The following is a 52,542-nucleotide window of genomic DNA, read 5'->3' on the forward strand; positions in this document are numbered from 1 at the left end:
TCAAAATGTGGCTATTATAACTCACGGCACTCGATTTAAACACTCCGGAGCTAAACGAGTGCTAAAATTTAACGCTCGTAAAGTCCATCGTGCTGGAGACATAATCTGTCATTCAGAATATCCCTTTTATCGTTCGAATATAAAACCCTTTACAACTTGCTTTGATTGTTTCACTAACACGTTTATACGAATTCGGTTTATGACGAAATTTCATTTATTAACGGACATCAAACAATCATAACCTTAGGTAATTGTATTATTTTCGTACATAACTATTTAAGTTTGAAATAAAAACACACTTTAAGTTACAAATACATTTATTCAAAACATTTAAAGATACACAAAACAAATTCAAAATTAGTAACGTGCGTAACAAGTAAATACAAAGTTTTCAAAAGAATTTAATACAGCAACGTAAAACGCTTACAAAATATATGTATTACAAAGTAGTATAAATCGCTATAGGAATAACTATAGGGCTGAAGTAAACAGGCAATTTCGATATACATCTCAACGACACAATAGAAGAGCATTATAACGAGTACATAAAATCAACACAAGTCATTAAATATTTTATTTTCCTTAAACAATATAATCCATTAAGGCACTGGTATCCTGCTAAATCCATGGGAACAACAATACAACTTGACCAGTACATTTTTGAACTGCAACAATTTCATGTTAAAACATCCTAAACTTAACAATACAGTTCTGGCCAAGCTCGCAAACAAAATATATTATAAAATATGCAAGTCGTTGGTATAACATTTGTACTTCGTAGGTGAATGACAATTAAATTGCAACGTATTTATTTCATCTATATGAGTTAGACATTGGTCTATTTAGCACGTAACATTTCCAAAATGAATCAATATTAATGTGTCTATATTGTTTCTTGCCAATATTTTTGGCAAAATTGTAAAGCGAAATACGCCATAATGATAAAAATGTTTATAAAAAAGTCTTTTTCACTGATTAAACCACCATACGCAAATATCAAACACTTACATAGGATTAAACGCGGAAGACTAATAAAAGAAAGCTATTATAAATGCAAATTGGAGAATCCATTGTATGCAAAGGCCGACAAACTTATTCTGTTTAAGTACCATGTTTAATACAATAAATTTTCAATCTACCCACAGAATAAACAAAAACGGGGATTTGCGCTTTGTACATAAATTATCATAACCTAATGTCACATTATTGAACTGCCATTACAGTCGGATATTAAGTAGATGAATACTTCCATGTATATATACAACAATAACAAAAAAGTCTAGTCTATTGACTTGAAAACATGTAAATAGTAAATTATTTCAACTCCAAGAGCAAAGAGGGGACAATATATTTAAGGTCGATAGGTATCGGTTTCATCTCCAAGAGAAAAAGGGGATACTATAATAAAGAGTCATAATAAAGATTCAGCGAAAGCCCCTTTGCGTCAAATGGTGCACGTTAAAGTGGTAAGCGAGTGAAAGCAGCGCGGTGCGAGTGTCGAATACAAGTAGAAAGAATTGCGCCAACCATTCCGTGGGCGTTATTCTTTCTACTTCCTCATGTCAACGGGCGGCCATGAGGCGCTGGCACTGCGCTAGTAAATACTTTTTCTGCTGCTCATCGTACAGGAATATCACTTTTCCTGAGCCAGAGCTAGGGAACATTCCGAGCACCTTCCTCTTGGCTGTGGGAATGTATACACCTTTGTTCACAGCGGTTGGCACTTCTGGGATTTCCGTCCAGAGGTATGTCCATACGATCTGTTGGCAAAGAGCTTTTATTACTTTACGTAGTAATCGCTGCTTTAACGATAGGAACGCCTGTTGAGCTTTTCCTATTCAGATTTTTTTTTGTAAGTAGGTACTACTTTATTGTACATTTTGTACATATTAAAGATTAATTTGATAGATACCTTTTTGCTAGCCTTCCTACTTTTTGTTTCAATACCCATAAATTTGGAGAGGATATTTGGTAAATATCTGCTCTTTAGCCAGGCTATACGAAATACGTCAGTATAATAAATTACACGAAAATCCGTGTATTGTTCACAATGCGAATATACAAAGTTAGTTAATCGCGCATAAATTATGCATGCGTTCACTATTTCACTCGTAAGGCTTTAATGACAATAATAATAAATTAATAGCACACTAATACAATTTTATCCAGTGCCAACACATACCTCCGAATAAAATTATATTATTGACTTGTTATCAGAAGCCAATATTTATTGTAATAAAGCTGTTTGTCCTTATTTTCCGTCGAAATAATTAACGATTGATCTCAAATATTTAGGTGTAAATTCAATGGAATATTTATACCAAATTACGGGGTGCGGCGTCGGTCGACACCGAGCACTCGTTACATAATACATGACTCGCGGTAACCGAGATAAAACGTAACTAACTTGTATTTTATCTGATTGCAATTTAAGTTTGCAATCCTATTTTTACGTACCTAGGTAAAAAGAGAACAAATCTACTCAGACGGGAACAACGTAGCAATTCTCTAATTAAGAAAATAAGTATATTAAAGCAACAAATTGGAAACTGTCAGAGAAAATAAACGCGAAGTTGAATTTAAACATGTTTGAATTTTGCATTTCGCTCATTAATATGATAAATCAATTCATACGAAAAATTATTGCACATACATCGAACTATTTAATATTAAACTGAATTTTAACTTACATTTTGTAATGTTATAGAACTGAATTATTCCTAGAACTGGTTTATAATTGATTTTTTATACATTGAACAAACAAACAGTTCTTTAATTTTATGATTACTAAAATTAACTTATTTTTATCATTGGAAAGGATAATTAAAAAAAGGGCAATTATACCCATTGTAATAAAAAAAATCTACCAAATTATTTTGTTTTTATTTGCAACGTTGTATCCAGCGTCGCAATCATTTTTTTTCTCTTTAATAAAATATTTATACATATAAACCATAAATCCTTTCTTAGCGGATGCCTACGTCCTAACATCTACCTGCATGCCAAATTTCAGCCCGATACGTCCAGTGGTTTGGGCTGTGCGTTGATAGATCACTATATCAGTCACCTTTGAGTTTTATATATATAGATACATACCTGCCAGCCACCAAAAACATTATTCTTCTCTAGATACAGCAGCCGCTTGTCCGTGCACATCACCACCTCCTTGGCGGGGATCACCCACACGTGCGCTTCGTACGTGTCCGTACTCACGAATTTACCCTAAATTATATTACGATTTCAAATAAAATAGCTAATTTTTATTGTCAAATAATTTATGTAAAAAAAGTTTTTATCGTAGTAGACCACTGTCTAAAGTACCCCGAAACTTTTGCTTTACAACTGTAACAGGCTGTTGGTGTTTTAATCAATGGCCATCCAAGTGGATAATTATTGTATTTGACTAATTAATTGTGTTCAAAAATTATGTTTTAATTTCAGATCTTTTAATACAAAAACGACGTTGTATATGCAAAACCCAACAATTTTTTTTTTAATACTGTTTTTTATAACATTTAATAATAAAGACGACAAATTTTAATAAACAAATATGCACAATAATTAAACCTCGATACAAATCAAAAACGCATTACCTTTTCAAGTTCAGATAGTAGCTTGTATCCTTCTGCGTGCGATCTAGAATACGGCCTGACGCCCGCATCGGGCGGTAAGTAGCGAGCCGCTCGACGCTTCGTCACTTCTTCCGACATATCTGCTGCCCTGTTTGCATGTGTATAGTTTAAATAAAGGAATATTACTTGAGAATTATGTAATTTTCAAATATATGTCACCCCCTATTATAAGACTCAATATATTGTCTGCATTATATTCACTAATAATAAAATAAGTAAAAAGTCAAATTAGAGCATAGTTTGAAATCGTTTTTACTAGGACTATAATTGGGATGTTCAATAAAGAAAAACGTATAATTTTATTTAAAATGAAACAGGAATATCGCGGACGTCAAGTTCACGGAGGAATTAACGGCAATACACAGCCCTTAAGCCGACAACACTTTGTAATCAAAATTCGCATGAATATTTAAATTCGTACAAACGATTGTATCCCGGAATGTTCACAAATAAATACAATTGAAGGGAACGTTTATTTAAAAATAAGTTTAATTAATTCCAACTAATCTTCAAAACAGCAGGCTCGATTTTGATGGGATTTATATATGTATAGCAGATATTTGGTTATAATGAGTAAATTAGGCAACTTATATTTCAGTCACATAAATGAAATTGAATTATGAATGGTCTATTATTTCCATAATATGTTACCGTTATCTTCCGTATTTATACTGAATACACCTTTTACGATTCATGTCATCACTACAATGAACAAACTCTAAATTTCTCACTCAATTTTAGTGTATGGCATAGGATGGATTGTTTATAAATACATGATAAGGTATGTAATAGGGTAGTGAGAACAACACAGTGTATGATATCAAGGTATACGATGGTTAGGTAGAGGGTAGGACACGGCAAATGAAGACCAAGTATACGGTGGTTCGGTAGTACGACGCGACATATGACGACAAGATGTAATATGATGATGGGTAGTATACACGGTATTTGAAGAAGTAAACGATGATTCGGTACTAGGATACGGCATATAACTGCCGTATATGATATAATAATAGGGTTGTGACTTGTGAATAGAACACAGCATTGATATCAAGGTACATATATAATGAGTAGGACACTACATATAATTTACGTAGTAACTATTGAGTAATCTATGATTTAATGGCAATATACGATGGATAGGACCTCTTGACCGAGGTGAGCAGGGTGCTGGTGAAGTCGACGAGGCCGCCCGCGGGGCGCAGCAGCAGGCCGAGCGCGCCGGCCGCCAGCCCGCGCGCCAGCCCGCCCAGCCCGCCCGCCGCCGCGCCGCGCACCGGCCGCACCACCACACCCCGCACACCCTCCACTACGCCCTACGTCATCATTCATTATTGAAGTGAAAACTTCTTTAGCGGCGTTGAGCACTTTTTCTGTAATGGGTATAAAATCTTAAACTTGCGTCAGGACACGTGACCTGATCGAAAAAGCGTAAGACGGATACCATTCCAAAATATCAAACATGCTCAACGTTAATAATCAAGTTTTCACTTCTGCCGGCACTCCCGGAGTGCAACCCGTCTTTTTTTTTCATCATTCCAGCCTTTCAAGACGTCCACTGCAGGACATAGGCCTCCCCCAACGATTTTCAAAACGACCGATCACCAGCAGCCTGAATCCAGCGGCTGCCCGCCACTTTGATCAGGTCGTCTGTCCATTTACGTACGTACCATACTACGTACTAATAACTAACTTTTAGTAATCCGTGATATATTGGCAAGATATACACCGATAAGGATAGAATACGCCCTACATACCATATATTATGACGTACAGCAACCCCAGCTTGAACGAACCCTGTCTATCTAAATAAATAACTTCAACGTCTCAGGTTTTCGCTTAATAATGTAATTCGTTTCCTAATTCTAAAGTGCTTCCGAATTGAAAATACTTGTTCAAAATATGTACCGTCGAATATTAACTTTATTAACTGAGCGAGCAAATAAGCTGCGCCCCAACATATTTTAAAGGTACTTTTAGTGGTCCCAACCAATTTAGTGCGATTTGTTAATTCATTTTATTTTTCTTCCAATTGAGATTGAAAATTGTTCATTTGATGAATCACGTGAATCATCAAGTCATTTATCTATTACATATTTCTAATTCATTATAATAAGGAAAATACCAGAAGCACATTAAGAATTCCATTTTTTTACGATACCACGTTCCACTTCTATATTTGATACATGAGGAAAATATACTTCATAGGTCAAGCAGGATCTTTATATAAAGCCGATATTTAAAGATCTTCGTGACTATGGAGTGTCCGCATGGCGAAATTAATTGTGTAATTGTATAGATATTATGACCTTTTATGTCAATATGCAAAGTTAATATTATCTGTAATTTCCAATCTTAGTTTTATTCGTTAAATACCAACATCAGTTTTTCAACCTCAAAATACATCCCGGCCGTAATCTCACAAATACCAGAATTATTATATTTCACAAGTTCTAATATTTCGATATATTGCGTTTAGATTATAAATAAACCCATAACATGTTATTCAAATAAGCATTACAATAATTCAGAATCGAAAACTGAAATTTTATGGATCAGAAGTCTCCCGGTTGTTATCACGGATCTCGATCTATGCATAAAATATCTATCCTATTACTATAACGAAGAGCCAATTCGTATTAAATTGTTAACGAAAGCATTTATATATCCTTCGAACCAATTACTATTATTGGCTCAGACGAACACCCAATTATTGTGAATATATATAAAAATTGTTTTGCTTTGAATAAAAAGTGATTGATCAAACTATTTCCTCAGGCTATTTGGTAAATTAATGTACTAAAAGAAGAATTGGATTCGGGTGATAATGAAAAAATATTTCTGATAAACAATTTAAGTCAGGACACCATGATTTCGAAGGTAACCTTTAAAAGCTTTCGTAAATATAGAGTAGCTGTACAATGATATGTAAATATCATTGTACAGCTACTCTATATTTACGAAAGCTTTCCTAAATCACAATTATTATGGAAATAATGGACCATTACAGCGTTAGTGAGATTTGTGCGACGCTGGTGACATGCGAAACGACACAGTTTATGATAGTAACATATAAAATCAGTCCGACTACTAAATGACGATAACAATAGTCAACACATATCATAAAATATTTTATGTACCCATAAATCTAATAAAGCATTCTGGCATACAATCGTCTCTGTTATAAGATGAATTCAAATGAAGTTATTAAAATACATACATAACAAAATATTGATTTTAAGTCATTAGTTTAAAGTTTAGATTGAGCTTTATTTTAGAAGCGAACATAATCCATAAATATAACCACTTCACCTCCCAATTATGCTCATTGCATTATTGGATTTTGATCTAAATTTGGCATAGCTCATTAATTATTGTTTATTTCAAATTATTCATGATACATACCTAAATATATTAAATTACGCCCTTACCATATCAACCCTTAATTATAAAACGTTCAATTAGATTAAAATTATATATGAAAGTTTGTGAGGTATTTAATACGTATATGTATATTGTGACTTTTGCAGATAAATGCAGATAAAATGTATGGTTAATAAGATGATAAATTACGATACTATTAACACCATCAAAAAAGGTAGTATTATGATTAATTTGAAAAAAAAAGAATTATTTTAAAAATTATGTTCACTTTTAAATAAAAATAAGGTTCGAACAAACTCTGTAAACATGATATAAAATAATAAAAGTCATACCAACTAAAACATTAAAGTCTGTATTAAGAACACAACAAACCCCGTATAATACAAAGCAGCTCAAACTTAATAATTGACTTCAGTAAACAATTATAAAGCGCAGCGCCATCTGTTTAAAAATTCTCATCCCCTTCCCACAACCTAGTAAAACAACAAACACCACGACACGGAAAGCAGACATGAAGTAGATAAGCAGACGCAAGCGTGCTTGAACAAGCAAAACAAACAAAGCAAGTGTGTAAGCGATCACCTCTTGACGGCATCAAAGGATCCGGAGGCGAAGTCGACGACGCCCGCGGTGGGTCGCGCCACGAGGCCGACGGCGCCGACGCCGAGCCCGCGGAAGAACCCCTCCACGCCCTGGTCGCGCGCGCCCTCGAACGGCTTCGTGAACACGCCCGTCACGCCGTCCACCACGCCCTGCACAGTGCACCCGTGCTTACACTCATCCAGACACAATCATAGAACCTACTCTCTACAAGTATGGCTGCTATATACCTGGATAGATGCCCTAACTCATAAGCCGTATTTTGGAACGTATTACCGTACTATACAAACAAGCAAAGAGCTGTGTTAACGCACGCGCAACAGAGATACGCTCATCTACACAATACAAAGGTACGGAGACATCTTCCATCGACAAATTTCAATGTATTTGTTGCACAAAATCTCACACACATCTTACAGACACGAATAAATAAATACTCTCAACAAGACCATGCGTGTATGCGTATACGCGTATGCGTAGTAATATGTTCAGAAGATGCGAGCCGATGGGTCGATCTTCCTCTGTCTAGCCTTTTCTATCCGCGTTACCTATTTATTTTCACCTTATAATATACTAAACGTACTTGTAAGCATATATAAAGATTACAATTTTTAATAATGAAAATGAAACGGCCATATCATGAAATGGCCTTTAACTCTTAGAAAGAAAAGAAAAAGAAAAACCTTGAGTACCGTAATTATTCTAATGAAGTAGGTTATGATTCTTTTTTTTACAATTTATGTAACTGTGGTAGATTATTTACTATGGTAAAAAGAAATCACTTTTGATTTCAGAGTTCACTCGAATTTTATAAAGGTCTTAGTAATTTAGTATCACTCCGCCCACTTCCACATTTTAAATCATTCATGGTGACACACGTCATATTGATAAAATTGGGATGGATGCCTTTATTTTCCTTTTTTTTAGTACCTACTGTTGCATTTCATGAACGGCTACGAACGAAATTAAAAGTATAAACGATAGCTTTTCTATAAATATAACAATAAATTTACAGAAATATTATATTCGTAATTTACTACGTAATACCAATACGCTCTAACATATAACAAAATAAGTCTTGGTAATATTAATACAAAATAACATAGAAAATTACGTTTTTCTTACCATAACAAGACCCTTGCCACTTCTAGCTAACCCTTCTTGTAAATTGGCAGGAGGTTTGTTAATGTTATCTCGACGACGTCGTTGGTATTCCTAAATAAATGAAAATAATGTTAATTACAATTTCTAAAAATGAATTTATGGGAAATATAGCGACATAGCGCGTGCATTTACGATACTGCAATTGCCTTTTTACATTAAAGGCAACTATGAACTGTTTTTAAACATTTAAGAGGTTATTATTGTCAGTTGAAAAAAATAAAGGGCAGTTATTTTAAGTATCGGCAGTAGGTAAATAAGTTAAGTTTTTTTTTTAATAAGGATTAACTAAAATATGTAAAAAAAAGTTTTGTATTTATGTTTGTGGTCCTGGGCATATATGCGAGTGCGTGTAAATATATAAGCACGTTCGTTTGCCTGTGTGAAAACGTATGTTTGTGCTTGTTGTAAACCTATGCGTATGTATGCGTGTCCGATGCCATTTGCACATATGTGCGCCTTTGTTCGTAGCGCGTGCGTGAGCGTGTCTATGCTTTTTTTACTGTCGATAGGGAAGTGCTTGACCACAATCTCGCCTGACGTAAAGCTAAGATGGTACGCGCTTCCCTAGAAGGTATCTGTTCACTCTACGCTTGAAGACCTCTTCACGTATACTGTATACGTGTGTATGTGTATCGTGTGCACACGTGCTCACCTTATCCAAAGAAAGCGCGGCGAGTCCATGTCCCATAGCCCCAGTTATACGCGACACGGCCCCAGCGGCCCCGCCCACCGTGTGCCCGACCAGCGACCGCACACCCAACATCAGACCCTCCGCGAACTCACCGGGGCCTTGGATCGCGCCCTGTTTACAACCGATTTTATAAAAAAAAAGACGGGTTGCACTCCGGGAGTGCCGGCAGAAGTGAAAACTTGATTATTAACGTTGAGCATGTTTGATATTTTGGAATGGTATCCGTCTTACGCTTTTTCGATCAGGTCACGTGTCCTGACGCGAGTTTAAGATTTTATACCCATTACAGAAAAAGTGCTCAACGCCGCTAAAGAAGTTTTCACTTCAATAAAACTATTTATGGTATGCTGATCAAAGTTTTCATAATTTTTGTAACCGACTCGAAAGACCATAGATAAAATTATGAATTAACATTTTTTCTTAGTATTAAAAAGTTACTGGTTCCTTTCCACACCACAATTGAGTAAATAAGGTCAAGATCAGAGCTGATTTATATTGATGATGAATAGTCAAACGTTTTGAAACTATATTGTAAATTGTTTTTCCGTTGAAAATTCACTTCATATTCATTTTTTTTTTAAGGATCAAAACAATTATTATAACTTTTCTAATTACATTTTCTTATCAAATCAATGATTGAATATAACAATGAATTAAGTATCTATAAATTAAAGATAATGTTAAACAACAAACCTGGAACGGTTCATAGAACAAATCTTCGACGCCCTTCTTCAAACCAATAACAAGTCCATATGGATTGCCGATGACGTCAAGTCCGAGCACCAACACATACAACTGTTTCAGAGCTTGTCCCGTGTAGTGACTCTGAACTTGGCTGATTAGTTCCTTTTGGGACAGGAACTCGTAATTTCTTTCATAATATGATAACCTGCAGGCAGATTATTGCATCTGGTTAATTTGTATGAATTTTCACATTTTATAACAAGCCGTAAATTCACTCGAATCATAACATTTTTGACGTCCTAACTTTGTATAAAAATATAAGTGTCAATACTCGATATCATATAAACATACTCACTTGAATACAACATCGTTCATGTCTGTAAGCGTGACGCCGATGCTCTGCAGCACGGTGCCCACGAATGTCGGCAGCTGGCTGGCACCGCCCAATGAGAATGATACGTGTACCTACACAGAAACGTTTGTGTCAAACTTGCTTTATCGTGTATAGTTTTAGAAAGTTGTGTATCGTAGGTATAGTCAGGTGTAGTGGTAACTTTATCATACTGATTTGCATTAAACTTGTTTTATAACACGGCTTTACACGAAATATTTGTGTCAAACTAGCTTTATCATACGGCTAAACTGAATATTTTATTATGCCGGTTGTTGTATACAAATTCAAATAATCATTTTTATTTATTATTTATTTAATCATTTATTGTACCACACCATTTAATATTATAATGTACAGTATAATATACAGGGTGTCCCGCTTTCGGTATACTAATCGCGAAGGGACTTGTAGTTTTGCATACACTGATCACATAAAAAATACTTAAATAACAAAATTACCCGAAAAAGTTTTTGCTAAATTTTTCCTTAAAATCCATGTATTCATCTCTAGCTTCGCGCAGCCGGCATATACCGCTTCGCTAATGTGAGTATTTTGTCTATGAAAACATAATCTAAACGATAGCTCACATGCGGGTGGCAAAGTTGGGCGGTTTGCTTGTTGGGGGTGTACACATGGAATTTTAAGAATTCCTCTATTTAAAAAAAAAATGCATCTGGAATTTTATAATTATTTTTTACGTACTCAGCGTATGCAAAACTACAAGTCCCTTTGCGCTTAGTATACCGAAAGTGGGACACCCTGTATATCTGTTTGGATGCGAAGTACAAAAGGTGACCTTATCGCTTAAAAGCGATTTCTTCCAGGCCACCTAAGGTAGAGGATAGATATATAATACATATAATTAATGGAACGCGGGTGGCTGAAAAAGTAAAAGAGAAAAGAAAAAAAAATGTATATATTATTATGAGTTAAAAGTAAAATAGGAAGTAATATAATATATTACATATTATTATTATGTTATAGAGAAACCTGTATTAATCATAATAGAATACAATAAAGTACTTAACTATAATATAAATAAATACAATATTTAATAAAATAGGTATATAATAAAAAAATAAAGTATATAAATATAAATAAATAAAATAAATAGTTACAGTTAATATCCAGGAAATGCTATATTTAAAAAATGCTGGTGTAAAAGATTTTTAAAGGACTTAAGAGAGGAAGCTCGTCTTACAGCTAATGGCAAAGAATTCCAAAGTCTGACAGCGGTTACAGCAAAGGAATTTCCGAAGTAACTAGTTTGGTGGGAAGGAAAACTAAGGATTAGGTTATCAACAGAGCGAAGGGAGTAACTATCAGAATCAAGGAATTTGAACTGGGATTTTAAATTTTAAATATCATTCACATTTATTCAGTATTCAAGAATTTATTTTTTACACTATCCCCACGTACCAGAATATTACAATCGGTCTTGATTCTTTTCTTTTATTTTATTTTATGTGTATCGATGTTATTAATATAATATTGAACAATTTAGTAAAAAAATATATGAAATGTAGTATTTACTTTCAGTGGTGATAAATGCAGATTGTCGTAGAAGTTTTTCAAATCAGATGCAGCACCTAAGGCAGCCAGATCTTCAAGAGGTTGTCCTGCCTTTTCTAAATCGGCTTGGAATGCTTCCAGCTAAATAGAACACAATTAAGACCAATATTAAATATCATCCAATACTTAATAGAATATCAGTAAAGAGAATAGAAGTGAAGTGAAGTGACAATCATTTTTTTAAGTAAAAAATAATAATGCATTAACATTTTATGTAAGGTTTAAGTATACGTCACGCAGGATTTCTTCAATTCTTAAAAAAAAACATATTTAGTACTTTTAATGTTCATGAAAGAATGAAACCTAAACGTTTATAATATTTATAATACTATACTCACAGCCTCTTGTTCCGTGAGAGATCGCTGCGGGAACATGCCCATGAGTGCATTTATAAGTCCCATATCGACCTTCACGTGGAACTCTTGTATCAGCATCTTGTAGTACTTGTATTGTCGCACCTTGCTGTGCTCCATTATACGCTCCACTATAGACACTTCGATGAATGGCTTCATGCCTGTTACAGAAAGAACGTTTGTAATAGTACCATTTAGTAGTTTAAACAAGCAAACAATATTTTAATATTAGTATGTATTTTGATTGGAAACTTCTTAGAGCTAGGAGAAAAAAGATAGTTCTATAATGTTAAAATTTGAGCATATTTGGGAAAAGCGGAAGCCGGAAGATTGTTCCAATTCTTACTTGCACGCATAAAATAGAAAGAAGCGAAATAAAACGTATATGATAATGTATGTACTCACCACTAGGATCCTCATTGGCCACCGACCGGGGGGGCGGCACGGGGGCCAGCACCACCGGGAACGTGGGTAGGGGCAGTTGCTGGTCAATTTGCAGGCGGTGCAGACGAGCGTGTAAACGCCGCGAGTGGGCCGTCATGCCGAGACTCGCCCAGAGACCCGGCTGCTGCGTGCGACGCAGGATACGGCTGGATGGCTTTAGTATGCGCATTTCGGCGAAGTCCACCTGATAGAGATGTAAAAGATCGTTTATTTCTTTTTAACAATTTTTCATCTTGGACTGGAGGTGTAAGTAAGTGACTGGAGGTGGAGGTAAGTGCGTTTAGATGTGTATATGTAAGGTTAAATGTAGTCACGTGACAAATGTGTGCATAGAATTAAAATTGTTACGTGCATAAAATTTCTGTTACAAAAATTAAATGCCCACAACCTGCTGAAAATAAAATGCTGTAAAATAAAGACCCAAGTAAAATAATTTTAAAATCTAATCGAAAACTTACCTCAATCTTTTCATCAATAAGCACTCGAGGAGAGACTTCTGTATCGCTAACCATTTTCGCAGTAAGATACTTTTGGTATGCTTCTTCATATTGTACAAGTTTTTGGCCTTCAATTTTCTTGTACCGTCGTGAACCCAATTTGCATTGTTCCCATATAATACCAGAACTGTAAAAAATAATCGCTTATATCCTGGATCCCGCATAAATAAAATCACTTCTATGTTTTATTAGACGAAAATAATATTTTAATAATTAAACGTGTTTGTATACGAAGCGTGAAACACTCACAAGCAAATCGGTAAAAGCACAAAATCTCGATGAGATCTTTGTTCTCTCTGCTTTCCAAAACAGTGGTATGTATTAAATGATATATTTGAACGATTCAAAAGCGTTTTTCAGCAGTTCAATTAAATAAATAAATGTTTAAGTTGAGTTCGACTCACTTGGATATACTCATATACAGTATCTCCGTCAAGTCATGGTCGTTAACGAGCGACAAGCCAAGGCCGTGTATAGCAAGCACGAACTCCGTCCGCACGGGCTCCGCCTCGCCCACTGTGTGCGCGCCGCTCGCGAGTAACGCGTCACTCGTTACGAGAACCACGCGCTGTAGCCCGTCCAGGAACGACACCCACCATAGTCGCTCGGTTTCGGATATCCTGTTTATAAAAAAACATATGACGATGAAAAAAAAAATTATTTGTTGAATCGTAATAAGAGTATGATTCGATTGTGTGAATATATTTTAATTATTATATTTTTATTTATTAATTTTAATAAAAATTTATATGTAACAAACATTCAATCATAATTCCAAAAGTTGCTTATTTTTATAACAACTTATAAATATGGTAAATTATCAACTAATTAAGTTTTTAATAGTGTAAAATAAGTGTAATGTAAATGTGAAACCAATGTGAACATTTAAAATAACGATACTCACATGAAGTCTCCAATTCCGTCTTTTCTCAAATCATTCTCAATTTCTTTCTTTTTATACCCCTCAAAAATAAGTGTTCTTGGACCCGCAGGGTTATCCCAGGTGTACAACATCCTATTCATCGAAGGTATTTTTCTGAAATAATTAACGAGATATACAAATTCCGAAAAAAACATCATTTTGTGTAACATTCAAAAGTAAACATTGTTTAGTTTTTCTATCGGACACGATTAATTTATCTACCTTTAAAATCTATCTTTTAAAGCGGTGCCTACCTGTAATTTAGAACGTAAGTACTAATATTTATTTTAAATTGTTTCAACAAACAATTATGTATCTAGTTGGTGATCCTTTTTATTAATAAATAAATCACAAAATGTAAGACCAAGATTGTTACGCGTTAGTATGCAAACATAGCACTTGCTAACAAATTTAATTATCATTTGAATTGCTATGTACAATAATACTTTTAGGGCCAATTTTTCAATGCTTGGATAAAACTTATTCGTCCAATAAAGTATTACACGATAATATTAAAATGTCACGTAAACTATCAAATACGGGCAATTAGAATACGTTTTTAAAATGGTAGTTTTATAGATTATTCGACGAATAAGTTTTAACGAAATTTGAAAAATCATCCCTTAATTGTTTGCTTTTACCTGACATTAACATTCTCCTTCTCGTACACGGTGAGCGTGTGGTCGGTGCAGTTGACTAGCAGCGCGGGCGCGTGCCCGTCGCGGTACTGCCGCACCGTTATGTATGTGCCACCTTCACTTAGTTGTACCTCCACGTGCAGACCGCCGTACTGTTTTTTTTTTTTTTATATAGGACATTATTACACAAATCGACCTAGTCCCACAGTAAGGTCAATTAAGGCTTGTGTTGTGGGCACTAGGCGACTGTTTTTTTTGATTTATAAGGTTATAGTTTAGATGGTGAATGAAGTTATATTTAGTTAGATAGTATTTTTATAAGAATAATCAATTATTAAATTTAAAACTTATAACGTTATATTTATTTTTATAGCATTCAACTTCTTTATGAATGAGAAAATTTTTAAAGAATTCAAAGAAATTCTTAACGTAATTGTGTATTTATGCATACTGCTAAAACCTCAAGTCGTGATAAATATACAAAAAAATAAACAGAAAATTTTAATATTTTCATAGAGCATAAGGTTTATACTGTATTGTAAATGAGGTTGATACTTGGCCATCACAAAAAGATAAATTGGCCATCACAAAAAAAAAATTAACATGGAAAATAATTTGTGTGCTTACCTCGTTATTTAACTTTAAGCAAACGCAATGTTGCTCCGTGTACAAGAACGGTGCAGCGTGTTCCTTTGATCCAGAAACACGTAGGAGCAAAAGCTTGTCTTCTTTTTCAACCGCTGGCCATAAAGGTGAGCTCGAGTTTTGTTCCACCTAGAATTATTTTAAATTAATCATGCCAATTGAAAAAAAGTTTTATTTTTTATTTTTTTTATTAATATTATTTAAATAATACACACCTCTTTCCAAGGATCTGCAGAGCGGTGAAGTTCTTGGTACTGAATGGCGAACGGACACTCGTTGATGATAAGGAAGAATGGTGTGAATATAACCATCTTTGTCAAACTGTTGAAAGTCAATTGATTCGTAACTGCAACCTACAAACAAACAATATTGTTTTTAGTAAATCTCCTTCGTACATTTCCATTATATCATAAAATGTACAACATAAAAAAAGACTATCAAAGATGACAATATAGTGGAAGTACAAAGTGGAAAAAACGAATGAAATAGTGACTTACCTGATAAGTCCGACCCTCATTCTTACAGATGACAACACCGGAGCTCCCAGGCACATCCAAAGAGAACTTATCGGACCATTCGCCGAACTCGATGCGAATCGCAGCTTTCTTTTTGCCGAAGAAATTTTTGGCGCGGAAAGAGAACATTATCGGCTCCTTATAATCTTTCGGGTGGAAGATTACATTGCCGGTCTCATCGGCGTTCTGAAACATTTATTGTTATTTAGCCTCTTGTTTTTCGTATTTCCTCTCTCAATCCATCATCCGTTTGAGTAATTTAATATTGGTGCCTCCGTACCCAAAGACTTGAAGAACTGTACAGAAGTAGATAGTTTGTTCCTTTCGATTTAGATTTTGTAGAAATGGTGATTTATTATTCAATGTCTCTTTGGACCAATATGACAATTATGTTATGATCATGCAACATGCTTTAGTTGTGTCAAGTGCGAATGAAAGGAATAAGTTTGGGAAAGGTTAATATTTAAAGTATTTTTTTTAGTTATGCAGTCAGCTATAAAGCCCATGAGATATTAAAAAATGATGTGCTTATCTTTGAGTATATATAATATTCTGAGGATTGTATAACAATCTCATTTGTAACCTGTGTGTTTTAGAAAGAAACAATACATTTACGTGTTGCTAAAAGTCGTTTGCACTCACCGACAAACAAGGGGAGTAGTGTCTAATAAATTTACAGCAACGACAATGTCCTATCTGCAATATTCAACACTAAATTAAAAGACAGCAATGGCTTTACATCAACAGTCACAACAAATATAAAACATTAGTACAATCAAATACACGCTTGAGTCTACGAAGCATGCCATTTTACTATCATAAAACAACACTAATTAATAAAAAAACTCAAAACGCTAAAACGCAGTTATATCAATTTACAATTATTATTTTTTGGGTTATTCTAATGAAAGCTAGGTATGGTTTATTATTGATCGCAGGCAAGCTGAGTTGTAAATATGTACAAGGTAGGTTACAATGGAAATGATGTAGGATTACTAAAGAGGCATAGTAAATCTAAAGCTGCTGATTATTTTTCATCGCATTGATACCTTATTGGGGGTGCTGGAATCTTTTTCTGGTTTCTTTGATTTCTGCAATCACGGAATATTCATGACTTACAGAATAACCTTGCTCATATTATACAGCATAAATATATTCTTACATAATATAAACGATATTGACACTGTATGGACACATTAAAAATGAATAAGAAATAACTCCCTTATGAGTCTTTGGATTTTTGATTCATGTAGCTCTTGATGATCAATGATGCTCTATTAGAAATCTTTCAAAAATAAAGTTGCAGGAAAATAAAATGTTTCCAATCTCATAAACACTAAATAAAACATACACCTTAGATCTTACTATGAAAAATAAATATTATCAATTTACATTTACAATTTACTTATTGAGATCTGGTGTTGTGTGACGTAATATTGTATAAGTAATGTAATTTATAATTTACACGCTCGCTCAACTACGAGCAGAATGTCTAAGAACCTATAAAATTTGTACCTCAGCTATGTAACTACATTCAGCAAATAAAGACAATTTGAATTTGAATTTGAATTTGAATTTAAAATTAGGTATATAGTAATTGAAAAAAAGACGTTAAAGTTCTGACAATTTTTTCATTGAAACAATATAAGTAGGCCCTCAAAATTATAAAAGTCAATAAGTTTTTACTTTCCAAAATTTGTTCCTTATTTGATCACCTTAAATTTTAATAATAAAAGTAAATAGGTAGAGTTGTACTTGTTCTTTATCCAAAAAAAAAATTGTAAAAAAACGTAAGAAAACACGTAATAAATAAAAATCTGGGCATCGTACTCCTTTTACGTCCGCCAAATTGACCCTAATCCCCTACACCATAGAGTCGACAACTTACCCGGTAGCACAGCGTGAAGCCGGTCTTATTGAGCATCCAGAAGGGGCAGTACAGCGACAGCAGCTGGGTGCCCTCCAGGTCGGCGCTGTGCAGGCCCAGCTCGAGCAGCATCACCGCGGGACTGTCGTGAGACTCGAACGTCCATACTGATAGTTCTGCGTCCTCTTCGGGTAGGTTCTTGGTGCACACCCAGCATTTGTCCAGGTAGTTTTGGATCTGGAATGAAAATAATGCGTTTAAGACACGAATAATAACAGCAGATAAAAATTTTAAACATAAAAAAAATGTATGCGTGTACTAGAGTATACACGTAAGAAGTGAAACTTCTTTATGACCTTAAAAATGTCACGAGTATGGCGTAACGCAAAAATGTCACGCGTACGGCGTAACGCAAAAATGTCACGCGTACGGCGTAACGCAAAAAAATGTTACACTAAATTTTTGTTCAACCCCGATAAAGAAGTTTCACTTCAAAAAAATAATTTACATATTATAAACAAGATCGCCTATTGTAGTCGATCGTCGATCGAAAGTAAGCAAAACGTCCGAGCGGCGTTCCATAAACGTACATTCATTAACTCATGTACTGGTATTTGAAAAAAAGAGCGTGTGTTCCGAGCACACGTGTCAGAAGTGAAACTTCTTTAGCAAGATTTATAGATACCAAAATCTTCACCTTATTACACATTTATGACGTGACGGTATTGCTATGACTAAGAAACTTCACCTCAATAATAATATATTGAATAAAACATTCAACTAGTGTTGCCGAACTATCGATAGTTTGACTATCGATAGTTGACCTTGAAAATAAGTCAGAATATCGATAGCACTATCGATAGTATCGATATTATCGATACTATCGATACTATCGATAGCGTTAATCATGGAATACTATTGATGAACTGCAATAGTATCGATAAAATCGATAGTATTGATTGCCAATAGTTGCTATACTATCGATACTGTCGATAGTATCGATACTATTGCTACTGAATATTGCAACTACAATCGATACTATCGATAGTACTGATACTATCGATAGTTTTGAGCTATCGATAGTAGTAAATTGTGCAATAGTATTGTTCACGATTTCTTGGTATAATGGGCTTATTGGATTACGAATTAACGAACTAAAAAAAATGGATTGTACAAAGCACCAATAGATAACTTGAAAAGTATTATAACCAAACATCTAGTTCTCTGTCATCCACTATAATATTATTGATAAAGCAATACTATCGAGAAAAAGGTCACTATCGATGGGACGATATTATCGATAGTATCGACACTATCGATAGTATCGATAGTTCGTTCGATATTGAGCTTCGATAGTATCGACACTATCGATAGTATCGATAGTTCGTTCGATATTGAGCTTCGATAGTATCGATACTATCGATGGTATTGCTATGTGTCGATAGTATTTACGCTTATAGGACTATCGATACTATCGATAGTATCGACACTATCGATAGTATCGATAGTGCTATCGATACTATTGCTTTTCCCCAACTATCGATAGTTAATTGATAGACTATCGATAGTGGACTATCGAGCGGCAACACTACATTCAACTGTAAAACACGTACTATAAAAGTTAACACATAATTAAAAATGATGTTATAATTGTTTTTTCTTACCATAACAACAATGGACGCTCTATTCGGTGCCAAATGCGACAAATGGAACATCTCGCCCGGTTTGAACAACTGCGTGCGTTTCAGGCCAAGTTGAGACACAACAATGTCGACGGGCAGACAGTTCTGCATCTTGACTGCTGGCTTCAGCACGATATCATAGCACGATGACGCGAATGTATGCCGGTTGGAATGCTCGTAGAATACTTGCTCCATTGTTCCTACAGCCTAAAATAAATAATAATTAATTTATAAGGTGAACATCAATTAAGAAAGATTAACATTATTATGAAAAATAATATTTACCCTCAAATAGAACTTTTCTCCACTGTTTTTATCTTTTGAATCACATTGTAATAACTTGGATATTTTCGGTTCTTGTTGCAGCTCTCGCCAGATAAACGGCGATACGGACACAGTAAAACCTAGAAATATTTAATAATATTTATAAAAATATGACTATTATAAGCCTCTACGTATCAGGACAAACTCATTCACACAGATGTAAACACAAAGTTAAAGTAAGCTAGCGTGAAACAAATATTTAAAAAAAATGTGTTACGGTCTTAATTTTTATTTTTTATATTCTCGAGAGGAAAAATAAAAAGCGTCGCCACGGTACGCAAGTTCGAATGCAGGTGGTGGTGGTAAATGTTAAAAAATGTTATGAGTTATGACGATTCAAAAGTGCTTTTATAAGAAGTCTTATTGAATAAATGAATGTTTGCGTTTGTGAATGCCGCATGGCGATCGATTTTTTTCTATTCTATCAAAACGTATCATTGTAAGTATTATAATTTTTAATTTAGAGGCCTTTTGACACATTACCTTCAACCGAAAAGAATATCTCAGCGGTGGGCGTGTGCACGGCCTGCAGCGGCAGCCGCAGCGTGCCGCCCGCCCGCACCTCGCCCAGCAGCCGCACCTCGTTGCCGCTCAGCGTCATGTAGTACACGCACACCGATACCGCGAGCGTGTTCGTTACCTGTGTGTCGAAGTTATTGTGTGTTCTACTTTTATAGTGTTGGTGTTTGTGAAATCAATGTTACCTAGCACAAACGAACTTAATAACTATGGTCGAACCAAATTAATAGGCAACATTTGACGTCTATCAATTTTATCTTCGAAGAGAGGTAACCTGCTTAAAAGCATCGATTAAAATAAATTAATCGATATGGACTTGAAACATTTGTCAATCGAACTTGAACACATGTCAATTTTAATATTCATCAGGCGAATCCCTGTCCCAGTAATATACTTTCTTTCGTAAATTTAGGGAGTAAAATAACACAAGTATAATATGTACATTATTAAAAAAACACAACGCATTTATTAAGTTATGGTGATTTTTATTCACAAGTAATCAATGCATTTTTAGAGTAATGTCTTTGGTATTTAAAAAGAAAAAAGGTTTATTGACACAAAATTGTAGAGTTATTTAAATCAGAAATTGTTTTTTTATGTTGAGAATGGTTTATCAGTAAAATCAAATCTTAAAATTACTTGTATTGGTCATTATTATTATAAATATGTAATCGTAATTGAAAAAAGTTAAGCAAATGTGCAGTTGTTACAAAACGAAATATCATGTTATTCTATGTCATCCTTACTAGGTTACGTTGTTGAATTTTGTTGAACTGTCAAATGTTGCCTATTAAAATGGCTCTACTATAGTACTCGCATCTTTATACGTCCACCACTGTATAAGCAGTGCTACCGGCAAAACTGGTAAACTAGAGCTCAGTAACCCACTGTGTACCTGCACCACGCTTCGCAAGTAGATATGCAGCGCGGCATCTTGCATGACGACATCGGATATAAGTCCGCGCGGCTCCATAGCGGCGGCGTGCGTCACGTTGCGGGCGCGCTCGCCCGACCCGCGCCGGCCCAGTGTGAAGTACCGCTTGTCTGCACGTTCCACTGGTAACTGGAGTTCTTCGTCTAGCTCCACTAACTGTAGGGTTACAAGTGGGGTCAGACTAATACTATTAAGCGCCATTTACATGATGCAAGTTTCGTGCCTGTTGCATACAATAAAATTGAAGCAATAAATTACCTGGATGCATGCATAATTCTAGAAGGGCAATTAACGCACTTAATTTCTTGCATTCAATAATTGCACTTGAATGTACAAGAAAATTATATCGTCTAAAACACGCTGTATGACAAATTGGCATGCAACAACAGTTGCATGAAGCAGTGTGAACGTGACGAATATGCAAAATACACAGATCGTCATTTCTATGCATTCGTTATATGATGCGTCCGTGCACCAAAAAATTATGCATATTTACATTTCGATCACGGGGATAAAATAATGTGATTTTAAAATATGGCATGCAAATCCAGTCGTTATACCATAGTAAAAAATTGCAGAAAAATCAAATGTCTCCAATTTACATTATGACTTTACAATTTGCATAGAAAACAATTATAAGTTTTGCCCTAAACTACAAACCTTAATATTTAGCTTGAGCTGCGGCGGCGGCTCGTTGAGCTTCATAACGTTAATACCTCCTTGCTTCAACTGCAGCGGCACACACGCACCCGGCTCCAGCACAACTTCTCTGTAAAATTCAAGATTGCAAACTTTAATTGAAGTGAAACTTCTTTATCGGGGTAGGACAAAAATTTAGTGTAACATTTTTGCGTTACGCCGTACGCGTGACATTTTTGCGTTACGCCGTACGCGTGACATTTTTGCGTTACGCCATACTCGTGACATTTTTAAGGTCATAAAGAAGTTTCACTTCTTACGTGAGTACTCTAGTACACGCATACATTTTTTTTTTATTAAGGCATGTTATGGAGAGGACTGCTAGATCAATCCAAAGAAAAAACAGGCATAAACCACTACAAACATACTAAATAAAAAGTACTATATTATTTTTTGCAGTTAAGTGACTTACCTATAGTCAGATGCAGTATACTCTTCCGTGAGGAAGACAGCAAAGTCGTGATTATTGTGCAATATAAGTTTGATTGTCAAACCGGTACAGTTGTGCAAAACGTATGGAGCTCCCAAGTATTGTTTAGTCGGACTCTAAAATATTATAAATTCGTTATAATTTCAAAACTTAGTATGTGCTTTTGTAACAAAAACTTACAAAAATAAGGAAATTTATAATTTAAATCGTTCTCACATCTTCAAGCTTCGACTTTGCAACCAAAGTTGTATCAGCATTTTCAGCTATTGCAGTAGCAAATGAATTTCCAAGTAATGTAAGGACCTAGAAAAAAAAAGCAAAATTAACTATTTCAATACCCATCGCATGTGTGTTAATAAATAAATAAATTTGAAATTTGAATTAAAAACACGACTCATAATTTACGGGATACCCCCCCCCCCCCCTTCACATTTCCCTAACAATCGCATTGGTTACACTATCATCAAGTATATAATCAAGCCGATCTTAAAACATATTTAATCTTTATTTAATACCTTACAGTTATAAAAAAATATACGCACCTCCATCCCACTTCTAGTGATAGTGATCTCAAGCGGCTCACTACTAGACAACGTGATCGTAGTGTTTGGTTGTCGCATCGCCACCGCTTGAATGTTCGCCGCTTCGTCTGTTGTGTCGATCGCTGATTGCGCCTCTTCGGGACGCATTACTATCTGGTGTGTGGATGATATAAAATGTTTTTTGAAGGATTTGAAACATTTTGGCATTGTAAATTGCGATAAGACTAATTTAATAGAACATGAATTGACATGTTAGTCGGATCTTTAATGTTTCAAAAAACAAATTCGTATTCAAACTCCGTGCGTATTCAAAAAATTTGCTGTCTTCAAATTTGGACTAGAGACTGTAAAAGTCTTCGAATTCAAACGCAAAATGCAGAAAATTCCTATTGAGCAAGCAAGTCCAATATAATAAATCATAAAGCTTCACCACATTTTTATTCTTATTTTTTTTTTCTTTTGATCAGACAGTACATACCTCCATTTTAAGTTCCCAAGGTATGTGACGATACTGATAATCCTTTAAAACTTCCACAGGCTCCAACAGCGGCTCCCACATGGCGCGACCAATGTTATAGTATGACACTTGCATTGCCCATATACATTCCATGTAGAACTACAATAAAATGAAATAACATAATATTATGTTGGTATTTTATAAAGAATTGAGACATTTAATGGACACATATTATGGACATAAATAACAAGTTTTCTAAATTACTGTATTTGCGAGATTATAATACTAATTTGCGTTTTGTGATACTCTTCGAAAAGTCATAGTAGATGTGATTACATACACTTTATTTCACTTATGTTTTGTGACAAAAGGAATTAAAAAGAACACTAAATTAACTTACCTCTGAGCTCCAGTCCTTAACTTGTCCACTAAGTGAGGCCTGCATGACCAGCACTGGTATGGTTTCATTACCGATGTCCATTTCCAAAGCAAGCACAATCGATGGACTGGAGAGCATGCAAATTTCACCCACAGGTGGCTTCGGGACTAACTCCATTGATGATTCTTCAAGAAGTATCGCTTCTTCTGCCACCTCTGTAGAAAATTACGTACATAATAGTCTTACAAATAAAATAAATTAATTAAAGTTTTGCTTCTCTCCTTTGTTATCAGCAAGAAATTTACTTTCGAGTATCTTTAATCTTGTCAATTACGAGAACAACATCAATAAATTTAATTTAAGTGTTAGTTGAATTCCACACCTAAAGTTTTAATTATATTTATTCTGTTTTATTTTTTTCTTACCGGTTTTTAGGAACCAATATGACGAAGCTTTGAATGGCTGTATGTCCCATAGCTTGTTGTAAAAGATCGGTTTATTCTCTTGCTCCACATTGTCTTCCTCCTTGCTTGTCATCGTGGCCAGGACGCGGTTGAGTAATGCTATTATATCTGTGGATAATATTAATAAGTTTAATTATCAAATGATTATATTATATACTTGGGTCTATCAAATTATAATAATTTATAACACTCGGTTACCATCACAATTTTTTTTAAATCGCTAAACTCACATAACTAAACAAATTCGCGTTATATCTGGACATAATTTCAGTACGTGGACATACTATATGAGAAATGGTTTAACATAAAAAGTAGTTTAAGTATAACTTCCTTTTACATAATATAAAAGAACACATAATATCCGCAATCACTATTATTTTCAAGTGTCTGTAGGATTTCATGGTTTTTAAGTGATATTTGAGATTTGAGTTGTTAGATTTTTGGGTTGTCTGTAAAGTCGGTTTACTGACGATAGTTGAACGTGACAACGTCCAATTGTGCTTCTTTGTCGCTCGTTCCGCGCTCTCGCACTTCAAGCCTTACATGGAACGCCTCAGAGCGAGGTAACGCCGCATGAGTCATGTTTACGTGCGTGCAGCCGGCTCTATCGAATTATAAAGCCTTGTATCCACTTGAGCATGCTCAGGCGAATGAGCGGCTCATTTGGCCGAGCTGCTCAAGTGGATACGCCTGAACATGCTCGGGCCGCGCGTGCTCAGGCGTGTCCAATTGAGCGGCTCGGCCAAATGAGCCGCTCATTCGATTGAGCATGCTTAAGTGGATATAAGGCTTAAGACGTTGTCACGTCAAAAACAAAGTCTCACCTGGCGACACAGTAATCTTAATATCCGTGAGCGCCACGTCCACATGCATGCCACTGTGCGGCGGCTGCGCGAGCGCGAGCGACAGGTGCGCGGGCGCCAGCAGGTACCGCGGGGGACCGGCCCGGGCCGCGCCCAGCGTGCGCACCACCATCTGCAGCCCGGAGATACCGCCGTCCGCTACCAGCTGGTCCTCGCTGCGCCGGAGCTTGAAGCGAGCCTCCATCTGTCACGACATTTTTGTAATTTTATGGAAAGTTAAGGGCCAGTTTGATGAAATACACATTGATTTATGACATTTGATATGATATACGTATGATAAAAACGCTGATGTAAGGTAAACAGAATATGTCAGAAATAAAAAAAATGCCCAAAATGATTATATCAAACATACTAAACATGTACAAATGATATAATGCTCATTAATTTTAAATGCATAATATTATGGATTCAACATTTTCTGTTAATCGTCGAATATTGAATTAACAACAATAACGAAAGCTACACTTACATTCAAAACGAGAGCATCACATTTCTTCTGCTCCAAAGACTCGACGAGTATAATGTCTGGTTGTTCGATTTTAATATTAACCGTCATCATTGATGGTCGTTCGGGTTGATCCAAAGCGGACGGTTGTGATGCCACGGATACTTTCTTTTTCTAAAAAAATAATGTATTAATTATAGTTCAGAACAATTTCTTTAAAAAAATTACACTACAAGATAGAATACAAAAGGTCAGAAGTACCGTCTGAGAGTCTGCTTTCTCACTCGATTTAATGACTTTTACGTCTTCTTTTGATTTCATTGTTGAAGCGTCATCGGCTAGGCCAGTTGTCATGAATTCTGCTATTTTATTTAGAAAATCCATGGCCAAAATCAAGTTAAAACTGAATATTCTCATGTCAACTGTAAAAAAACACAAAATTTTAGGAAGTTTAGTAAAGATACGAAAAAAAATTAATCTATCTTCTATAAAAAAAATATATAAATTTGTACATAAATAATAAAAGTAAATTAATTACTCACTGAAAGTATCAGAATTTTTCATTGTATATGTTATGTCAATCATGCTTCGTATCTTATCATGGGCCTCCATTATATTTTCCGAAACATCACTTTCATCTTTTATTTCTTGTTTCTCACGGCGTCGCTCCAAATACCTGATCAGGTTGACATTTTTAACATATTTTTACTCATGAGCATCGATCAACTTATATACAAAATAATTTAAAATTGTCGTACTACTTGCTGGTACGACTACTGGAAAGAATTTATTTTAAGTAAGTAGAATCATAACACGGATTTCACAAAGAAATTTTTACTGTGAACTTAACGCGTAACGATCATTTTTTTTTTGTCGATAAGCGTTTTTAGTGACATTCAGAAATCCTTTATAAGTTGCAAACCGGCTTTAACCCATTGACCACCGAACGGCCAGATCCGACCGCGACACAATAGATTTTCTATTGTGTCTGTGATTCCGGGGCCTGAAGTATTAAATATCAATATACCTGGTGATCTTAGCGCCACGAGCTGGTCTCGTATCGTCAAGCGTACAGTCGACAAGCAGCACGGAGGTATGCAGCGAGCTGTCTGAGAACATGCGACCCTTCACTGATAGCAGCGCCATACAAAACCGAGCTAGTTCCACGTCCTTTACGAACTGGGATTCTTCCGCCTGGAATGGTGAATGAAAATCATTTTATTTTAACACATTAATATGTTAAATTCGCACGATTGGGAATACAATACATATTCCTACATATAAAATTTAAACTGCCCGCGTCTTCAAAACGACACTAGCACATATCTTCTTGCCATGAAGAAAAAAAAATACACTCGCACAAAATATTTCATTATAAAAAAATGTACTTGAATATGAATAATACTTACACTAATCGTGTTCATGAGATCAATAACAAAACTGTCCATAGTGAACGAGAACTTTATAGTTGTGCGAGGTTTCTTAGTTTCGTTTTGTGTCACAACCGCCGTAGTTGATTTCGTGGTCATTTTGCTTGTGTGGCTTTTAACGGTAGGCTTAGAAGTCACTCTCGGTACATTTTGGTGCGGTTTCACTTCTTCTGCTTTATTTTGTCCTTCTTGAAGGTTTTGATTGAGTATTTTCATGATACTTTTGTAGTCACTGTGACCAACTGTGATCTAAAAATAAAGTTTACAACATAATATATGCATATCAATAATTGGGAATTAAATTATGAATATGATTTGCACACTAAAATGATAAGTACTACGACCACAGTTTATAAAATTGCCAGTACATACCGCGATAGTGTTCATCCGTCCAGACACATCCAGGTCGGGCAGCGGCTCGTACCACGCAGACAGGCTCCGCTTCACCAGCAGCTTGAAGCTGGTCGGGCGGAGCAGCTTGCGCTCATGCGCTACACTCGACTCGAGCACGCAACACGACACCTTCAGCTCCTCCAGCTCGAGGGTTAGCTCGTCCACTGTCACTTTGCTGCTCACGTCCTGTACACAATATTGACATTGACATGTTACAAATACATACTTTAAAGGATATTAAAATTGGAACGTATTTGGCATGAAAACCGCGCTTTATGCCACTGAGTTACCATGTACTACGTACTAGAGAGGGAATCGCTACTAAACTATTTGTAACACGAGTTAGAGTCAATCGTCTCAAACCATTTTTTTTTGTTACATTTCTTGGTTTTAAGTGATAATTTTATTCATATTTTTTTTAATAAGATATACAATATTTATTTGTTACATTGATTGGTTTTAATTTATAAGTAATATGAGGCAGAATATCTACAAAGTGCACTCACTAGCCCCTGCCGCCGCGCGCCGCGCACAGATTTTATTCGTGGTGTCCTCTCTATACGTAGTAATAATACCTCAATGTTTTATGCAGATTATGATTTTGTGTTTAGTTCACCTCAAATAATTTTGACAGTTTGTTTGACAGCCTTTCTCAATTTGTTTCAAACAGAGATAATTTTCTGACTACATTTCTGAAACTTTTAAATTAAATAAATCGAATTTGTACAGACAGTAAATCAGTCCAAAAATACTACTAACCGCAACAGGCAGATCGACGAACTTATTGTTGATCGTCATCCGTCCAAAGTCGAGTAGCATCGCGTTCATGCTGACCGAGTTCTCCGGCACCACAATGATTGGTGCAGCTAGACGAACTCGTAGTAGGAGTTTCGTCGAGTTCTGATACGCGGTGTGCACATTCGCACGCGCAGCCTCCGCCGCTTGGGACGACGCTTCTATGATCGCTTCTTGCGCCGCTTGGAAGTTGTTTAGGAATTCCTGTGTGTTTGAGACTTGAATCAGTGTGTTATTTGCAATAGGCAAAAAAAGCGCATCAAATGGGAGGATAAGTTCTTCGTATTTATTATGTTGCAACGCTACGTGTTTATTAGATGAAATAAAAGAATGAATAATAAAAAAACAGAATGTTATTGTATCTATCAATAAATATATTATCTATCGATAATTTATCATAAAAGATTTAAGTACATATTTTCGCAAAAAAAAATGTACTTGCTTAAAACTTGTCCAATCTTTTTTTTAATGCAGATCATAGAAATAAATACTGAATTCCATCAAAGTTTAATAATTTATTCAATAAATTCACTTACCAGCATAGAAGTGACGAACCAGTTAAGGAAGACGATTCTCAAACAATTGATCTGAGCATCTATAGACATGTTGACGTCGCTCACGGTAGGGAACTGTTCCAAGTTGTACATCACTATTTGTACATTCATTACGTCACCGCCTAGAACTTTCAGAATCTGTAACAAGAAAAAGTTTAATTTAATTTATAGAATTATGGTAATATGTACTATGTATCTAACTTATGTAGCTTAAGTATATCTTTCTTAATTTCCAAATCGTAAAATAAAAACAATTATCAGAATGAATTCTAGGTATATGATAATAGCGCAGCCCCTGAAAAACGTCATTAGTTTTAGTAACTAATTCACAAGAAATAAAATGATAAATACCTCTTTATGAACAGTACTAGGGTTCAAATCCTCTACTTTAAGGTTAGCAATAGCACAGTCCACTTGGGTATAGGACGGTTTGAGCACCAAGCCCGCAGTGGCTCCCTGTAGCTTCACTATGGACAGTGGCCGCACATCTGTCGCGAATTGGATCTCTACTGCCCCGATCTTAACGTTCACTTTCAGTTGTATGCTCTCCACTTGCTTCCGGTGAGACGGTCTTGATGCACTCGCTTGTAAATCTGCAATTAGTAAAACTTGTAGCAACAAATAGCAGAAAAAGACTTTATTTTATTTTTCAAATCACAATTTTTTTTGGTTTAAATAAATTATTCAATATAAAGATAACAATGTAGATTACCTTTTGATTTAGTCAGAGAAAACTCCTCATCTTCCATTATAGTTTCGAGAGGGCCAGCATTAGCATATCTATCTACTGAACTTTGGATGGCGTTAAGACGTGTCTGTAAGAATAAATAACGTGTAAAAAAACCGCTAACATTAAAAAAATAAAGCATGTCTGTAATATACACGACACTATACCTGATAGTTATTGACAATGACTAAAATTTCCTGCAATCCTTGCAGATGAAGCAGTAAGGTAAGGGTTGTAAAGTCCAACTCGATTAATTGTTCCACAGAACCATAATGGCTTCTAAATTCTGGACATTTCTTGTCAACCTATAAAAAATACATTTTTCCGTGAAAAGAACAAGTAAATTAATAAAAAGTTGTCCAAGTAAGTCTCCAGAAATCACTTACATTGCTATAAGTGACAGCAAATAAGTATTGGTCTTCAAGCTTAGCCTGATCCTCATTTACGAGAGGCGTCTCTATCATGTTAATAGTGCTGTGTCCAACTCTATGATGTTGCATGTTAACAGATCCCAGACGAACCGTGGCTTCTAATGTGAATGTCTTCTGCGTCGCTTTTAGTTCCAGTAGGTTTAGCGAAAACACTAAGAATTTGTCGTAACCTTGGGACGGATCCATCGTTTTACGGTTCACGCTTAGAGTTAATTCTGCAAATAATTGTTATAAAATCATGGTAATATGGCAATCATGTACATAATTGAAAGTAAAATCTAATAAGGTGGTATTAAGAACTTTTTGGAAAGGTTATTTCTCAAAGGAGAACTCCTCTTAACAGACATAATTACCATTCATTATGAAGAATGCCTCAAGCTCAGTGAGTTGTACAGTTTGCTCCTCATTCTTTCGTTGCTTAGACCGCGCTGTATCTCTCTTTAATTTCTCGGCGGGGTCCAAATACCTTAACAGTGAAAGGCTCGATGCTTTCGAGTCACTTGCCTAAAAATAATACACAGCTATTATCAACGAAATGGAAATATGGAATCCTGTATGGATTTTTTAACATTACATCTGACTACAATTCAATTAAGAACACCGTTACATTAAGTACAAAATAAACTATTTAGTTACAGCAGCAATACTTCTTATGTACGAATGACAAAATATAACATAATCTAAGTTACAGATGCAGAAGCTATAGGAAACCCATAACTTCTTTCAGTTTAGTATTTATTTTTTGTACTATTTTTAACTAAATTACGCTCCACTTGAATCCAACTCAGCTAATTGCACTTCAGACTTCTCTTTTTTTAATTAAATCAACAAGAACTTGACTTCTATCATTTTTACCTTTAACTAAATTTATAAATGTTTTGAAATACACTTGTTTTATCTAATCTACAGTGTAATTAGTCACATCTACTGTAATTACGCCATTTATTACGCCGGTTCCTTCTTGACCTAGAGGTTGGCTTTCAATAACGCGCCCAGTTACTGTGTATGCGAATTTGTAGCAAAATATCTTCAATTAAAATAAATTATATTTAAATAAGTCCAATCATTAAATAATATAAATAAATCAAGAAAGGTATTTTACCTTCAGTTGAGTTGTTTCTTCAGAACGTGGTAATGGCATGCTCACCAAAATTTCACACAATGTTAGTAACCTAGACAAAAAGAAATCATTTAAATGCATTACAAAACTTTCACAAATACATAAATCTCCACTTATTATCGAATTAAGTATCATACCTATCTTCTGAAACGCTTACAGCAATTTTCTGCAACTCTCCACGAATTTTAATCTTCGGCAATCTCGGATCATCAGTTATGAGGCATTTGTCTATTTGTATTACTAAATTGGTGGGTTGCAATAAATGCAATGGTGTGGAAATATTCGAAACAATTGCAGAATGCCAATCTTCATTGGGTGCTGCAATAACAATCTGAAACATAAATATATTACCATGTTAAATTAAGTAAGTTTACAAATCATATCCAAAGGTTGCCTGGCAGAAATCGTTTATAGCCGATAAAGCCGCCTTTTCAGAATTATAAATGTTTCTCTTATTTATTACTTATTTTTTGTATTATTTTCTGTGTGTGTTAAATATGTTTTGTGTAGTGTAGTGTAGTGTAGTGTAGTGTAGTGTTGTGTTGCGTATTCAGTGGCACCGACCTGCATCTGCGTGAGCCTGAGCGCCATCTTGTCGTAGCTGTGTCTCGCGATCTCGAGCAGCAGCGCGTCGTCCGCGAGCCCCTGGCGGTGCAGCTGCCGCACGTCCAGCTGCTGCGAGCGCGGCTCCGACTTCACGCTGATCGCACCGAGCTTTATCACCACGCACGATTCCGTTCTGTAATGGCAACATTGATTAATGTACTAGCTTTCCAGCCACGGCTTCGTCCGCGTTGTAAAAGAATATTCCTATCGCATTTAGATGTTTCACAGCGAAAAAGTATCTTATATCACTCTCTTACCTCCTATACCTCAGAAATAAATAAATCATAACATTTATAAACATCAAAATATCACTCCGTCGCGACGTGGGTCGAAAAAATTCTGAATAAAATGCCCATAAAGGACGCAAAAAAGGACGGAAAAAAGCACACTCACCCTTTATATTTTCCGGACTGCGGAACAATTATGTAGGAAGAGGCGATATCTATGTCCAAATCTATAAACGTGTGATGGTGGACGGCATACTGCATACCCAGAGCCGATTTCTCTTTCAAATCAGACAATTTATTCTCAGCAGCTGCTTGCAATCTATAAAAAAGTATTTACAAGTTTATCTTAGAAATAAATAGTTAATCGTACAAAACACAGTTCTACACTTACGTTGTTAAAGCAGTAGATTCGGTGGGTGGTTTGAACACATTGACAATTTCTATGACAGTTTGTGCGTCGTATATCATTTGCAACGGGCGTGCTTGCACTTTTACGCGCTGATCACAAGTGCCATCTAAAATATTAAAGCAAATTTATTTATCACAAAACCAACCAAGGTTGATTATTCTATTTTATTTTGTACATAAATCCATTTCTTACACGAATAAAATTTTTGCATTATATTTTTGTGCACTTACCTAGTGGGTTTGTTTCAAACAGAACATTCAAAAGATTAACATCTTTAGAAACTTCTTTTGAAGTGACTAATTTCGGTTCAAACTCATCTTGACGCACACCGGTTACGGTAAATTCTTTCATTTGAACATCCACTCTGTAACAAATTGTATATGATATATTATTTTTTTTAAATGTCAGTATCTGTCGAGTAAGCTATAGTGGGAAAGAGCGAGGTGGAGAAGAAGGAAAACTCCATAATGGACTTTTTTTTAAAGTGATGTCGGACTCCCACTGCATCTGTATTCTGTAGTCATTGTAAATTGTAAACCATAAACTCAACTGTTTTCCTTCGGTGCTTCCAATTTTCAGTGACGCGGGTATTGTTTACAATTCATGACCTTCCTTCAGAGCACATACCTGAGAGCATTGGCACTGGGCCGCTGCTCTACGTCGTGCCGCACGGCCAGCTGCAGCCGGTCCAAGCAGAAGTGTTCTGTTAGTGTATATGTACCTGAGAGCATTGGCACTGGGCCGCTGCTGCAGGTCCACCTCCACGTGCTCCACACACGCGCGCAGCACCTCCACGTCGTGCCGCACGGCCAGCTGCAGCCGGTCCAAGCAGAAGTGTTCTGTTAGTGTATATGTACCTGAGAGCATTGGCACTGGGCCGCTGCTGCAGGTCCACCTCCACGTGCTCCACACACGCGCGCAGCACCTCCACGTCGTGCCGCACGGCCAGCTGCAGCCGGTCCAAGCAGAAGTGTTCTGTTAGTGTATATGTACCTGAGAGCATTGGCACTGGGCCGCTGCTGCAGGTCCACCTCCACGTGCTCCACACACGCGCGCAGCACCTCCACGTCGTGCCGCACGGCCAGCTGCAGCCGGTCCAAGCAGAAGTGTTCTGTTAGTGTATATGTACCTGAGAGCATTGGCACTGGGCCGCTGCTGCAGGTCCACCTCCACGTGCTCCACACACGCGCGCAGCACCTCCACGTCGTGCCGCACGGCCAGCTGCAGCCGGTCCAAGCAGAAGTGTTCTGTTAGTGTATATGTACCTGAGAGCATTGGCACTGGGCCGCTGCTGCAGGTCCACCTCCACGTGCTCCACACACGCGCGCAGCACCTCCACGTCGTGCCGCACGGCCAGCTGCAGCCGGTCCAAGCAGAAGTGTTCTGTTAGTGTATATGTACCTGAGAGCATTGGCACTGGGCCGCTTCTGCAGGTCCACCTCCACGTGCTCCACACACGCGCGCAGCACCTCCACGTCGTGCCGCACGGCCAGCTGCAGCCGGTCCAAGCAGAAGTGTTCTGTTAGTGTATATGTACCTGAGAGCATTGGCACTGGGCCGCTGCTGCAGGTCCACCTCCACGTGCTCCACACACGCGCGCAGCACCTCCACGTCGTGCCGCACGGCCAGCTGCAGCCGGTCCAAGCAGAAGTGTTCTGTTAGTGTATATGTACCTGAGAGCATTGGCACTGGGCCGCTGCTGCAGGTCCACCTCCACGTGCTCCACACACGCGCGCAGCACCTCCACGTCGTGCCGCACGGCCAGCTGCAGCCGGTCCAAGCAGAAGTGTTCTGTTAGTGTATATGTACCTGAGAGCATTGGCACTGGGCCGCTGCTGCAGGTCCACCTCCACGTGCTCCACACACGCGCGCAGCACCTCCACGTCGTGCCGCACGGCCAGCTGCAGCCGGTCCAAGCAGAAGTGTTCTGTTAGTGTATATGTACCTGAGAGCATTGGCACTGGGCCGCTGCTGCAGGTCCACCTCCACGTGCTCCACACACGCGCGCAGCACCTCCACGTCGTGCCGCACGGCCAGCTGCAGCCGGTCCAAGCAGAAGCTGCCCTCCACAGCAACATATTCGATGGGCAAGTGCAACGGAGCCGTGTTCTCCTGGTAGTCGATCGCGCGGAATAGTTTCTCCTTCTCCTCGCCTGTCATCGCCTTCTCGAATTGCTTCACTGTAGGGTGAGCAGGTGATACATGTTTGTAATATATTTTGTACTTATTTTATAAAGCTGAAAGCTGAAAATTTTGTTCAGTTGCTTGTTTGAAAAACTTTCGAATTGATATTTTACTCCTGTGATAATAGACCATATTTTATTGGGGATTCATATAAGAGGGAAAGAAGGAATCACGCTTTGAACAGAGCAGATCATGAATGAAAAATAGTTAGGGTCTTTAATTGTATGACATAGATATATACATTATACATAATATGTAATATGGTCATGGTCTTCTCGTGATACATTAATTCGTCACTGATTGGTAGTAAAACCTACTGATAGCAACTCCTTCTGATAATTCCTCATCTTTAGAACTCGCTCCGGACCACCAGCCACTGAACCAACCGCGAGATTTCTTTGCTTCCGCTTCCAATTTGCCTAATCTTTCCACCTGAAAAAAAGTTACGCAATAAACACCCAATTACAATTTACAATAAATACATGGTCCCTACCACTAGGTAGGGACCATGTATTTATTGTAAAATTAATTTATTGTAAAATTAGTTTATTTATTTAACGTAGTATACTGTAGTAGTAGTTTAATGTAGTATACTGATACTACATAATATTGTTAAATAAATAAACTACAATACACACCTCTAACTCAATTTGTTGCCTGATTACAACCAAATTGAACAGATCCAATGATTTCTCAGCTTTATCCAACACACATTGGTACTCATTTGCCACTTTTCCCTTACTAGTGAGCTTGCATTGGTAAGCATTAGCATAGTCTTTACAAAGCTGTCGGTGGGACAACATATGGTTCCAATCCCAATTCCTACGACGTCTCAGTACTTCTTCTTCCAAAATGCATTTGTATGCAAAATGCCACCATTCTTTATAGTGACCTTTGTAAGTTTTTGCGTCTGGGCGATATTTTCTGGAATAACGTTTTGTATGTTAATATTTAATTTTATTTTATTTTCGTAGATTGATAAATTTTATTCATGATAGAACAATAGGGCAATAAAGCCTCATTATTTAATCACATATTGATGAGACAATTACAGCAATTAAATAATTCATAAATTTGAATGAAGATACATATTTGTTTTCCAACAAAAACAATAACAATACAATTGGATATTAAAATTATCAAAAAACTTATAACAATTGAGGTGTAATTGGACATAATTACATGATTCACATTGTGAGAAAATTTACACAAACCTAATTATGAATACTAAAATTAAAGATCAACAAATAAGAACTCAAACATAATAAATATATTAGGTACTAGCATAGTTTGTTATTAGAACATAATTATATTTGATGACCTCTATGATGTTCTACATAACTAAATATTAGGGATTATGAGAATCGACCTTGAACCGACAAAAAATATGAATATAAGGCTAATGATATGAAAACTTTGTATCATTAGTATTTTATTTATCATTGGTATTCTATCATAAATTTAAACCTGTATGGTGCTCCTTTGCTCATCCGATCCATGGAGTCTGCTAACAGCATCATATCTTGGTACTGTGCTTTATTAAGATTAACAGCAAGCTGTTCCATATGTAAACTAAGGATTACTTTAGGAATACTAAATTTAGGCGTATCTCCTTCAGGCTTCGGATTGAGTTTTAATTTTGCTGTCGCATTTATAGGACCGAGTGCTGAAAAATTGAATTTCGGTTATTGAATGTATAATTTACTTTACCATATTGGCAATAGAACAAAGAATATGTATTTCAGAAGATAGAATATAGTAATGATCGTCTATACAGTTATTTTCCATTAGATACTAGTAACGGAATCAATAATAATCATTCGAAAGGTTAAGTCGTACATTTTGATCACTTTTGCATGCAACTACAAAGACATATGTAGTTAATTTGTGTTATTCTTACCATAGTTATAATTTTCAGGAAGAACTACTTTAGTTGCAATTTCTTTTTGCAAACGGTTCTTAATCTCATCGGGGCTGGTTTTAGAATACAGTTCTGTTGCTGGATTCCAATAAATAGCTAATCCTTCCAAGCTCAAAATCTGTAGAAATCCATCACATATAAATAGTTATAAGTAAACCTCAGATTGTTATTTTCATACACAGCAAAAGACAAAACAAAATAAAATTATAAAACGAAAGAAATGTTACTCACTTTAAAGATTTTAGTGACAGCCTCTTGTATTACAGTCTGTTTCCAGTTTTCATCAGTTGTGTGCACAGATAAATTGTGGAGAGTTATACCAAAGGAAAAAGGTGCTTTAGGATTAGTTATACTATCTTCGTAACGAATATGAATGTCAGTAATTTTGAGTTGGACATTTTTTATTATTTGAGTCACCAATTTCTCAACAAATGTTTCATCCAATTTAATTTCATCTGAAACATGTTATTTATTCAGTAAAACTATAAAAAAAAGATAAAACAATATGAGGTCATAGTGAGTTTATTAGTCTTAAATTTGAAGAAACACCCATAACAAATCAATGTAAAATAACTGTGATCTGCATAATATAAAGTTCACAAACCTTTTTCCGCTTCTCTCTTTTTGGCCTCCTCAACCCTTGCAAGCTCTGCTTGTTTGGCTTGGAGAGCCATTTTTTCTTCTTTTTCCGGATCATATTTTACTTCAGCACTAGGGTTAACAATGAGAAAGAGTCTTTCTATTGTTGCTTCTACTGAAGCGCCATATAAATTTTTCCATGGTATCTTGAGCACTAACTTTCCTGTGAAAGGTATTTCAATTGGGATAGGATCTTATAAATTTCTTAAAATCTTATAAAATTCTCATGTGCCTCTTCTAAAATTCTCATTAATTTATATCGGTAGGTCTGTCAATTACCAGTATCAGTGTGTACCAATAATATTCATAAAACAATTTATTTTTCCCATTGAGCCCCGAACGGCCCGATCCGGTTCTGGGGCCTCATGGATTAATTATGTATGTGTGTGATAGTATAGTACATTATACTATCAGACACACACAAAAAATAAAAATTGATGTTGATAAATAAAATTAACAAAAAAGCCTTAATCTGTTTACCAACATTTTTGAGAAAGTATGTAGTTGATGCTAAATTAAGACTGATTTATTACTGATAAATTATATTATTATCAGCATGTAATGTATACACTTGAAAATTGATAATATGTTGTGTGCATTTCTTATCTTTTTCATACTTTATGGCAGACCACTAGTTGGTATAATATATCAAAAATAATTTGATACTGCTTGGGATTTCATAATAATACCACTAACATCATTTAGTTTTCATTTTAATATGTATTTTCTAAAGCTACATAATAAAAATTGAGAAACTATTAATTAATATACAAATCATGTATATATTTAGAAACTACCAATGATAATATACAGTGAAATCTAATAATATCATCACATAAACAGGTCAATCGCTGCTGACCTTCAAATTGAGTTAGTGTGAGTCACACACACAATAAAAACAATTCTTGATTTGAGGCTATGATGTCACTGTCTGAACTCCATAGCCTTTAGGCCCAGTTACCTACATCGCATGTTAAATGTGATAATGTTATCTAATTAAAATTCAATAGTATTCTGTTTATGGTTTTAGCAATACATTTTGTCACCTCTATATATTTTTGTGAACAACTTTGACAACAAATAAATAGTTCATAATTATATTATAGTCCTTTCCACCTAAGATGATTTCTGTGACACATCGATTTTTGACACGTGTAGAGATGTCCTTTACTGAAATCGTATCAATTGTTACCGATAATCGATAATATTTTATATGGAAATGAAATTGATTTGAATAAAGTACCAAAATTAGTTTTTTCGGCATTTCGCCAACAATTAACTAAGGAAACTTAGCAAACAACAGCAAAAAAAGTTGACAATAACAATTAGTAACAATAACAGAATACCACGTAAAGTATCAATATAACAATGCAACTTGTATACAAGGCTGACGCACTCGTACAGACGATTGACTCGATTGACAAACGATTACAAGATGGGCGCCGATTATATGATTTTCCAACTCTATGATTTTTCAGCGATCCATTTCATGTACACGAATTGCGTAGGTATTATATTTTTATGTTATTTTGTTTTATTTTTCATTATATTAAACTAAACAATACTGTTTTTTATTTATAAGCTTAAGATGTTTCATTTTTATATTTTTGGTAATAATGCCGCCATAAAATAAAAATATTATGCACTAAAATTATTTTGGCGTTTTGAACATAAAATACGTAATTCGGAACACGATGAAGTGTCACAGGAATCATCATAGGTGAAAAGGACTATAAATAATAATACTTTGTACATAAAATGAGTTCTGCCTTTGAATTAAAATGTGGTTTAACATATGGTGCACATACACCATGTAAGGTAGTATAACAAGTGAAAATATAAGTGAAACTCACATTGCAAAATTTACATTTCTACAAAGCAAATTTAACCAATACTGTATTAAGTATAATAGTTATAATAAAAATATAGAATATGGATTTCTAAAAAAAATATTTTTGTATAACAATTAATAACTATTTAGGAGGATAATTAGTTTAATTTGAAATTTGTGATGATTTTTCTTTATACATTTTCAGAAACAAATTTCAACATGATAAAAAATAATTATAATAGATATTTTAATCAATTAGCACAGACTCATTTTTTGTCACGTCATAATGGCATATATGAACATAATAATGTAAATTTTTAGTTTTCATCATCAAAAAAAAATACATATATATTAAACATAACATAATTTTGCATTGCTATAAGAACAATATCTATATTATCTACTTAATAAATAACAGTTGGAAACAACAATAAAAAACATACAAAGACTGTAAGTACATTCATTAATTTAACTAATACTCATTAAGAATAGAATAGTAATTAAGTCAATAAGATTACTATTTTAGTACTTTTCTGAACCTATTCTTATCAAAATCAGGTACTCAGCTACCTATTATGTATACCAAATTTCTGAGAAACTGGTTTTGAAGTTTACCCTTTCCAAAATGTTTTTAGTTGAATTTAAAATAAAATTACGAAAAAATTTTGTATTGATCATTGCATATTTGTAACAGCAATAATAAAATTCAAGTACTTGATTCTTCTTACCTAAGTGACCATATACTGTTTGTACTGGAATATTGAGTTCTTCAAGAGCATTTTGTTTAAGTATCAAATTTTCCAATACAACGTCGCCTGTAATAATACAATATAGGTGTAGTAAATAAATATCAACCTTGTAGGCAAGTAGTTTATTTCGTATGACATCATACTGTGCATGACAAAAACACTTACCACCCCATATTCCCAATTTTAACTGTGATCTATTTAGATTTTCAACGTAGTCCCCAAGGAACCGGTTTAAAACATCCACTACAATAGATTCGAAAACCATTGCGATGTTTTGTATAATAATTACAAAATATTATTTAGATATTTAAGTCATAGTCAGAAAATCGCACCACGCGTTTCCAATGAAAAGTGCTAGCATGGAAAAAGAATATTTAAGAATTTCAATACGTGAAAATTACACAATACGGGACCTTTTTAATAATACGCAAATAATTAAATTTGAAATATTTCCCGGAGCAATTTCAGACAAGTGACAACTGAAGTCTGAGACTGACATAGTGACATTTGCATTTCTTTTTTTTGAAAATGACAAAAACAGATTAAATATATAAAGATGCCAAGGGCCAAGTATAGAATTTAGAAAATAATAAAGGGAACTCTTCGTGCCATGAAAAGCAAAAAAAAAAAATAAATAAATAAAGGGAATAATATAATATCATAAAGTCTAAGCAGCACGTAACCACACGTAACTATAGCGCTGAGTAAAATCTGGGGGGATTACTACTTATACAAATATATATTTTGTTCATACAATTATACCCGGGAGGATTTGGGAATCTTTAGTGGCGAATTTACGTGGGTAATCAGTCTTAACTCTTAACTCTTAACCAAAGAATAGTAGATATATTAATACACGTCATAACTGTGCAGGAATAGTTCGAATATCTGTAAAAAACCACCACATATTATATCACTCTTTGAGTTCAGCTCATTTTACTCACTTTCTTTGCTATATGTATTTCAGTGAATTTGTGGATGCCACGTGGATGCACCATTATCTACATACTATACACTATTAGGCCGCGTCTCCACCTACAAGAAAACTTCCCCAAAAAATGTCTGGCAGTCTGTCTGACAGCAGCTTACAAGAGCTTGCAAGTCTAAACAATGTAGCAAGTACTGTGGCGACAGTTTGTCCAGCGAGTATCTTGCGAGTAGTTGAGAAAGCGTGTCTAAACATGACTGCTTGGACTCGCGACAGAATTCGGTGCGTATCGGTCTAGTTTCGTATGGCCGTGTTTCCACCTGCAAGTAAACTCGCGGAAGTCTTGCATGAGTTCCTTGCAATATCGTTTACATGTCCTGCAATTTATTTCTGCAATAAATATCCTGCAAGAAGCTCGCGGATCTTACTATCGCAACTTATCGTGGAGGTATATACACACAGAAATAAATTGCAGACCAGTAAAACGTGTAAAGGATATTTCAAGGGACTTTTGCAAGAAGTTTGCAAGCCTTCCGCGAGTTTACTTGCAGGTGGAAACGCGGCCTTAAACTGTCTTAACCTTTGACATTTAAAATTTAATTCGATTTCCGTCAAAGATGACAGTTGACGTTAATTTTAAACACATTGTATTACATGCACGTGTGTTGTGAAGAAAATAGTGTTATAAAATTAGAAAATTGTCTGGGCATTTGCATTTTCAAACTCGAAACTAAACTCTTGAGTTTTATTTTGTATTGATAATATGATATAAGACTACATAAAGCATGCCTGACATGAAATATATTTTAGTTACTGGAGGTGTTATTAGTGGCGTGGGAAAAGGTGTCATAGCCAGTTCTTTTGGCACAATTTTAAAGAGTTGTGGTATCAATGTAACATCAATAAAGATCGACCCATATATCAACATTGACGCTGGTACATTTTCCCCGTATGAACATGGTATGTAGATCTATCTCTAATTGATTCTTACCTTTTTATTATGCGCATGGTTATCAAGTCTGCTGCATAATGCATTGCTATTTTTATTTCTAAAGGTGAAGTTTACGTTCTTGATGACGGTGGTGAAGTTGACCTTGATCTTGGGAATTATGAACGATTCTTGGATATAACATTACATCGCGACAATAACATAACAACAGGTAAAATTTACCAGCAAGTAATTGAACGTGAACGTCGAGGTGACTATCTCGGGAAAACTGTGCAAGGTATGAATAAATTATCTAATAAAAATGTTACCTTTTGAATCCTAAATTTATCAAAGACTTACCTGATAAACCTGTGTTTTAAGTCATTATCCTAATCCAAGCAAATAGAAATCCAATAAAAGAAAAATCATTAAAATCTGTTCAGACATTCTTAACCCGGCGTCATTGTGGTAGAAAACAGATACGCAAATGTTGAGGTGGGTCAATATTACCCATATATTTTATAGTTGGTATTTCTAAACTTTTTAAGAAAATTAGTATTCTGTGTTATTATTATAGGATAAAGGTATTCTGGTTTTGATAATATGAAATAAAAATAATAATTAACCAACGTTTTATTCACTTTTATCAACTTTGACATAAACTCATAAAAATAGGAACAAAATATGGACCTCTTACGTTTTCATGGCATTACTACGCTAATAACCAGTAATTTTGGTTACAAATAGCATTGCATAGCATATTATAAACTTAAGTCTAATATATTAGAAAAAAACTTTAACAAAGCTAATTAGAATCTTCGTTGTAAATGAAATCACTAACAGAAAGACATGATGCGTTCAGGACAAATAAATTTAGGGCAAGCTTGACAAAAATGTTTTGTTTTACTATTTTTTTATCCGGACTCACTTAACATCTTTTGCAGGAATTGCAGGTGGCTCCTCTGATGATCCATCAATAAATTCTCTGATTCTTTTGCCCATCTGTCATTGCTATCGATTCAATTCCTGGCGAATTTTCGAATGTTCTAAGACAAGAGCAAGACCTAAGTTTTTAAAAAAATTACGACGCTTATCGCTTGGTTTGTTTTTATTTATGCGACGTATTATAAGCGCATTAATTCCTGTGTGTCCAACATGGCATAAAAATTGTCAGGGGCCACCTTTTGGAGTTACAACTCACATCATATGAGGCGCAAAGTTCATCAGCGACGTCAACCCCATATTTAGTTTTATTGTAAAAGGTATCGAATTCGGGTTTTCGCTTTTCTCCGCTTGAAACACACTCCCTACTCTAACATGATCCTCTTCTTCAACTTCATCATCATAATAAGGTAAGTCTGAGTCAGACAAGAGTCTAAACTCGCCATGATACGTGATATTTTCTATTCTATCCGTTTATAGTACCTATTTTATAATAAGTACCTGTTGGACAAACAAAAACATAAAATTCACAGAAACAAGCAAAAATAATGTTTTTAGACACCAAAAAATCATACACAACAGTAAAAATCGATAACTTATCAATGGCGCGAAATTGTTACATCAATTGTGAGGATGGGTCATATTTACCTTTTTCGAAAATACACGCGTGTAGCTCCCAGTACACTTGACGTCGAAAGAATTTCACTTCCAAAATGTTTAATGTACATTGTTAGCTCCAGCTACTACAAAGAACAGCACAATCGTGCAAGTAATTACAAAGATATTGTAAATTATAAACAAGCCGGGTCATTTTGACCCAACCTCAATGACGCCGGGTTAAGTTGTGTTTTAGTTATGTGGTGTAATTTATTCACCTTTCTTAGATTCATAATTTTCTTTTATTTCCACATTGTTTTGTTTACAATTTTTTAAAAGATATGCATGGGTAATTTAAAAACATAATCTTTGTATAATATTTTTTTAGTCATCCCTCACATCACCGATGCTGTACAGAAATGGGTTGAAGAAGTAGCTCGAATACCAGTAACACCAGATAACACTCCTCCAAGAGTATGCATAGTGGAATTGGGTGGAACTGTCGGAGATATAGAAGGAATGTCCTTTGTGGAGGCCTTCAGGCAGTTCCAGTTCAGAGTGAAGAGAGAAAACTTTTGCTGTGCTCATGTATCCCTAGTACCAATGGTAAGAATTATGCAGTATTCCTTTCTCATACTCCAATATAATTATAATTATAAAACTGTGAAAAAATGTGTAAAAGAGTAATATAATATTGTCAGTTTTTTCATTTGCATTCATAAATAAATATTTAGAACTGAATTGAGAATATAAATATTTTTATTACATGATTCACATGATGAATATCAACTGGTAACTGAATTGATTTGATAAAGGTCATGTCAGATACAAGAAATATTTAAGCAGCATTTACGTATAGTCTAAGATGCTCTTAACATCAAATACTGAATTCATAAACCGGCTATGAGACCGCTTAAACAATAATAATGGGAGGTTGAATAAATTTTAACACAATTTTAAATAAATATAACATTATCAAAATTTCATTAAAATATTGTATTTTATAATTTTCTTACAGTTTTCCAAAACTAATTTTTATACATAAATACCTAAACCAAATTGATACAAAAAAGTTGAAGATTTAAAATACTTTTATTTTAGCCGAAATCAACAGGTGAACCAAAAACAAAACCTACTCAGTCATCGGTAAGAGAATTACGTGGCCTGGGCTTATCACCAGACTTAATTCTTTGTCGTTCAGAGAAGCCAATAAATCACAATATTAAAGAGAAGATTTCTAACTTCTGTCATGTAGCACCAGAACAGGTATTTTATAATCTATTTTAAAAAATTATTAAATTATTTTCAAGTATTACAATGTAAATATTATTTATTGTTACAGGTTATATGTGTCCATGACTTGACCTCTGTTTATCATGTTCCATTATTAATGGAGGCTCAAGGTGTTGTACAATATTTGAATGAAAGACTTCAATTGAATATATCTATGCCTCGCCCGGGAAGGTTAGTTAAATTATTAATTATTGATAAAAAAAATGGTACGAAAACAAGATTTTACTTGAATTAAGTTATTTATTACTTTTACAGTTTTATGAAAAAATGGCGCAACCTTGCAAAACGTGTAGAAAATCTTAGAAGAGAAGTAAATATTTCTCTCGTCGGAAAATACACCAAGTTAGAAGACAGTTATGCTAGTGTCACTAAAGCATTACAACATGCGTGTATTGCGGCTGGTTGTAAGCTTAATTTGACTTACATTGAAGCAGTAAATTTGGAGAAACAGAGTAAAGTTACGGACCCAGTAGGTTACCATAAAGCTTGGCAGGATCTCTGTAAGAGCGAGTGAGTATTATTTGCCAATGTTACCATTTTATGAGATCCTTAGAATATTATGAATTTGAAGTAGTGTTAGTTTATGAAATATACATAAATTTCTTCATTTCTTTTAGTTACAATTTGAATATAATATATTACTAATAATCTTTTGTAATTTTTCCAGTGGTGTCATAGTGCCTGGTGGTTTTGGACAAAGGGGTATGGAAGGAAAAATAGAAGCCTGCAATTGGTGTAGGGAAACACAAAAGCCAATGCTTGGTATTTGTTTAGGATTACAAGCAGCTGTTATAGAATTTGCTAGAAATGTATTAGGTTTGACTGGAGCAAACAGTACTGAAGTTGACCCAAATTGTGAGGATAAACTGGTCATTGATATGCCTGAACACCATCCAGGAAATCTTGGTGGTACTATGAGGTTGGGTAAAAGGAAAACTTACCTTCAACCTAGTGTAGTAGGTGAGACATATTCATTCTTATGAATGAACATACTAACATTCAATTTTTAACTGTAATTATAACTTAGTAAAATATTTTTTACCATAATTACTTAACTGTATCTATTTGCAGCATCATTATACAAAAAGGAAATGATAGAAGAACGTCATAGGCACCGTTATGAAGTTAACCCAGAATATATAGAAAGACTTGAAGCAGCTGGTTTAAGATTTATTGGAAAAGACGAAACAAACACTCGTATGGAGGTGGCAATTGTGGAAAGCCATCCCTATTATGTGACTGTACAATTTCACCCTGAGTACCTTTCCAGGCCCCTGTCACCTAGTCCACCATTCTTAGGGTAAGAGACCATAAAATAAATTGGCATTTTACTGTTACAAATTACAACATTTGTTCAGTTTTTTAATTTAATTTTTTTTTTTAATTCATCATAATTTTATATCTATGTATACATAATGATGCATTAATTTTAGGCTTATATTGGCTGCTACTGGAAAATTGAAGCAATATTTGTCAAAGGGATGCAGATTCAGCCCTAGAAGTCAATCTGATGTGAGCTCAGGTAGGTTCATAGATGTGTATGTACTATGTAGGCAAACATCCTAAGTATAATGAGTCAAGTACAAATTTATGTATTTTTAACCAAGTCTCTGACGTTATTGTTAAGAAAGAAAGATCAATAATTACGAGATAGTTTCACATACATTATGCTAAATCAATTTCAAACTATACTAATGTACGTGGAGGACAAGGGATTAATGTATCAATACATATTCCACATGCCTCGGAGTGGCGAGAGCAAAAGCAACTTAAGTTATTACTTTTTAACGAAAATTTATGAATAAAGTATATTTTGTAGATATTGTTCGTGAGAACAAGTAATGGTTTTCAACCAAAAATAACCTGATGATAATTATAAATTAGTGAGTAAAGTTATTTTGAGAATGGTTAACGATTCTCGTTAGCTTTAGTTTATAGGGATTATCACATATTATTTACATTACGGTATTTATCACATTTATTAAATAAAATATCAGTTATGCAAATACTTGTCTTTAATAGAAAATAACAAATAAACTCTAGTTTTAATTCATGCTTTCCAGATGAAGGAGATCTTGATGAAGATGTGTCACTAGCTTCCCTTAATATCACTAGTAAAAATGGTGATGTTGCTCCTGAAACTAATGGAATACATTAAATTTGTCTTTTTAGCCTATAAGTGTATAACATATATAATAAGAGTAAAAATTTATTTGATAAATTTTGATTTTAGCTGTTTTATAATATTTTTTATTTTCTTAACTGTAGGTATCGTATTGTATGTATTATTTGCAACTCTTTAACAATTTCTTGATTAAGTAAAACAGTTTTTAAAAACTATAAAATATAACTATTGTATTTTTATATTTTATGTGATAAAAAAAAACGTACTGACGGCCTTATTCATAAAAATTGCCTATAGGATTCAACCACACTTTAATTCCAGTGTTCTATAAGCTTATATATTTGCTATAGTTTATTTCGTATCAAATTGTTTAAATAACGATTTTTGACATTCACACTATAGCGAGCCTTTAAATGTTCTAAAACTTTTTATGAATAAGACTGTAGGTGTTTATATACTTATGTATATTGTATATTATTTTGTATATGATAAAAAATGGGTTAGTTATTTTTTTATAATCTTTTATTAGTAGGATTTTCTCCAATACACAAAATAGCTACCTACCTATTCTATGAATCAGTACAATATATTTTAAAAATAATCACATGGTGTGAAGCTTGCCGAATGAGACAATTATAAAAATATCTTATAAATTTTTATTCATTGCCTAAAAAGTAAGAGATTGTAATTTTTTCCAATTAATTTTAAGCATATTGTCATTATCCGTGAAATGTGTTATTACTTATCATATATATTTATTCTTTATACACTCAAAATTTTGGATTTTCACAGTGAATATTACAATTAAAACATATATATATTATGTATATATATATATATATATATATATATATATATATATAAATTATATAAACTCAAGTCAGCTTAATGGCCTTAAGTCTATTTAATGGTTCTTATGAAGAAATTAAATAAAATTTAAATATTAGATAATCATTTTACTTATTCACTAGAATTCATATAACTAATCGAATCTCTGTTGTAATAAGCATAATAAGCAATTTGTTTATTCCCTTCACAAAAATTCATATTACAAACAACCATAAGTCTTCTTACTCTTAAGTAGGTATATTTTTTTTGTGTATAAATACTTACTGTATCATTTACCATCATTATGGTTGTTTGTTAATATTGTCTTTGTGATTGTTCGGCTGTTTTGAATAAAAAAAAAAAATATATTTTTATGTCTGTTGTAATAAAAAAAACTTTTAACAATAAGATATATTGATATAACATAAAATATAGTATTTCATGTATTTGCCAGTAATAGTAAAACGCCAGTGCATACTATGTAACCATTCCAGTTTATTGTATGTCAAATAAATGTTTAATTTTCAAAAAAAAGATTTCAACGTTTTTTTTAAGCTATTGCATAGCTTCTATCGCGGGCCTTGAGCGCCGAATTGAGAAATTCCGTAACGAAAAAACTTCACGCTCCCCACTCCTACGGGCTCGGAGGTGTGGCTTGAAGGCATGCTATGCAATAGCTTTACCGCGGCAGTCCCCGAGTGCCACACGTCTTTTTATTTTTTATTAAATTATTTTGTTGAAAGTGACTTCTAAAAAACTATAGGTAAGCAAAATATTGTGGTCAGTTTCTTTCATGTCAACACACTTATTTAAGTTACACAGTAGTAATTAATTAGTATAGCAGTCATATATACAGCCAAATAATGCAACAGCAGGTAATATAAGATACTAGATTTCCGCCCGCGGCTTCGCCCGCGTTTGCAAAGGAAAACCCGCATAGTTCCCGTTCCCGTGGGATTTCCGGGATAAAAACTATCCTATGTGTTAATCCAAGTTACCCTCTATATGTGTGCTAAATTTCATTGTAATCGGTTCAGTAGTTTTTACGTGAAAGAGTAACAAACATCCATACATCCATACATCCTTACAAACTTTCGCCTTTATAATATATATTAGATTATGCTAAATCAAAAGGCTGTAACAATTATCTTTATAATTCTAGTTAAAATAGAAAGTTCCAACTATCTTCAGGGGGCTAGTTAGACAAAAATATGGAGACCACAAACTTCTAGGATTGTGTACATGTATTTAATATTTATTCCCTTGATACGGAACCCTAAAAATGATGCAAATAAGACTGCACATATTTTATAACTGAAACAAAAACAAAAATTCACAGAACTTTTTCTGTGAATTTTTGTTAAGTCTTAAATGAGAATATAAAAAACTAGCGTTCCGCCCCGGCTTCGCCCGTCGTACATATTTCACTATAAAAGGTAGCCTATGTTCTTTCTCAGGGTCTAAAGATTATCTGTGCCAAATTTCATCAAAATCGGTACAGTAGTTTATGCATGAAAACCATACATACATACATACATACAAACCTTTCCTCTTTATAATATTAGTATAGTATAGATACCTACTGACTCCTTAAAAAAGTTCTTAGAAGAGCAATCGTGTTAAGTTTTTGTAAAAAAATTGGGATTAATGTGGGATATTCATGTTTGAGACTGGAGAACCGAACTGCCTTCCATTTCATCACCAATGCGCTTATTACAGTGCACTGAATTCAGTCACTAAATTCATTTTATGTTCATGTAAATGAATATGGAATCACATTCCATAATCATTGGTTCCACAGAGCAAGTAATAATCTCATGTTCATGTCCAATGGGCAATGTCATATTTTCCTAAAAAGTTCATAAATGACATTGTCTATGACAAATGGCGCCCGCCACTCGCTCGAATTAAGTTAATCTTAGCGATGAAAAGTTATTCCCACAGAACAGTAAAAACATATAGAAGTGCTGTAATGTCTAATTAGTATGAAAACCAGTGTCGCCAAACCCACACATTTAAACCGATAGTTATACAGTACACTACAAGTAAACTATGCCTTTGATTGGACAGCTTAATTTGAGTAAAAACTGACTTAGGTTATAAATTCAGCATTTCAATATGTACCCTAACGCACCATGTTACGGTTTATTTTAGTATAACATCCCTAGGTATATTAGCTGTTTTGTTTCTCATTGCACAGAAATTCCAAATTCGAAAACATTCAGCTACTCCACAACAGAGGGCGTTAGTTTTCGATAGATATAAATTTGAAACGCAATACATAGAGATAAGGTTGAAATTTGTGTCACTCAACATTAATGACATTAACTTGATATTTATCTGATGCTATGCTCTGAGGGATGTCAGCCTTGTTATCGATATCGAGATATCGATAATTCACAAATAAATATTTTTTGTGTATTTTATTTCTTTCTATTATACGAGTATAGTATAATGTGTCACATTTTGGAGTATGTTTATTACTACTAAGTACGTCTTTTTATATTATTATTATTAAATAAAAAACGGAATAGAATAGTATAAATCTATATTTACAAAATACAAACAGAAAATATGCATTATTTTAAATCTTGGAACTGCTGTAGGTTTGATGTATCGGTGGCCTTTGTTAGACCGCTTAGTACTGTTCGGCATCCAGTTAACTCGTCACGTTGCATTTATCCATTTCTCTTTTAAATTAGCCTCTTTGGGAAATCTATAAATAAATTAGACAAATGAAAGCTAAGGAAAAATAAAATAAAATTTAATATTTATAATGTTTGTCTTTTCTAAAGTATCGATACTGTCGATATGCGCCACAAGCATCACTAAAGCGAAATTCGTTTGTTTATTGCAATAATATTCCAGAAAGTCTTGTTTGCTGTTCAATCTATAATAGTACTAATTTCTTATGGATTAAGGTTCATTTTGACTAGATATTTGTATACAATTTTGACAAATTACGACAAGCGAAGTTATAACATAAAATATAATTAAAATAAATTAAAATAAGACTTACCGACGGTATGAAATGCCTTCATTGCTGATATTATTTCGTCTGCTATCATTTTTGCACTCTTTATACCGAACAACACGTCCTAATTAATGAATAAATATGGAAAAAAGGTTTGACAGCTGACAACCGACTCGAATATTTTTCTGCGCACAACTGAGAGCAAGTTAGGTGATCTTACCTTACCAGTGACACGTGGGCCACGCCCACATCACACTTCTATCTACTTTACTGTTCTGTGGTTATTCCTTTGCACTTTGCTGTATTCGGCATTGTGCGGCACTGAGTCGCATTATGCTCTGTAATTGGAAAACAGCCAGAATGTTCTCGTCACATAATTTACTATTTACAAGCTGGCAACATTGCGCACATTTAACACATATTTAACAGTAAATGTCATGACGAATGTCGTTGTCAAAAAACTAGCGTGCATTGTTTATTTGGTGAATTTTAACGCAATTAATTGTAATTTTTAAGAATGCCGAAGTATTATTGTGATTATTGTGATACTTATTTAACGCATGATTCTCCTAGTGTTCGAAAAACACATTGTACTGGGCGTAAGCATAAAGATAACGTTAAGTTTTACTATCAAAAATGGATGGAGGAACAAGCGCAGCATTTAATTGATGCAACTACGGCAGCCTTTAAAGCTGGCAAAATAGCACAAAATCCATTCGGTGGTAAAGGTGCAGCAATTCCACCACCTTGGGATCCATCAGTTATGGGACCTGGAGGACCGAGGCAACCAGTTCCGGCGCCTGGCGGGCCGCCTGGTATGATTCCACCGCCTTCCATGGGTCCAGGAGGACCCATGGCTCCGCCGATGATGATGGGTCCACACGGGCCAATGCCGCCAATGATGGGCATGCGTCCTCCAATGATGGGACCTCTGATGGGACATATGGGACCAATGGGCCCTATGGGTCAGATGCGACCACCTATGATGAATGGACCACCAATGAACAAATAGTGAACAAATTTAGTGACAATATAATTATTGTACCTAATAAAAGAACTGATAGAGAAGTGATGTGAATGAATATTTGTAAATTATTGTAAATGTATAATAATTACAAACATGTTTTTGCTATTTAATTTAGAAATTAGCTGCTGAAAGACTACAAATTAATGACTACCTGTTTGTATCGGTGGTTAATATTTTATATTGAATGGCTATTTCATGAACCTACCTATGTAAAAACATCAATATCAAATGTGTTTTGTTATCAGGGACACAAAATCTTGATTCTATGAATTAAAATAGAATAAATTACTCAATGTTTTTTTTTTTGGTATCCCTCAACCTTATCATAATCCTTAAAATATAACAAACAGATTAAATCTTATTAAACAGATTATATCTAATTATCTTAAACCTTCCTTTTGAACCATTCTATTTAAAAAATTACATCAAAATCTGTTACACAGTTTTAAAGATTATACATAGAGACAACCAGACAGTGGGAAGCAATTTTGTTTTAAACTAAGAAGCCATGTAGTATGTGTATTATTACTACCTCAGTAGCTCTCAATATTATTATGAGCAAATTAATCTTGCAATTTTTTTAACAAGTGAAGTTGGTTTAAATAGAGAATCTGCTACTTTATTTATCTGTTATACAATATTTTTTGCCTCAAATGCCTTTGTATTGTATCATAGTGTCGCAAATGTTTGCAGCTTGATACACTTGAAAGCAAGCTTTGTAATCAAATCATAAGGCATTGGTTTCACCAAACTTAATATTAAAATCAGTTCTGTATAGGTAGTAACATTTTTATTTAAATGCATTTTTGGCCTTTCAGTTAATCACTACATAGTATAAAACAAAGTCGCTTTCCCTGTCCCTATGCCCCTATGTCCCTATGTCCCTTTGTACGCTTAAATCTTTGAAACTACGCAACGGATTTTGATGCGGTTTTTTTTAATAGATAGAGTGATTCAAGAGGAAGATTTATATGTATAATAACATCCATTAAATAGTAGAGAAGTACTGTTATTTTTGAGGTTTCTAATGTGATGTCGTAAAAAATTACATTTTTTCCGCTTACATTGCAAACGCAGGCTGAACCCTACGAGTTTTATCAAAATAATGTACTAAGTATTATACACATTGAAAAGGTCTACAGAA

The 52,542-nt window shown here is 34.7% G+C and overlaps 3 protein-coding genes and 1 long non-coding RNA gene across 8 annotated transcripts; 2 read left to right on the top strand and 2 right to left on the bottom strand.

The window, feature by feature from the left end:
- Window positions 1–299: 299 nt before the first annotated feature.
- On the bottom strand, window positions 300–40,229 carry Vps13 (vacuolar protein sorting 13C). Of its 5 annotated transcripts, XM_089699915.1 has the most exons (60): window positions 39,922–40,229; window positions 39,736–39,822; window positions 37,142–37,339; window positions 36,769–36,992; window positions 36,517–36,655; window positions 36,084–36,282; window positions 35,255–35,540; window positions 34,934–35,048; window positions 34,378–34,612; window positions 32,663–32,796; window positions 32,415–32,538; window positions 32,190–32,342; window positions 31,755–31,929; window positions 31,328–31,521; window positions 31,173–31,242; window positions 30,424–30,574; window positions 30,026–30,285; window positions 29,807–29,944; window positions 29,625–29,727; window positions 29,264–29,505; window positions 28,895–29,050; window positions 28,323–28,562; window positions 27,543–27,749; window positions 27,150–27,419; window positions 26,768–26,934; window positions 26,283–26,416; window positions 26,002–26,162; window positions 25,765–25,914; window positions 25,257–25,479; window positions 24,394–24,540; window positions 23,990–24,183; window positions 23,611–23,748; window positions 23,133–23,285; window positions 22,807–22,893; window positions 22,573–22,706; window positions 22,122–22,230; window positions 21,423–21,617; window positions 20,492–20,648; window positions 19,970–20,088; window positions 19,667–19,891; window positions 18,024–18,239; window positions 17,185–17,226; window positions 16,118–16,321; window positions 15,836–15,973; window positions 15,603–15,749; window positions 14,979–15,127; window positions 14,320–14,451; window positions 13,820–14,035; window positions 13,377–13,542; window positions 12,880–13,102; window positions 12,460–12,635; window positions 12,083–12,202; window positions 10,511–10,620; window positions 10,165–10,360; window positions 9,433–9,582; window positions 8,742–8,831; window positions 7,599–7,768; window positions 3,594–3,720; window positions 3,097–3,222; window positions 300–1,760 (listed from the first exon to the last, which is right to left on the bottom strand). In XM_089699915.1, the coding sequence occupies exons 1-60, from the start codon at window positions 40,019–40,021 to the stop codon at window positions 1,563–1,565; spliced, it is 9,789 nt and encodes a 3,262-aa protein (XP_089556041.1). In that variant the 5' UTR covers window positions 40,022–40,229; the 3' UTR covers window positions 300–1,562. The 5 variants fall into 5 exon arrangements, with proteins under 5 accessions (XP_089556041.1, XP_089556037.1, XP_089556038.1 ...); XM_089699911.1 differs by lacking the exons at window positions 34,378–34,612; window positions 34,934–35,048; window positions 35,255–35,540; ... (4 more) ...; window positions 39,736–39,822; window positions 39,922–40,229 and adding exons at window positions 16,778–16,831; window positions 33,154–33,381; XM_089699912.1 differs by lacking the exons at window positions 17,185–17,226; window positions 34,378–34,612; window positions 34,934–35,048; ... (5 more) ...; window positions 39,736–39,822; window positions 39,922–40,229 and adding exons at window positions 16,778–16,831; window positions 33,154–33,381.
- A 1,089-nt stretch (window positions 40,230–41,318) lies between these two features.
- Window positions 41,319–47,402, top strand: Ctps (CTP synthase). Its single transcript, XM_089699916.1, has 10 exons — window positions 41,319–41,644; window positions 41,740–41,910; window positions 43,540–43,757; window positions 44,253–44,417; window positions 44,494–44,615; window positions 44,700–44,954; window positions 45,112–45,404; window positions 45,516–45,744; window positions 45,878–45,966; window positions 46,508–47,402. Exons 1-10 carry the CDS (start codon window positions 41,470–41,472, stop codon window positions 46,600–46,602), a joined length of 1,812 nt encoding a protein of 603 aa, XP_089556042.1. The 5' UTR covers window positions 41,319–41,469; the 3' UTR covers window positions 46,603–47,402.
- A 2,526-nt stretch (window positions 47,403–49,928) lies between these two features.
- On the bottom strand, window positions 49,929–50,649 carry LOC149485176 (uncharacterized). Its single transcript, XR_016316186.1, has 2 exons — window positions 50,417–50,649; window positions 49,929–50,113 (listed from the first exon to the last, which is right to left on the bottom strand). It is a non-coding gene; the product is annotated as an uncharacterized LOC149485176 (long non-coding RNA).
- A 140-nt stretch (window positions 50,650–50,789) lies between these two features.
- snRNP-U1-C (small ribonucleoprotein particle U1 subunit C) lies at window positions 50,790–51,686 on the top strand. The gene has a single exon (XM_089699917.1). The coding sequence runs from the start codon at window positions 50,889–50,891 to the stop codon at window positions 51,381–51,383; it is 495 nt and encodes a 164-aa protein (XP_089556043.1). The 5' UTR covers window positions 50,790–50,888; the 3' UTR covers window positions 51,384–51,686.
- The last annotated feature ends 856 nt before the right edge of the window (window positions 51,687–52,542 follow it).

The sequence above is a fragment of the Colias philodice genome, chromosome 10 (genome assembly GCF_061535455.1).
Source record: "Colias philodice isolate Cphi_HAF_F1 chromosome 10, ilColPhil1 Martin Lab GWU primary, whole genome shotgun sequence".
Classification (NCBI taxonomy): domain Eukaryota; kingdom Metazoa; phylum Arthropoda; class Insecta; order Lepidoptera; family Pieridae; genus Colias; species Colias philodice.

Bases quoted from the DNA above. Each gene is read 5' to 3' on its own strand.
- Vps13 (XM_089699915.1), bottom strand. From the start codon at position 40,021: ATGGTTTTCGAATCTATTGTAGTGGATGTTTTAAACCGGTTCCTTGGG. The intron at 35,541-36,083 runs GTTTAAATTTAT...ACGTTATTCCAG, and splicing joins AGCAAAGGAGCACCATACAG to AAAATATCGCCCAGACGCAA. The intron at 26,163-26,282 runs GTGAGTAATTAA...GTTTTTTTACAG, and splicing joins GAAAAATTCTGATACTTTCA to TTGACATGAGAATATTCAGT.
- Ctps (XM_089699916.1), top strand. From the start codon at position 41,470: ATGCCTGACATGAAATATATTTTAGTTACTGGAGGTGTTATTAGTGGC. The intron at 43,758-44,252 runs GTAAGAATTATG...CTTTTATTTTAG, and splicing joins ATGTATCCCTAGTACCAATG to CCGAAATCAACAGGTGAACC. The intron at 45,967-46,507 runs GTAGGTTCATAG...CATGCTTTCCAG, and splicing joins TCAATCTGATGTGAGCTCAG to ATGAAGGAGATCTTGATGAA.
- snRNP-U1-C (XM_089699917.1), top strand. From the start codon at position 50,889: ATGCCGAAGTATTATTGTGATTATTGTGATACTTATTTAACGCATGAT.